Source organism: Mustela erminea, chromosome 3 (assembly GCF_009829155.1).
Source record: "Mustela erminea isolate mMusErm1 chromosome 3, mMusErm1.Pri, whole genome shotgun sequence".
NCBI lineage: Eukaryota > Metazoa > Chordata > Mammalia > Carnivora > Mustelidae > Mustela > Mustela erminea.
In genome coordinates this window covers 14678417-14750505 of record NC_045616.1, presented here as the reverse complement: position 1 = coordinate 14750505, position 72089 = coordinate 14678417, and positions in this window count along the sequence as shown.

Here is a 72089-nt window from a genome sequence, read left to right as displayed (position 1 = left end):
ATGGCCTCTTTTCCAGGCACACAGAAAGAAAATGAGAGAGAGGGAGTTCTGTCTCTGGTGTCTCTTCCTCTTTTATAAGGATAGCATTTCGATCAGGGTTCACCCTTATAAACTCATATAACCTTAATCATTTCTTTAAGGCCCTGTCTCCAAATACACTCACACTGCGGGTTAGGGCTTCAACATATGAATGGGAAGAAGGGGGTAAAATGCATCCAGAATAATGGCTGAGCTACCCAGATGATTGTATGTCTCTAGGGGTTCTATGCAAGCGTGACAGGAAATCCCATAAAATACCAGTTTAAGAAGCAAGTGAGGAACTGTCTGAAATCAAATGGGAGCTGAAGGTCAAGGTTACAAACACATTCCACCATCAGCCAGCCCAGCCCTCCTCCAGAACCACCAGTGCCCTGTGGGGAGAGGGGAGCTCTGGGAGCTCTGGCCCCAACATTTCAGAGCACAGACTTGGACGCCTAGCTGGGGGGTCTCTTGGCACCCCTCCAAGCTACTCCTCTCTTTTGTCTCTTTCCGTACCCTACCCAAACCCCTTGTGACCCCAGGCTCTGACCCAGCCCCACCCTCTCGGACATGGGGAGGGTTTTGGCGGGTTTGCCAAAGACAGAATTATAACACACATATCAGCAAAGAACAGTTCTCACTTGCTAAGATGTCCTGGACATCCCTCCAGGACAGCGGCTAGAGGTACCTCCGGCTTTCTTGTAATAGCTGCTTCAAAGCCCAGAGCTGCAATTTGTTCAACTCCTGTGTTTATTGACATCTTTAGATTGTTTGCTGGCCTGTGTGTGTGTGCACACGCGTGCGTGCACTGTTACCACCAGCAACCCTGTAATGAACATCCCCTATTCCTTGTATATTGGTACTTTGAGCTCTCTAGGGTAAAATCCCCAGGGTGGGATTGCCAGGTTAAAGTTAATGTGGATTTTTAGTTTAACAGATATCCCCAGATTTTCCCTAAAGGATTGACCCACCAGCAGGGTGCACGGTGATCCTTCACCCATATCCTGGCTGCTCGGAGTGTCACTGCTCTTTCGGATTTTGCTAATCTGGTATGTGACCAGGGCACCTCGTTGTCTTAATTTGCACCTCTTGACCACGAGAGGGAAGGCTGAGCCTGGTTGTGTGGGTTTATAGACGTCTGTGGTGCCTGAAGGAGACTGAAGGGTCAGAGGAGGCTTGCCTGAGGCCATGGGCTCTGGGTTTGCAGTAACAGAATTAGGCAGGAGAAGAGGAAGGGGAGAGGAAGGGAGGGAAGGGGAGGGAAGAGCAGGGAGAGGACTCAGCAAGAAAGCTCAAGCTGGTTCCAGAAAAGCAGTGTGGACAGAGTTGTGGACAGAGCCGGGGCCAGGGGTTGCGGATAGCACAAGGGGTGCTTCCATTTAAATGCCTTTAAAGGGATCTCTGGACTGGGATAAGGAACTTAGCAGGGATTTCCATTCCAACCCAGGTATGTGCTCAACTAACCCTCACCATAAGCATCCCCTTTCCTCTCTGGGCCTCAGTTTCCCTATCTGTAAATTCAGAGAACTGGTCCAACTGATCTCCTGAGCGCTTTTGGATCTAAAATCATCTGAGCAGTCCAGTAAAAGCCTGAACACCGAGCAGCCTGGTTACAGAAACATTAATTGGAAAACGTTTTTAAAGTCAATGGGTGCTCTAAGCTTCCAGTTTCAAAGGGAATTCCCAAGAACCAGTCTGGTGACCCTGGGAGCCCTCACTCTCTTCCACGGTGTGGTTGGACCCCAAGGAGGGAGTCCTGCCCCAGAGGGGTGGCCGGAGCATCAGAGCGAGGTCAGGAGCACCTGGCAGGAGGCTTCCTGCCTACATAGAGGGATGCAGGGGCCCTGGGGCTTTAGGGAGAGGCTCCAAGCCATGTCTCACCAGTGACCCCCACCTGTGAACACCCCATAGCCCTGTTTCCACACTTGTGCCACCCCAACTTCTCCCTGCTGGGGGGCAGGAGGAAGTGAGAGACAGAGACAGGGACACCCCACGCCTTCCCCAGGCCAACAGCCCCCCAGGGGGAGAGGAAGGTGCCCTGTTATTGAACAAGATCGAAATAGTGACGAGTTTATGCTGCATGGGACAGCTAACGGTATTGAACAGACACAACATTCAAGGTGTAGAGAAGACTATTTACCTCGGAAAGGCCAGCCTGGGTGAGGACACCGAGGAAGCAGACTGGACAGGTCAGCAGTGTGGGGCTCTCGAGGGCCCCCAGGGCTCGATTGAGAAGCCAGGTTCTCCCAAGAGGAGACCTTTCAGCTCCCCATGCCCTTGAACGTCCACCCTGCACCCTGAAGCCTTGGCACCAGTGGGGAGATACTCAGAATGGCCTCTGGGGGGCTAGTCCAGGCTCTGATGAAGATGTTCTCCGCCTCCCAGACAATTAGTAGAAAGGTTAATGGGCCCCCCAGCGGACCAACAGCCTGGAGACTTCAGGGTTCCTGCTCGCCTCTGTTCCCGTCGCCCAGCCCCCAACACAGACTCGAGAGATGTAGACCCAGGACCCCACAGAGACAACCCGAGGTGCCCCCTGCAATGTATGCAGAGCTTGGAGGGCCAGGCAGGAGGAGCACCATCAGCATCATCTCAGGGCCTGGGGGAACTCACTGGAAGGTTGTGGCTCCCAACAGTGTCCAGCCCACTCTGCCTTTGCCTTTCAGAAGCAGACAGCGAGATGAGAAGGGTTAGGGAACAGGTTCTCTTCAGAGTCTCGCTTCCCCCACCTGAACATGCAAATTCTACTGGAGTAGTGATTAGGAAACCCACCTGCCCACCCCCTACAGCACTGCTTAGTGGGCCAGCTCCCCGGGACTGCCGGTCAGGCTCAGGACTCTGGGGGGAAAGGGATCAGAGCCCATACAAGCCCCATGAGCAGGGCAGGCCTGGCTGTGCCTGTCCCCAACCACTCTCTCTAAGGGCATGGCCGCTCCCTCCAACCCTCTCCTCTCCAGCCCCATCCCAGGAGCCTTGCTGGCTGCAAACACCCCACCTCCCTCCTCTGACCTCACTCCTGCTGCCCTCAGGGTGGAGCCCAAGCCCTTCCCTGGACTTCCAGCCCTGCAGCCTCCTTCTGAAGGCCTCTCCTGGGCCTCCCCTTTCAGCCCTCTGCACCGTACCTATTCCCTAAGACACCTTTGTGCCTGGACTGGGTTTCTTCCACCTAGAATCCCCACGTCCAGCCTCTCCCCCGATCCTACCTATTCAAAAGGAGGTTGACAGCCACAAGCTTGGGCACAGACTTAGGGCAAAGCCAAGAGCCAGGGATGTGCCGACGCCCCACCAGCCAGCAGGTGTCTCTCCCCATACAGGAAGGGCAGTGCCATGTCCTCTCCCAAGCTGCTGGGGGAAGACGTTCAAGAGCCAACAGAACTATTAAATGTACTTGGAGTCTTTAGTCCTTCCCAGGGCCTGGGAGAACCTGCTATGGACCCACTTTGGCCTCCCTGTTGTGGAGACCGAGGAGGTGGAGGGCGGCCCCCGTCACGGTCAAGTTTGAGAGTCGCGATTTCACTGCCTTGGGATCTAGGTCTCCTACGTGATGGCAACTGAGAGAGAAGCCAGCAGGCCCTGCCCTGGGTTGCCCATGACCAAAGAGGTGATATTCAATGTGGTACCACCTCGAAAGTAGAAGTGGGGGCTTGAATGTGGGGCTTCCCTCGCCCAAGGCCCCAGCTGTAGGTCAGGGGGTATGCTGGAAGGGATGGTCTCCCGCCTCCCTGACCCCACTGGGACTCTAGGATGAAATGGGGGAGGGTGTCATGGCCCCCTCAGAAGGCCTTCTGCCAGTGACCCACCTGAGGGGATGTTGGGGCCCCTCCTCCACCACAACCGTGGGACCCAGAGGTCCCGCTCGCCCACTACTCTGAGTTTTAGGGTGTCATAAAAAAGATGAATCTAAAAGGAAAATGTATTAAAATTAACATTAAAAATCCACATGTCCCACAAGCCGGCAGTTCTTCATTTCCACCTTGGCGAGAAGGAGCTTGCCAGCAAGCCCCAGGGGGCCTGTGCAAGATTGTTCCCTCCGGTGCTGTGTGTACTGCCAAATAGCGGGAACGATGAAGATGCCCAACCCAGAGTCGACCCAGTGAATATGCTGCCCTCCCCCACCCCGCACAGAGCGGGGGCTTCGGACCACTGGCACGGACTCGCACGCACGCCGTCATGTGAAGGGTGGGGGGGCAGAGCTCGGCACATGCGGTGCCACTTACAGATGGCAACAACAGAGACCTGCTTGTCCCCGTCCTCCTCTCCTCCCCACTCCTCCCTCTCCTCTCTTTCCCCCTTCTCCTCCTCCCCCTCCTCATCATCCTCTTCCTCCTTCCCCTCCTCTTCCTCCACCTTTTCCTCCTCCAGGCCAGCTACTCCCACAACCCAGAGGGCCCCTGGCTCACCAGCAGGGGTGCCCTTCACTCTCTCTGCAGCTTGCCCACTCTGTAGGGTCACCTACTCCCAAGGGTTCCATCCACAAACTCCCCACTCCTGTGTCCCTGGGGCATGGGAATAACAACAGTTCACACGGGTATTAGTTCCTAGAGCTGCCAGAACAAAGTGCTAGAACAACAGAAATCTCTTTCCTCACAGTTCTGGGGGCCGGAATTTGAAGATGAAGGTGTCAGCAGGCAGCCTTGGTTCCCCCTGAGGCCTCTCTCCTGGGCTTGTGGATGCCCAACTCCTCCCGTGTCCTCAGATGACCTTGCCTTTCGGCCTGTCTGTCCTCATCCCCTCTTGTGAAGCAGACACCGGTCCCACTGGATTAGGGCTCACCTTAATACCCTCACCTTTAACTTCACTAACTCTTTACGGATCTCTCCAAATATCATGGTGCTCTGAGGTGTTCGGGGTTAGGACTTTAGTATATAAAATATGAGGGGGGAGACGCACTTGAGCGCATAACACCTGTTGAGTGTTTATTACGTGTAAGGTGATATTCTAAGTGCCCGATCCTTCATCTCGTGTAATTCTCTCAACAACCCTCTGCGGCGTGCACTGTTTCTGACATGCTCATGTTACAGATGGGGACTCAGCAGCTCAGAGAGGTTAGGGCAGTTGTCCAAGGTCATCCAGCCAGTGTGCTGTGGGCCTGCCTTCGTTTCCCACTGCTCTGTCCCCACACGGTATGTACCCTGCCTGTCCCCCTGCTGGGGCGGGGTGGGGGGTGGGCGGGTAGGAGTGGATTGTTCCCTCAGTGTGCTTCCCACAGAGAAGGTGCTGGATGACGGAGTGAGGACCAGAGAGGGGCATGTTTGGGCTAACACAGTCCCTGCGCTTCAAGGACTGCAACGCCCACCCCCAAGGGGTTTCTCTTTGAAAGCCCGGCTCAGAACTGAGACCCCTGGCAGCCAGCCCTTGGGTCCCCAGGCCCCTGCCCAGACACAGAAGCCTGTAGAGCCCTTTGGTAAAAAAAAATCAATGCGGTGGCCGGCAAGCAGCTGGGCCTTGCTTCCCAGGGCTGCACCGTATCCCGGCAACAACACGCGCATCCCCTTGTCTGCAAGCTTCTGAGACGATGCTGTTTTCAGACACCAGAGCCCAGCCAGTCCCAGCTTGCAGCCTCCACGCAGGGCTCCCGAGGGCTCAGCCCCCGGGGCCACAGCCTGACCCCCTACTCCCACCCCCAGGGCTCAGGGCTGAGCAAGGTGCCCAGGTCAAAGACCCCCACGAGTGAGGCCCCTACGTTCCACTGCCCTCCCAGCAGCCAGTTAATCCTCTTAGATCAGGGCAAACTACAGGGAGGCTGGTGTGAAAGGGGAGCAGCTCAGATCCCACAAGCATCTGTAAATAAATGCATGTCCGGGGCTGTTTAATGGGGAATGGGGAAGGTATTATCGGTCAGCATGGAGGGCAGCTATAGAAATAGGCGTTAACTTGGGCCCAGTGGAGATTGGGGGCGGGGATAGGGGGCCCATCCCTCTCTAGTCAGAGCTGCTGCCAGGCATCAGCTTGTGTGTGGTCAGGGTACCCAGTTCCAGAGCACGGGGAGACTGGCTGGCAGCAAGACCTTCCTCTGGCACTCTGGCGGTGGGGGGCGGGGGGAGGGAAGCTGCCAGTCCTCTGGGGAAGGAGGCAGGAGGCAGGAGCTGGTCACCCCAGCCCTTCCAGCCCTTCCCCTCCAGATCCACATACTTCTAAGGCCCCCGTTGTATTATTTCTTCCACCTTATTTGTTCCATTAGCTAAGGCTATTTACTCTTGTACTTTAAACTTTTAAAAATCTTCGTAGTTCTTGTCCATTTTTGTGGTCACAGCTTTCTGGAAGCTGCCAAGCTGCTTCATCTGGCTTATTTATCTGCCTTTTTTATTTACAATTTGTTGTTTGATTTCCAAGATCCTTCTTTTTTCCATTTGGCCTGGACCGTGACTAGGAGCATTTTTGGAGAGAAAAGCCCAGGTTTGGGAACCTGGAAGACCCTAACCCAGACAGGACTCTGGATAGGTCGGTGACCTGGCCTCTTAGAGTCAAGAGTCACATGAGGTCTCTGGGCCTCAGTGTCCTCATACCAAAAAACAAACAAACAAACGAACAAAAAAAGCAGTCATACCTACCAGAAGATTCTTATCTATGCAGGCTTGTCACCACAATGACAAGTAACTAATTTAAAGACCCCAGTCCAAGCGGGTACATGGTCATCGCTGGTGGGTATTAATACTGATGCCAGGACTCTGGGGTTCCCGCGTGTCCTTTGCAATTTTGCATGGGTGGTTTTCTTTGTCTTTCGTGGTTAGCTGGAAGGAGGGTCCTGCCCTCCTTGAGGAACCTTGATGCAAAATACTGTTTACGTGTAATCCTGCCCCGCCCAACTCACGCCTTGCCCTCTGGGGAAATGCCCGGCTCTGGCTGGGAGAGGACACTGTCCATCAAGCACAGTGCCTGCCCCCTGCTGCAGGACTGCATGTGCACACCGAGCTGGACCAATCAGCATCCTTCCCCAGTGCTTTTTGTTTGTTTTTCTTAACAGGACCTACTGCTGAAGGCCATTTTTTCCAGGTGGAAAGGTCACGAAACAGGTGTCTGCAAGTGTCAGGACCCTAAACCAGAAGCTGGCCTCGGGGAGGCCCCAAAAGCAGATAAGGGAGGGTTGTGGCATGCCAATACTACTGGCAGAATTCATGTTTGATTCTGAGAGTCTTTGAACTGGTTTTATCCGGCTTCCGACACTCGCAGCCAAGAATGCGAACTCAAACATCCTATGGCTCTACCAGGCCCTCAAAAGGCCAGCACCTCTCTGACACGGCCATGCTCTTCTCTGACCTGAAACAGGCCGATGGATGGGCCCTTGGCTGCAGGGAGAAGGGATGGAAACGGACTGCACCAGGGCCAATGCTCGTCCACGCCGGCTTCCAGAGGGCAGCAGAGAATCAGGGCCCGCCCTCTCTGCGCATGTTCTGATCCCAGCCCAGGGACCAATCGCTGTCTGGTCTCCACCGCCCCACAGGTGGCCCACTCCCAGCTGGGATTCATAGGGAGGTCTCCAGAATGCAGCATCTCCTCACAGATGCTTTTCCTCCACTCACAGCAAACTCACCAGTTGGACACTTCCCAGGTGTGACAGTAAGTGGCAGGGAGAAGCCCTGAAGTCATTCTCTCTCACACCCACATCCAGTCCACCAGCAAATCCTGTTGGCCCTGCCTTGAAAATAGATCCAGAATCCAGGCACAACTCATACCCCACTACTCCACCCTCGGGCAAGTCCCCACCATCACTCACTGGATGAAAGGAACGGCCTACCCCCTGCCATCCCACCGTGCGTTACCATGCAGAACCAGAACCAGAAGAAATCCTCAAAAATGTGGGTCTGATCTTGTCACTCTTCTGCTCAAGACCTTCCATCTCACTCTGAGTCAAAGCCAAAACCCTCCCCATAATCTACAGCTTTACACGATCCAGCAGCTACCCCTGGCTCCCTGCTCTGGTTTCTCTGTTCTTCCTTAAACAGGTCATGCCCATTCCCACCTCTTCTGCCTGAAACCCACTCCTGCCAGATAGCCATAGGACTAAGTCCTCATTTTCTTCAGGTGTCAGCTCAGCTATTCCCTTACCAGTGAGAACTTCCCTGGCCACCCCATACAAAACAGCCTCTTCCTTACCCTGTCATAACTACAGCACTACCTCCCTCCCTCACTGACTTCACTTTCTTGGCAGGTTGATCCGCTGACATTCTATGCATTTATCTGTTTTCTGTCTGCACCCACCAGAATTTACACTCTCTGTGGGTGGGGACTTCATTTTTTTTTTTTTCCACTGCTGCATGCTCAGTATCTAGGACCTAGAAAGAACTCAATATTTATTTGTTGAATGAATGAGGAAGTTGCCTCCGGGAAAAGGCAGTTTGGCCTGAGACCTGAATGGTGAGAAGTAGCCAGCATTTGAAGATCTGGAGGGAGTTCTTCCAGGAGAGGAAACAGTCAAGACCCTCAGGTGTCAGGAGACTGAAAGGGTCTCTATGTGGCTGGTACACAGTGAATGAGGGAGAGTGGAGCCAGGATTTAAGGACAGAACCACAGTCTAGGGCATTGTAGGTCATGGTGAGAAGTATGGGGTTTATTTTGAGGGTCCTGGGAAACCTTTGGAGGTTTTTCATTAGAAGAGCTAGCTACCCTGATTCATGTTTTTAAAATATGATCCCCACTCCCATATAGGCAGTGCAGTGCAAGGTGGCCAGAACCAAAGTGAGAAATTAATGAAAAGGCCACGCAGAGGGGCCTGGTAAGCTAGGCAAGTTGTGAGCCAGCCTAGGATGAGGGCAGAACAACTGGGTGGATCCCCAGCAGGAAGTGGGGTCAGAGGCTGCTGAGAAGGCAAGGAGGGAGGGCAAAGGTCCACACTCAGGGCTATGCTCTCAAGAACTGGCCACTGCTCCCTCTGGCTATCTTATCGGGCAGCACCTTCCTAATGTGGAAGTGCTGAGAGAAGCTTCTGGCTGTTCTGAAGATGGCTGGAGTTGGGGGGGACTTCACTGAGGAGCGACCATCTTTAGCTGTGAAATGATTTTTCTACACAATACTCGCACAATATTCTACACAATATTCCTCCACTGAGAAAAAGGTTCGGGTAAGGCCCCAGGTGGCAGCACCAGAGGATGCTCCTGGACTAGGGTGGAGCGTCCAGAAATCCAGGCCCCTCCTCCGAGACTTTAAGCCCCTCCTGGTGTTATGAGTGTCCACAGCGGAAGGAGCCCAGGTGGAGGGTCCTGAAGGGTAGGAGAGCACAGAGTATAATCTAGAGAGAAACCCAGCTGGGGGAGGGGCCAGAGGGAGAGACGCCCACTGGGGCGGGTCCTGAGCGTGGGGAGCCCAGCTGGGGCAGGGTAGGAGAGGAAGAACCTCAGCCTGGTTGCTGGGCTGGCTGCCAAGCCCAGGAGCGGGGCTGTGCTCACAGACAGATGCCCTCTCTGGCTGTGTTGGACAACGATGGCCACCCGCCCCACCAGCCAGGTCTACCCTGTCGGGTGTCACCCAAAAGCGCCGGCAGAGACAGGTGGCAGCAGACCTGTGCCACACTCCCCAGCCAGTGTTCAGGAATGCTGACCACTCAGTGGGTGCCGGGAGGCAGGTACTGCGCATACAGGCGAAACCAACCCTTCGGACCAGGGCCAGAGCTGCTCGGTAAGCAGGGGCCTCCTCAGAGGCTGCAGAGGAATCTTCTAGAAGCAGGCTCCTTGGAAAGTGGAAGATTCCCATGATCTTTCTCATTTAACCCAGCACACCCCCTTCATTTTCAGAGACCAACTCTAACCCACAAGGGATGAGGCAGTTTTTAAAGCCACTCAGAAAAGCTGGCTTCATACTCCTCTCCCAGAGCCATGAAAATGTCTCGCCTCCCGTTTACATAACCGGGGGAGACCCTATCGCAGAGCAAGAGATGTGCCCAGAGGAGCCTGAGGTTCATTAAACAGCCTGCAACTTCTGAAGGGAACAAACACACATTTGGTCCCTGCAGGGTCCCTCTCTGGTGAGGGACCTGTGCCAAGGCGGGCAGGTGTCAAAGCATGTGACCTAGTAAGGGAAGGGGAGCAGAGTTTTGAATGCCTTGGATGTGGAACTCCATGGGAAAAGGGGGTGGGGTGACTCAGCCAGTCTGAGGGGTTTGGATATCACCCTGGGAGGATTTTTGTCAGGAATTCAGGAGAGGGATCGAATGTCCTAAATTTGACCACAATGTCTTCGTTGTTCCAGGAACCAACACACTAGACCCCACATGATTGTTCGGGGAAAAAAATTCTCATCCTAGGAGGCTGGCGAGCTGCGTGCAGAGATTGACAGAACAGGACACCGTACCAGGACATAAGACCTGAGATGGCCACAGGATGCCTTTCCATCAGTAACAGGGAACATGCATCCCTTGAAGCATCTGTAGTATGTCAACTGTCAAGGACTGGGTGGCGTATATTCCTACCCCCCACCCCCACCCCAGAGCTCTGCCTTGAGTCCAAATGGGCAAAGGCTCCGCCTCCAGAATGAGCTCCAGGGAGCTGGAGGCACTGGCTGTGGATGGAAAGAACCAGGAGCTGCCAGGAAAGAAATTCTGGAACGTCCTCCCATGTGCCACCATAGCACTCCCATGTGGCACCTTGAGTACACACCCTGCCTCCTAGCCATCCACCCATGACCCGGGTGCTCCCTCCAAAACCTAGAAGTGATTCCTTCTCTCTCTTGCTGAAAAGCTGTCCATTGCTCCCCATGTCCTACAAGATGAAGGGCGGCTACCATAGCTCGACCTTTAAGGTTTATCATCCAGCCTAGATCCCCTTAACCAACAGCCAACCCCACCTCACCACCAGCCCCTGGCTTCACATGCCCTCCCATTCTCCAAGCCTAGACTCTTCATGCCATTGTCTGCAGATACTGTGTGCCTGATCCAACCAGTAGGGCCTTGGGTACCCATTAGGAGGCAGTAGAGTGGCAAGAGCTTGGGCTTCCAGGTCTTCAAACATGGGATCAGATCCACTGACCCCAGATAGGGCCTCGGCAAAGCAGGTACTTGGCTTTAAGATGGGGAGGTCACGTAATGATGTAGAAAGTCATGTTTCTGCAACATGGGTTGGGAGGGAGCATTCCCACTTTACTGGCCACCTTCCCTCCACTTCCCTTGACAGGGACGAATTAGAGAACCGGGACCCCAGACAGTACACTGCATGGGCTTGGCCCCAGGAGTTGGCCAGACAACATTAGTGGGGCTGATCAGAGTGAGCCTCAGTTTCCTGGGATAGAAAGTCCCCTATCCCATGGGTCCTCGGCAAGAGAGAGCAAAGGTGGGTGGTTGGGAACGGCTGTAGCTGCTTCCTTCCATGTGGGAGCCAGGCTAAGGATGAACTCGGCATTTGGAGATGGCAGAACCAAGAGAATCCCAGAGGGCCAGAACTGGTTCTTCGTGACGTCATTGGAATGACTAGATCAAGCCCCACCTGCAGCTAATTTTCTCTGGACTTGTCAATAACATGAGTCAATGATAAGCCACTCTAAGTGGGGTTTTCCGTCGCTTCCAGTTCAGACTCAGTGGACCTCACTGCCCAGCTTTGGGTGTGAGTCTGGTATGCCAGCCATCAATAGGGACCTACTCCACAACTCTTGCCCTGGGGTCATCAGGCAGATGCCTACTTTGCCTCCTCCTCCTGCCATCCCATCTGCTTTCTTGAATGCTCAAAACAGAGACTATAATATCAGGGGCACATTTGAATACTCAGAATCCACTCCTGGCGTGCCCCCCATACACTACTGCTCAAATGTATAAGCCAAATTAATGGTTGCTCCCAGATGGAATTGAAGCAGAATTCGAAAGTACACGGGCACCCCCAGAATTCAGCCTATGGACCAGTTTCTACCGAACCTCTTCTCCAACTAGGAGAATATGAAAGTGTTGAGAGAGGATTTTGAAGAGAGACTTGGGGGCATTTATTTGAAAAGAGTCACTGCCATTCTATGAATGGTCCCCCCACCCCCGCCCCAGGGTGTGGCTGTGGGATGCTGCCTCCTTCACCTCTAGTCTAGCGAGGGTGCTTCCACGGGGACACTTTCCAAGTGGAGGTCACGGACTGGGTCTGACCCCCACACGGGAGCCAGTGCCAGCTGAGTCATTGTCATGGGAGCACATTCAGGAGGGGGCTACCCAGTTGGAAACAGCCTACCTCCCCAACCAAGGATTCAGGATGCCCCAGATGTACTGGTCCCACAGTCTGAGAGGACGAGGGACTTGGTGGGGTGGGGTGGGGTGGGGGGAGGGTCTGCATGCAGAGAGCCAGAAGCTGGAGATGCCTGGAGGGGCTGGCAGAGGAAGCCGCGGTTGTTCACCTGCTCAGCAAGCATCACATGTTACATATGTTTAGCCCAACATGCAGGCTAAGAGCAGAAAGCCAACCCACCTTAGCAGGCAAGATGAGGCTGGAGGTTGGGGAAAGCTGTAGATAAGAAACAGAGAAGACAACCCCACCAAGTCCTTGTGGCAGGACCCCATCCGGAAGTAGGTGCAAGGTGGGACATCCCGCCACATGTAGAGTTTAGTCACAACCTGGAACAGGACATGCTAACTTCTGATGGAGTCTGTGAGAAGCTTGAGACCTGCCCACTTTTCCTCCGGAGAGGGCAGACTTCTCTCCACTGGATATGTTTTAAAGGGACAGTAGCAGAAAAAATCCTGCAGCATCATTCCGGTTTCCATGTGAGGGCTCTTTGCTCCCCATACCGGCTGTATACACATTTGCCTTCCGCCAGCTCGGCCTGAGTGCGCTTATCCCTGCCGGTCCCACCAGCATCAAGTGTATAGCATGCATTTTTTTTAAAGATTTTATTTATTCGGGGCGCCTGGGTGGCTCAGTGGGTTAAAGCCTCTGCCTTCGGCTCAGGTCATGATCCCAGGGTCCTGGAATCGAGCCCTGCATCGGGCTCTTTGCTCAGCAGGGAGCCTGCTTCCTCCCCTCTCTCTCTGCCTGCCTCTCTGCCTACTTGTGATCTCTGTCTATCAAATAAAATAAATAAAATCTTTTAAAAAAAAAAGATTTTATTTATTCATTTGAGAGACAGAGATCACAAGTAGGCAGAGAGGCAGGCAGAGAGAGAGAGGAGAAAGCAGGCTCCCAGAGGAGTGGAGAGCCCGATGTGGGGCTCTATCCCAGGACCCTGGGATCATGACCTGAGCCAAAGGCAGAGGCTTTAACCCACTGAGCCACCCAGGCACCCCTGGCATGCATTTTTTAAAAACAGCAGAATAATGTGTAAGGTGATAAGGTCCTCTGGCTTGGAATTTCCTTAATGACTTGCAAAGGGAAATGCTCCTTGAGACACAGGTTTACTGCTTGGTTTCTTTTTTAAGTACATTCCTTTTTCACTTGCTTTGGACACTTTGTCCTGGAAGATTAGAGTTGTAACGAGCCTTTATATTTATATTCATTTTCCCCCATCATCTTTCGGACTTGTTATTTCCCATCTGTTGCTGCTGTTAATCTTGGTCGCGTCCCATCCCGTCTTACAGAGCTGCCTGGGTTTGGCTGTCATCCCGAGCCTCGTCGCTGGGTCAAGTCACAGGCTCTGAGGCCCACGGCCTGAGTTCTAAGCCTCATGATCCCAAGCAAGGTTCCTACCTCCCTCTACAAGAATCAAGATCATCACCTTTAAGATGCAAATAGCAGGGCGCCTGGGTGGCTCAGTTGGCAAAGTGACTGCCTTTGACTCAGGTCCTGATCCTGGAGTCCTGGGATTGAGTCCCACATCAGGCTCCCTGCTTGGCAGGGAGTCTGCTCTCCTGCTGACCTCTCTCAAATAAACAAATAAAATATTTAAAATATAATATTTAAATAATAATATTTAAAAAGTAATAATAAGGTGTAAGTAGCAGCTGGTGGCCAGGAGCAATCTAAAAAAAAAAAAAAATACAAAACAAACAAAAAAACCTATGTAAAATGTATCACCTAGTCCCTAATGCCTATAATAAGCATTTTTAAAATATTTTTTTATTTCTTTTCAGTGTTCCAGAATTCATTGTTTATGCACCACACCCAGTGCTCCATGCAATACGTGCCCTCCATAATACTCCCCACCAGGTTCGCCCAACCTCCCACTCCCCTCCTCTCCAAAACCCTTAGTTTGTTTCTCAGTATAATAAGCATTTCTAAAAAATCTATACTCTCCTGAGATCACCACTGTCCCATACCACTTTTTCCTTCCAAGGCTAAAACAACATGCAACTGCTTTTCCTTTTTATTTTTATTTTTTTGGAATCACCTTCTAAATCACGAGGAATACATCACGATGTCTGGGATCAGATTGGATGAAGGCGTCTTTTACCCTAGATGAAGATCCAGTTCCCCCACTTACATTTATTTCATGGTTCCTCCATATAGGAACAAGTAACTTTTGTCCATTTGTTTTTAAAACCTGGAATTCATTCGACTATTTATTTATCTGTGGTTATGTGTATTTATTTAGACCTCAACTGCAGATTTGTGCTAAGACCATACACCTCCAATCACAGCTTTGTTAACACACATGCTTGCAAGCCTCTGGCTCACTTTCTTCTGCCTGATTTTACCCCTTCTTTCCATTTCCCCACTCCCAAGGCCATTGCCCCCAGGCACATTCTTGCTATTGTTTCTGATCAACCTTAAAGCTCTGTGCAGGGTTGGACTGTACATGCGTTGTTGCCTTACAAAACAATGGTAGGCTACAACAACTCCCTTCTCCCATTTTCCTGCCTCAACACCATTTTTGAGGTCTGTGCAGGGAACTGGACAAACAACGCCTTCAGTGTTTCTTCCTGCTGCATGTGCTCCACCATGGGACCTGCCACAGTGAATCTGTAACATTCCTACGGCAGTGAACCCAGAGCCTGACTCCTGCGTTCTGCTATCAGAAGCAGAACCACAATTGGGTAACCCATGCAGGTCCCCTCAGGCATGCTTCTCTTGCATTCCTGGGTCCAAGGGAATGTGCACTAAATGGCTGCATAGTTGTTCCCAGAATGGCTGTCCTACCCACACTCCCACCAGCCATGCCTGGAAGTCCCAGCACACACACCCTTCCTGACATTTAGGATCCTCCTCCTCTTCGATGTCACCACTCTGCTGGAGCTTTCATTTGTGTTTCTTGGACCACAGCATGTTTAAATCTCTTGGGACACTTGCTGGCATTTCAGCAACATCCCCTTCTGAGAATCACCTCTTCTTCCCCTTTCCCAGTTTTCTATCGGGTTGCATGTCTGTCTCTCACCAATTGGCAGGAGGCCTTCCTTTATGCTAACTAGTAACTGCTTAGCAGTTAAAGGTACCACAAATGTCTCCTCCTGGTCTGCCCTCTGTTGACTTGGGCTGTAGAGTTCTCCATTGAACAGATATCCTTAACTTTGATTTAGCAAAATCTACCTATTTTTCACATCTGTTTTGCAATGTGGGGAGTCAAAAGAAGTCCCTCCCTGACCCTATATCACAAAGATGTTGTCCTACCCATTTTTCTGCCAACTTCTCCCTTCCATCTGTCAGCCTTTAGGCCATCCCAAGATCACCTGGATATTGGGGTGAAGTAAAAGTCCAGTTTTAAAGTGAGTCAGTTTGACATTGGTCATAGCAATGTCCCTCTAGATATGTCTCCTGAGGAAATAAAAGCAAAAATTAACTATTGGGACTCCATCAAAATAAAAAGCTTCTGCACAGCATAGGAGACAATTAACAAAACTAAAAGGCAACCTACAGAATGGGAGAAGATATATGCAAATGACATATCAGATGAAGTATCCAAAATATATAAGGAACTTTTCAAACTCAATACCCCAAAACCAAATGATCCAGTTTAAAAATGGGCAGAAGACATGAAGACATCCATGGCCAACAGACATGTGAAAAGATGTTCATCATCACTCACGATCAGGAAATACAAATCAAAACTATGATGAGATACCACCTCACACCAGTTAAAATGGCTAAAATTAAGACAGAAAACAAGTGTTGGTGAGGGTGTGGAGAAAGGGGAACCCTCTGACACCACTGGTGGGAAAGCAAACTGGTGTAGCCACTGTGGAAAACAGTGTGGAGGTTCCTCAAAAAGTTAAAAATAGAGCTACTTTATGATCCAGCAATCACACTACTGTGTATTTACCCAAAGAATACAAGAACACTAATTCAAAGGGCTATTTGCACCCTTGTGTTTACAGAAGGATTATTTACAATAGCCAAATTATGGAAGCAGCCCAAGTGTCCAACGATAGATGAATAGATAAAGAAGATTTGGTCTATATACACAATGGAATATTATTCAGCCATAAAAAATGCCTTGCCATCTGCAAAGACATGGAGGGAGGTAAGAGAGTATTATGCTAAGCAAAATAAGTCAATGAGAGAAAGACAAATGCCATATGATTTCACTCATGTGAAATTCAAGAAACAAAACAAACAAGCAAAGGGAGAATATAAGAGAGAGAGACAAATCAAGAAATAGACTCTTAATTATACAGCATAATCTGATGGTTACCAGAGAGGAGAGAGAAGGGGGGGAAATAGGTGATGGGGACTGGGGGAGACAATTGTGTTGAGCACCAGGTGTTGTATATAACTTTTGAATCACGAAGTTGTGCACCTGAAACTAATAGAACACTATGTTAATCAACTGGAATTAAAATAAAAGCTTAAAAATTTAAAAACAAATAAAGTGAGCCCATTTTCCCAGCCTCATCTACAACCCACCCTTTTCCTTTTTCCTTATGGTGCCACCTGCATTGTATATCAAGTTCCCAGATACACCTATTGTATTTTGCACTCTCTATTCCACGCTACCGACATGCCAGGCTATCCCCTGACCAGGTCCACAGCCTCTATGATATGACATGACATCTAGTCCAGAGCAGTTCTGAAAGACTGATTTACCTCCTCTTATACCTTGATTCTGCCATATAAATTTCAGAGTAAGTTTGCCGATTTCCTCCACAATTCCAGCTGAAAAATTGATTCGATCACATTTAATGCCTGGAAGAGTCTGGAAGACTCAAGGGCCTTATAGTATTAAAACATCTCATTCACGTACATGGTGACTTCTCCACTTGGTAATGTCTCCCTTTACATACTTTACTGGAAGTTTACATTTATCTACAGAAAGGTCCTGTGTGTTCTTTTTTTTTTTTTAATTTTATTTATTTATTTGACAGAGAGAGAGATCAAGATCACAAGTAGGCAGAGAGGCAAGCAGAGAGGGGGGGGGAAGCAGGCTCCCTGCTCAGCAGGGAGCCCGATGTGGGGCTCGATTCCAGGACTCTGAGATCATGACCTCAGCCGAAGGCAGAGGCTTAACCCACTGAGCCACCCAGGTGCCCTCTGCGTGTTCTTTGTTAGGTTGACTTCAAGATGCTTTCCTTTTCTAATTGTATTTATTTAAGAGAGAAAGCCTGGGTGGAGGGAAGGGGACAGAGGAAGAGTGAGCCTGACTTGAAGCTCAATCCTAGGACCCTGAGACCATGACCTGAGCCAAAGGCAGACGCTTAACTGACTGAACCACCCAAGAGCCCCTCAAGATGCTTTTTTTGCTGTTGCAAATGCTGACTTTTTTTCAATTTCTGGGTCACTTTTCATTAAGAATTTGTTTCTGTGAAGGATTTTATGGTATTCTTTTAATATTACCACTTCTACAGTACCTTTGCTGCATATGTGGTTTTTTCATTTAAGTTTTCAGTAAAGATACTTTATTTGATTGTCAACATCTCATCATTTGATAACACCAACAGAGGATTCAGATAGTAGCCAGCTGTTTTTTGGATTGTTTAGAGAGAACCCTGTAAATTTGTAGTCCCAGAAATAATTCTGCTATTGCTTCAATACTTGGAATTTCAAAGGTCCTGTAAGTACTGATTCTCTTACAAAATCATGTTTTAGCCAGAGTCTTCTGTGTTTTCCACTCTGAAATTGAATCAATAAAGAAAGAGCTTTGTTTTTTCAGAAAAGGCATTTAGAGGCTTTGCCTTCAGTCCATTTCCCAGATTATTTTAAAGGATAGAACTTGGAAACGCCAAATAGAAGAGTTGCAGAGGACAAGGTGTGGGGAAGGGACACAGAGCTTCCGTGCCCCATCTGGGCACGCCACCCTCCCAGCTCCTCGATGTGAACACCAACCCAGGAGAAACGTGACTAATTCTGCAGTTGGCTGTTACGGCTGTAGAGGGAGGCTATTGGTGACAGTAAGCTGGTGATAGATCCATCTAGAAGCCTTGATTGAGCCCTTATCAGTCCTATTATTTTTGTCTGTTGAGTTAGTCATGTTTAATAAATATATAATGTTATCATCCACATAGAATGGGGACTTAATTTTTTTTAATTTTTTCCCTTCTAATCCTGAAGTTCAGACTTTTGCCCTTTCCATTCCTTAGAGCATTCATGAAGGCCCCAAATATGGTATTAATAGTGGGGGTGCTATGAGACTGGTCCTGCTCACAGTGTAAAGATGTCTAAAACATCATCAACCAAGTAGCCTGTTTGCTGCAGGCTTTTGGAATATGGTAGTTATGAAGATCAGGACATTTCTATTTTGTCTAGTTTTTTGATTGTTTAAAACAATTATACATAGATACTGCATGGTGCTCTTCTAAATGTAGTAAGATAATTAATATCAGCATTCTTGAAAACATAATATTTAAAAAACAAATGCATGCATTTTTCCCATGAACACCTAGAAAAAGGAACCAAATACCTCCTCAGTGCCCTTGGAGACCTGTTTGCAGACGTGGAGTCGCCTCTGAATGGGAGGAACAAACAGGAGACTGCAGGAAAGAGGGCATTTCCTAATGCACTCGGGGAATTGGGGGGCACAGCCCCCGGGCTGGAGGAGGACTGTTTGCTGTGGTCAAGGAATGGAGTGGGGGTTTCAAGATGACCACCTTTCATGGCTTCACGGGCTCAGGGGATCCATTGCCTGTTCCCATCCCTCCCTGTTCAGACCCAGAATTTCAGCATCCCATGTGTCTCACAACAGGGCAGGCGGGAGTCAGGTCCCCGAGGGTGAGACGTGGGGAAAGAGTCCATGCGGGATGAATGGCCATATAGTGCCAAACTTCTCTCCCCTCCACAGCCCCTGCACTAGCTGAGCACCAGACAACTCCGAATCTCAAAAGAGTACAGCCCTAGGACCCCAGGGTACATATAGTCCCGGAGGGGTCATGCTATGTGGCCAGAGGGCAGCTCAGGCCATCAAGCCCAGACCACGGTGCTCTCTCTGAACCATGTTTTAAACTTCCAGAGAGATTGCCCAACCAGGAAATGTATTCTCCAGTGGCCACAGACCCCATTACCACTCTCGTTAAACACCTAGCTTTTTAATATAAATATTTGAATTTTTGAAATTTTTTAAAAAATAAAATATTTATTTATGTTGCATATCAGACCCCACTGAACAGTGGAGTATGCAAACCTCCCTTAAGCACAGGTTAAGGCTCTCCCCGCCTTTACAAATCCAGCGATGGCTGATCCGATTAAGTGCACAGGATTTCCCTGGGGAATAAGCCACAGAATCTCCATTTAGGGTAGAGTTCAGAACCCCTAGACAAGGTGCAGAGAGCTGAATCAGATGGTGGCCCAGACATGTGTAAATTCGGGTCCCTCTGCACTTCGAGTTTTCTCTCAGTAACTTGCTCCTGAAGGGTCTCCAGCCAGAGCCCTCAAGAAAATCAATTTCTTCTTACTGGGCTCAGACAACCACATCAGAGCCAACCCCTCAGGGAGTCTGTTTAATTAACTGCCTGGGGGGGGCTTGGGTGGCTCAGTCAGTTAAACGTCTGCCTTCCGCTCAGATCATGACCTCAGGGTCCTGGGATCTAGTCCCAAGTAGTCCCTGCTCAACAGAAAGTCTTCTTGTCACTTTCCCTATGCCCCTCCCCCCACTCATTCGTATGCACATGCACGCTCTCCGTCCCCCCTTTCTCTCTCAAACAAACAAATAATCTTTTTTTTTTTTTTTTTTAATTTCCTGGTGGTACCTATGTGGCTAAACCCAGCCCAGTGAATCCATAGGAGATGCACTGGCTCAAATCAGTCTCCAGGATTTGTTTATGGACAAGACAGATGACACCAGGATGCTTTCCTCCCTCTGGATCTCATCTGTCCCCCAGGCTCCTAAATTTCAAGGAGAAAGGTGACCAACTCAAACACAGATGACAAAAACAAGTGAGGTTGGACATGTATAAGAAAAAGCACACTGCCCCCTGAGTATCCTTTTCATTTGTGTAGGAGACGTGAGTAGAGAGACTGGTATGTATAGAAATGAGGAAAACAACAGCGTAAGTATGAAGGTAAATGGCAACCATCAGTCTGGCCAAATGCTGCTATTTGTCAATGCCTTGTTGACAGATACGATTTTTCAAGGGCAGTGGAGAGATTTGTTTTTAAATGAAACTTTCTGATTTTTTTTTTTAATGCTGGTTCCTTTAAAAAAAAAAAAAAAGCCCACTATGTGGGATATGTCTATATCCACCATGATGGACTAATTGGCATCACACTTGTTCTTCTCCTGTCAACAGATGTAATGACACAAAACACCTAAAGCTAAGGTTGAAAGGCACTGGACAATCACCAGCTCGTGACTGCACCCCTGAGAGAAGGAAGCACATCAGGTGAGCCCTGTGTGCTCTGTGGCTCTTGACCGAAAATGATTTCCTGACCATGTGGAGCCCCAGCATGTCCAAGTAGAGAGAGCACAAATGCTGCATTGAGGAAAAAGGCACCAGAGTTTGGGTTCCTGAAACACCTGAAATGTAAAAGCATTGGGTAATGTGTAGAGGGGCATCACAGATTTCTGGCTGAGACCCGCTCTGCACGGGTACAGAGAAAGAAAAATCCAGTGGAAATCAGTTGACACACAGTTGAAAGCAGAATTGAGATATTGAAAGTCACACAGTTGCTAGGAGCCATTGGGGTTCTGCCCCAATCCCATTAAGGGAAAGAAAGTGAATTAAGACATTCACCTGAGTTGCAATATATACCCGGCATCTCATGAGTAAGAAACATGTCCTGGAGAAGTGGTTCTCAGAAGAAAAGGGTGGTTTGGCTCCTCCCCCAAACTGATTCTGCTAAAGTCTGAAGACCTTTTCACAGTCATGGTGGGAAGTACTACCGCCATCTAGTGGGTAGGGCGGAGGATGCTGCTACGTATTCTACAGTACACAAGATGCTCCCCATAACAAAGAAGGTCCTAGCCCCAAAAGTCGAAAGTGTCAAGATCAAGGAGTCCCACCCTAAAGTTAAGTGCTACCCTACACCCCTGCAGCAGCTGGTGGCCAACTTTTCAGACGGTCCCCAATGATTCTCACTTCTTATTATTCAGACCCTCATCTAGTCCCCCCATGGAGAAGCCCCAGGAAAGAGGGACAGAGGCCTCTGAGCAGATGTCCATCAACAAGCAGATGAGTGAGCTTGAGAGCATATTTCGTAGCCACAGTAGAGCCTTACATGACCACAGCACCAAATGTCAACCTGACAGCAACCTTATAAGAGACTTTGACCCAGAACAACCAAGCCAAGTCACTCCCAGACTCCTGATCCTTAAAAATAGAAGCATCTTAAATTTTGTTGTTTTGAAGTGTTAAGTTTGGGGATCATTTGTTACACAGCAATGGATTCATTGCTGCCCTGACAAAGCCTCAAACCAAGCCTGGACAGGATCAAGAACTGCCAGTAAATTGTCTGCCAGAAAAAATAAACCTCCAAACCCTTTAATGGGAGTAAAACTAAGCCAGATTCCTTAAAATGTATAATTGACAATGTCCATGATACAATAAAAATTGCTGGGCATGCAAAGAAACAGGAAAATGTGACTCGTGATCAAGAAAAAAAGCAGTTGACAGAAACAGATCCTCAGATGACCCAAATGTTAGAATCAGAATCAGCATTACAAGGACTTTCAAGAGCTATCAGAAACATGTTTAAGAACTTAGAGAAAATTAGGGTCGTAATGAGTGAACAGATGAAAAAGGTAAGCAGAGAAAAAGAAATTATGAAAAAGAAAAATGGAAATTCTGCAACTGAAAAGAAAATATCAGTAATCAAAAATTTACTAGATTGGCTTAAAAGCATATTTAAAGTGTCAAGAGAAAGAGCCAATGAACCAGAGACAAATTCATAAAAATTTCCACTCTGCAGGAAAGAGATTAAAAATGTTTAAAAACATGAACAGAGTCTCAGTGACCTGTAGCACATTAGTCAAAAGAAGTCTAATTCAAGTCTCAAAGGAAAGCAGAGAGAAAAATGGGAAAGAAACAATTTAAAAAATAATAATAATTGTTGAAATGTTCCCAAATGTAGTGAAAAGTATCAACTTGCCAACCCAAAAATTAAATAAGCCCCCAAGAAGGACTAAATAAAATTTAAAAACTGCAAATAAGCACATGATAATCAAACTGCTGAAAACCAAAGATGAAGAGAAACTTTTTTTTTTAAGATTTTATGTATTATTTATTTGAGAGAGAAACAGAGATAGTGAGAGAGCATGAGTGGGGAGGAGAGGGAGAAGCAGGCTCCCCATCAAGCAGGGAGCCCAACACGGGGCTCAATCCCAGGACCCTGGGATCATTACCTGAGCCAAAGGCAAACGCTTAGCCAACTGAGCTACCCACGTGCCCAGAAAAGAAACTTTAAAAGCAACAAGAGCAAAATGACAAAATAAATACAGGGGAGCAATGACTTCATGACAACTATATACTCATCAGAAACAATGGAGGCTAGACGATCATAGAATAACATAGAAAAAAGAAAGAAAGAAAACTGTAACTGATGAGTGTTATATCCAACAAAAATATTCTTTCAAAATAAGGATGAAATGAAGACGTTTCAGATTAAAAAAAGTTGGAAGAACCATTTGCCAGCAGACCTGCACTATAAGAAATACAGAAAAGAAATACTAAAGAGAGTTCTTAGACTGAAGAGAAATGACACCAGATGGAAACACAGATCTACAGGAAGGAATGACAAGCGCTGAAAAGGATAAACATCTACACTTAAAACTCTAGTTTTTCCCTTCATTTCCTTCAAAGACAAATGTCCATTTAAAGCAAAAGTAATAGACTTATAAATTGAGGTTTATAGTGGTACGTGGGTGGTTTAGTGAGTTAAGCATCCCACTCTCAATTTTGGCTCAGATCATGGTCTCAGGGGTGTGAGATCAAGCCCCTCATCAGGTTCCACACAGCATGGAACCTGCTTGGGATTCTCTCCCTCTCTCTGCCTAAGAGTCTCTCTCTCCCTCTCCCAATGCCCCTGCCCCCCACTGGTGCACCCTCTCAGATAGGTAGATAGATAAAAAATAAATTGAGGTTTAATATATACAAAATTTTAATTATGGCAATAATACAAAGAATAGAGAGGAAAATGAGGTTATGCTCTTATTAGTTTCTTTGTGAAATGTAAATAGTAATGTGTGAAATGAAGCAATATTAATTTTAAGTAGACAGTGATAAGTTAAAAACACATATTGTAATCTCTAAAATTACTAAAATTAAAATGAAAAAGAGGAATAGTTAGATGCCAATAGAGGAGATTAAAAAAATTTTAAAAATACTCAATTAATCCAAAAGAAGCCAACAAAAGTAGAATAGGAACCCAAAGCAGATGGGACAAATATAAAACAAATAACTAGATATTACACTTAAAACCCACAATATCAATAATTTTGTATAAATGAGCCAAACACTCTAATTAAAAAGAAATGATTGTCAGAATAGATTTTTTTGAGAAAAGATTTTTTAAAAGCAATGCCCAACTTTATGAATGTGAAATATAAATAGACAGGTTGAAATTTAAAAAAGGGAAAAAAGATGAAAATGGTAAAAAGAAGAAAACTATTATGGTTATATTAAAATAAGACAAAGGGGGTGCCTGGTGGCTCAGCTCTAAAGCGGCTGCCTTCAGCTCAGGTCATAATTCCAGAGTCCTGGGATTGAGCTTCACAATGGGCTCCCTGCTCAGTGGGAAGCCTGATTTTCCCTCTCTCACCCCCACCACCCCCACCCGCTTGTGTTTCCTCTCTTGCTGTGTCTCTCTCCGTCAAATAAATAAATAAAATCTTGAAAAAAAACTAAAATAAGATAAAGGTGGGATGCCTGGATGGTTCAGTTGGTTAAGCATCTGCCTTCATCTCAGGTCATGATCACAAAAACTTAGCATTATTTGCACCTAATAAGTGAGCTTCAAAATTCATACAGCAAAATTGACTCAAGGGAAGAAAAAACTAGACAATTCATGCCTGGGGATTTTAACACCTCTACCTCAGTAAGTTACAGAATAAGGAAACAAAACCAGTTAGGATATCAACAATATTTATCTAATTAACATTTTCGGAGTATCTCACTGAACAACTTCAAAATACACTTTTTTTTCAAGTGCACATGAATGTTCACCAAAATAGACCATATGTTAAGCAATAAAATAAGTCTCAGTAAATTGCAAAATATTAAAATCTTCTGAGAGTACATTTCCTGAGCACAATGGAATTAGGTTAAAAATCAAGAACAATAAAATGTCTAGAAAATCACTGCAAATATTTGGAAAGCAAAAACTTATATGACACAGAGAAATTAGTAGCAAAATCAGAAAATACTTTAACTGAATGATGATTTAAAAAATAACAAATTTTACAGAATGTACCTAAAATAGTGTCTAGAAGAAAATTCAAACTTCTAAATATGTATAACAGGAAAAAAAGCAAAGACTAAAAATCAATAGTTCAAATTTACATCTTAGCAGTCTAGAAAGGAAGAACCTATTAATCCCACAGCAAGTAAAAGGAAAGAAATAATAAAGAGCCAAAATCAATTCAATATAAAATAAGAAAATAAACAGAGAAAACTAACAAAGCCAAAAATAGCTCTTTGAAGTGATTAATAAAACTGTAAAAACTCCAAACAATTTCTTGATCAGGAAGACTAATTGAGAAAAAGAGAATGAATTACAAAATACCTGAAATAGAAGAGCAGTTATCACTAGAGATCTGACAGATAATTTAAAAATAAGGAAATATTGGGGTGCTTGGGTGGCTCAGTTGGTTATTTGTCTGTCTTTGGTTCAGGTCATAATCCCCGAGGTCTGGGATGGAACCAGTATCCAGTTCCCTGCACAGCAGGGGAGCCTGTTTCTCCCTCTTCCCCTCCTCATCTGCTCTCTCTCTCACTCTCTCTTCTAATAAATAAGTAAAATCTTTTTTAAAAATAAGACATTATTTAAAACTTTATGAAGAATCCAACAATTTAGATGAAATGGACAAATTCCTTGAGACACAAAATATACCAAAAGTGACACAAGAAAAAAGAAAAAACATGAATAGCCCTTTTTTTCAAGCACCCTACTGCTTCATAGCCAATACCAAAACTTAGTAAATTAAAATAACAAAAGTAGCAAACCCTATGCTGTTGCTAAGTTAATTGACCTCAGCTGGGTGGTTCTTCTCCAAATGGTACTGGCTGGAATGACTCACTCCGTAGCTTTCAGCTGGCAGCTGGGCCAAAATGGAAGTTCCAAGAATGAATTACTCACATGTCTGGTACCTCAGTGTTCCTCCAAATGATCTCTCCACTTGAGCTTCCTCTCAACAATGTGGTCTCAGAGTAGTCAGATTTTTTACACAGTGGCTGGCTTTAAGAAAAAGCAGGAGCTGCCCAGGCTCATGAGGAATGGATCTAGAACTGAGAGAGCATCATTTTCTCGTATTCCATTTTTCAAAGCAAGTCTCAAGGGCACCCCAGCAATGGGGAGAGAGACCCACATAGAAGCAAGCACACAGAAAAGGAGGCAATAGATGGCATCCAGCTTTGCAGACCATCACCCACAACGTAACTCTATAAAAGAACCAATAACCAAAATTTCCCACAAAGAAAACTCCACATCTAAATTATTTCACTAGCGAATTCAACCAAATACTTGAGGACGAAAAATTACCAATCTTACACACATAGAGGCAAAAGTCCTCAGCATAGGACTAAATATAATCTAAAAAAAAAATCCTCCAATATGTAAAAAAATGACAATAAATCACAGCCAAGTAGATTCCAAGAGATGCAAACTCTCTACTCAAAAAACTAATTTATAATCCATACCACTAATGAAATTAATGGGAAAATCATACTGTCATTTTGTTACAGAAGCTGGACTGAATCCTGATGGAAGAACTGAGTGGCACTCGGGAGACTTTGTGGAAGACTGGAGGTTTATTTAACACCAGGGTCAAAGGAGCGTGTTCTCTGAAGTCTGAGCCCTGAGCACAAACCAGGAAGGTAATTTATACCCTCTACTTCCACATACTTGGTACTTTTGGCACACACAGGAAACAGGATAGGAAAGAAGAACCCAGAAGGACTTTGAAATAGGGACTGGAATTCCCTTGCTGGTTTGGTCGGCCATCTTAGAATACAGTTTTTCCCTTATCATTCCCCACTTTGATGCCCCTTTAAACACCTCGTTTAGAGGACATCATTATCATCTCCTATGGGCTGACAGCCCTGCAAGGCTAGTAGTATCTGGGTGGTGGCTCACCTGGTAACAGTGTTTTCTATGAACTTAGCAATCCATCCTAAGGTTCCTAAGGTTGCCCAATAACCAATAACAATAACGAGTTTCTAGGAGAAAGTCCAGTCAGAAGGGGCAGCAGCATAGTAAAGTCAAACTCCTCAGGTGAGGGATACCTCGCCAATGATAGCTAGGGACCACGGCAGACAGATGTCCATCAGTTGGTAGAATCTCGTGAAGGTGGAAACGGAGTGAGCCCATAGGTTTGGTTGGGCTTTCACTGGTGTGATTTGTCTGACTGGTGGGCCTTCTTTACTCTAGAGTGGGGGGCCCATGGGGTGACACCTGACACCTTGAGGGCAGTAGGGGTGGTTAGAACAACAGTGTGGGGGCCTTCCCACTGTGGTTTGAGGAGGTCCTTTCTAAAGCTTCTCGGGAGATGCGCCTTAAGAGTTTTTCCCGGAGCTTGGAGGTGTTGGGACACTTCTAAGTCTCCAATTTGTTTGAGGTCTCCTCTGAGCCCTCATTATGGGGGGTGGCCTGCCATAGAGCCTCTGTGGTGAATTATAGCTATGGGAATCTTTCAAATCCAGCTGACTAGAATAAATAAGATCCATGACCTCCAACAGTCATGCTCTATAGAAATATGATGTTCATTGGGACGCCTGGGTGGCTCAGTTGGTTAAGCAGCTGCCTTCGGCTCAGGTCATGATCCCAGCGTCCTGGGATCGAGTCCCACATCGGGCTTCTTGCTCAGCAGGGAGCCTGCTTCTCCCTCTGCCTCTGCCTACCATTCTGTCTGCCTGTGCTCACTCTCTCCCCCTCTCTCTCTCTGATAAATAAATAAAATCTTTTATAAAAAAAAAAAAAAAAGAAATATGATGTTCAGGCCCAGGCATAAGGGCAGCTGGGTTTGAAGTTTGACAAGTTTTAGGTATTATTTTAAGCATTTCCTGGTATTTAGTAAGTCTGCCTCCCATCATGTACTGGGGGCCTTTGGTAAACATTTTTCAAAGACAATCAAAACTAGAATTTAACATCCACAAAGGCGTGTTATTAAAACATAACTTTTCTCTATAATAGCCCTCATTCAAAAAAGAAAAAAAAAAAGCCCTCTTTCCCCGCCCCAAAAAACCCCTCATTTTCAGAAATAGCCAAATAAGACTAATTTGTTTGAAAAACAAGTCCAGTTTTAATAAATGGCATAATTATTTACAGAAGCTCCACAAGATTGATCATGTAGATCTTTAAGAATCTGCTTTGCTGGAACTTTCATAAGGAATCTTTAAGTTGAACTTTTAGTAGCCTCTCCAGTCCAGAAGCCAGGCTAAGTACTTGCCATCCGACATGCCTGCAATATCTTTAGATTTGGATGGATGGCTTCCTTTTCGAGAGGCCCCCCCAATATATCTTGAGATTCCTTCACCTGCCAGCAAGTGACATTTTCTACTCACCTGCCAGGAAGTGACATTCTTTACTTATCCGTGGAGGCTGCTAGAAACTCTGTAAGCAAGGTATCATGTTGACATTTCCAAGGGGCTTTATGGTTCCACATTTCATGAAGTCAACCTTAGTTCCTTAAAGCTATTTGGTCATATCTGATTCTACGCACATCTTTCAAATAAGACATTCCAGTCAAAGTCTTGGTAAAATAACCAATGTTTTCAATGGTGTCCTGTTATAAGGAGAACAGATTCTTATTGAACTTATGCAAATAACTATGACTGCCATGGAAAAAAGAATACTTACTGAAACCTTTTGAATCTCAGAGGGTTCAGGTAGACAGAAAAGTTAAAGGCTTCAATTTGCTTGCAAATTAATACTTAAAGTTTCTCTTAATCTGGAAGAGTCAACAATGCTTCAAATTTCAAACACTATAATCGTCCTTTTAATTCATCTAGTCCCATGTTACTAATTCTTGTTTAGTTTGAATGCAACTTTTAATTATTTCTGGAAATTCTTAATCATTTCAGTTTTGATCTTAAAGATACTGAATACCTGTTTTTGTCCTAAAAGTCCTTTACAAGAACTTCCTTGAAGATGAACCTCATTTTGCAAGACAATAAGAACAACTGTAAAGACACTGCCAATGGCCCAATATGAGAGTTCACCACGATATGGTTGACAAGGAAGCTTAGTTATTCTGTGACACACAACACTTCAATTGTCAGAACATTGATGATCTTATATTAGTCCGTTTAAACTTTTGGAACTGCATAGAACCTCCAGAAAAGAAGTAGCACCCATCCAAAAGTAACCCAAGGCTTATCATTTGTTTAACAGTACTTTTGGAGTGACTTAGCATACCAAATAAAAGGCCTAATAAGTTAAGAAGACTTCATTTACAATTTAAATCCTAGGAAGTTTGTTAAAACCTTAGAAAGTTTTAAAGTACAAGCCTAAATAGGATTAGGGATGTTAAAGACCTGATCAAGGCAAGAGATGTCAGATGCCTGTCTGTCCGCCATCCCAGAGGACACTTGGGTGCCTCTTGGCCATAGTAAGTCTGTATAAAGCCCAGACTGGCACCACGAAGGGCTCACCTTAGACCTTATGAAGTCACCACGGAAACAAGTTAGGGCCCACTCAGACTCTGCAGGCTTCTGGGGACCCTAAGGGTGCCCCTGTGGAGCCACAGAACCAGTCCACCTAATAAGCCAGGTCAAACTGCACATTCACTTATGCATTGACTCTAAAAGTTATTACATTTCGTCCCTCCCAGGAGGCCCTGACCTGTGGGATTCCTTTCGGAAATTCCTTCCTATGCCCCCTCTTGGGGGGACCTGAGGGAACTCTCCCGCCCCAGGAGGTCCTGACTGTGGACCTCTAAGAGGTCTCTGGGAAGTGATCAGCTTCCCCTATCCACCCTCACCAATGGGCCTGACAGGTCCTGGGGCCCCAGGCTTTACTGGAATCCGATGTGGTTGGGACCAGGTCCTCACCTGCCAAATCTCCTTTGAGCCCAGCAGGAACAGCGCCCACAGGGCCGGTCTGAGGCGACCCGGCACTAGGCGGGAGACTGCCCACCAAAAATTAGGCAGGGCACACCTTCTCCATTACTGGGCCAGCATGGCTGGGCTTCCCGGTCAGGGAACCAAATGTTATGGAACCTGGACAGGTTCCCAACAGAAGAACCAAGCAGCTCTGGGAGACCTTGGAGGGTCCAAGGTTTATTTAACACCAGCGAGCTCAGAGGAGAGCATTCTCCAGAGGTCTGAGCCCCCAGCACAGGCAGGGAGGGTAATTTATACCCTTCTACTTCTGTGTACTTGGTACTTTTGGTGCATGCATGGGAAGCTGGGTAGGGAAGAAAAACCTGGAAGGGCTTTGAGACAGGCACTGGAATTCCCTTCTAGTTTTTCCCTCATCAATTTGAATAGAAGCAGGAAAGGAATTTGACAAAACTTGACATTGGTTCATGACAAAAATTTCCAGCAAACTAGGAAGAGAAATGAAATTCCTCAATTTGAAGAAAAAAAATTATGAAAAAAGTATTTGTACTATACTAAGTGGTGTACACTGAATGCCAGCCACTGTCACAACCCCATTAACATCATACTGGAGGTCCTGTACACTTTGGTACAGCATGAAAAATGAACAAAGGGCAAACACATTTGAAGGAAGTCAATAAAACTGCCTGCATTCATAGAAAATCTGATTGTCCATGTAGATGACCCTAAGGAATTTACCCCAGGGGCACCTGGGTGGCTCAGTTGGTTAAGTGTCTGCCTTTGGCTCGGGTCATGATCCTGGGGTTCTGAAATCCAGTCCCACCATCGGGCTCCCTGCTCAGTGGGGAGTCTGCTTGTCCTCTCCCTCTGCCCCTCCTCCCTGCTCATGTTCTTGTTCTTTCATTCTCTCTCCCTCTCAAATAAATAAATAAAATCTTTTTTAAAAATTTACCCCAAATTACTGGAATAAATAAATGAAGTTAGCAAATTCACAGATACAAGGTTGAAACAAGAATTGCATTTCTATACACCAGCAGCAAAAAATTAGAATATAAACATTAAAAATACTTTAATTACAATGGCATGAAAAAACATTACATACATACAAACACATTTAACAAATGATGCCTCCAAAATGATGATCTTCCAAATGAAGATTTCCACACTAAAAATTACAAAACACTGCTGAAATTCAAGGAGACTTAAACTGATGGAAATAAATATCATGTTCATGAATCAGAAGACTCAATGTTATTAATCTGTGTAATCTCCCCAAATCGATCTTCAGATTCAAAATTCCAGCAATTATTTTGTAGATATGAAAAGCGGATTCTAAAACTTATGTGAAAATGCACAGAACCTAAAATAGCCAAGATAATTTTGAAAAAGAATAATAAATCTGGAAGCCAGTGTCCAATTTTCAAAATTTACTATAAAGCTACAGCAATCCAAACGATAGTAGTTTGGAAAAAAAAAAAAAAAAAAGATAGACATATGGATCAATGGAAAAGAACAGAGTCCAGAGATAAGCCCAGACATATATGTTCAACTGATTTTCAACAAAGGTGCCAAGGCCATCCAAAGGGGAAATGCATTGTTTTTCTATTGCTGTATCACAAATTAACACAAATTTAGCAGCTTAAAATAATATGAATTTAAGGGCACATGAGTGGCTCAGTCAGTTAAGAGTCTGACTTTGGCTCACGTCATGATCTCAGGGTCCTGGGATCAAGCCTGGTGTGCAGCCCCACAACCAGCCCCGAGTAGGGCTCTGCAGTCAGCAGGAAGTCTCTTGTCCCTCTGCCCCTCTTCCTACTCATACTCTCTCTCTAATAAATAAATAAATCTTTTTCTAAAAATATGGATTTAGGAACGTCTGGGTGGCTGAGTCAGTTGAGCCTCTGCCTTCGGCTCATGTCATGATCCCAGGGTCCTGGGATAGAGTCCTGCGTTAGGCTCCTTGCTTGTCAGGGAGCCTGCTTCTCTCTCTACCTCTGCCTGCCACTCTGCCTGCTTGAATATGCTCTCTCTCTCTCTCTGACAAATAAATAAATTAAATTAAATCTTTTTTAAAAATACGGATTTATTGTTCCACATATAATTATATACTTTACACAGTTACGCAGGTCAGAAGCCCTGGCATGGTACACCTAAGTTCTCTGCTTGGGGTCTCAAAGTGCTCATAAAATCAAGTGTCCGCCTAGCTGCATTCTCATTTAGAACTTGGACTCCATTTTCAAGTTCATTCAGGGTGACAGAGGATTTCAGTTCCTTGCAGTGGTGAGGCTGAAGCCTTTAGTTCCTCAAGGCCACACCCTCTTCTTTGCCATGTGGTCCTTCAAGACAATGAGAGAATCTCTTCCACTTTGGACCTCTTTCAAGGTCAGGCCAGTGAAGGATAATCTGCCTTTAGATTAACTCAAAGTCAGTTGCTGAAAGCACTTAATTACTTCTGCAAAACATTTTCTGCCAGTCGCCTAGGTGGCTCAGTGGGTTGAGCTGCTGCCTTTGGCTCAGGTCTTGATCTCAGGGTCCTGGGATCGAGTCCCACATCAGCCTCTCTGCTCAGCGGGGACCCTGCTTTCCCCGCCCAACCCCGCCTCTCTGCCTACTTGTAATCTCTGTCAAATAAGTAAATAAAAACTTCTTAAAAAACAAAAACCTTTTCTGCCATATAACATTGTATAATCACAGCAGTGATGGCCCACTCACAGATATATCTATCTGTTATATGTCTACATATAATGTAGAATTTACGTAGAACTTATATACTATCTGTAGATCTATAACTTACATAGATAATTTTTATATATTTACATTTACATTCCTATATACGTGAACACAAGTAAAGTGCAAAATGAAGACCAAACTTGAAAATCCCCTGATCAGACAAAACCATTTAAGCCATGTAAGTGAAACAATTTAGCTTATTCTACTAAATAAGCAAAACTTAACAGGCTACTTCTTGGAAATGTCTCTAAAAATCCAAAATGAAACTTAAGCTGTTAACCAAAGCTGGCATGAGGTAACTGTTTTAACCAATCCCCTCACACTGGGAAAACCCGCATGCTGTTCCCAAGCATTGGGAAAAATAAACAGCCTCTGTATTTTCACTGCATAGACTTCTCTATAACAATATACCTCTGGGCCTCATTCCACTGTGGGTTTGAGGGCTTCCAGTCAGCAGACTCTTATATGCACCATAAACCCCTTGCTAAATACTATTACACTGATCTGGTGGTTCTGCATATATATGTTCATTGACTCCTATGAATATATATATATATATATATATATATATATATATATATATATAATTTTTAAATACATTTGTTTTTTAAAATGATACCACACAGGCCAAATAAAGTATGCTTGTTAACTGCGTGAGACTCACCTGCTACCAGTTTGCAAACTGAGCTAGAGGATCAAATGGGGCAGGGAGCAGACTTCCCCAACCCTCCTGACCCCTTACATGTGGGTCAATTGCATTATAAGTTCTTAGGAACAGATGCTTTACTAGATGCAAAGGTAAAAGTGGTGGATGGTTGCAGGGAGGCACCTGGGCAGCACAGTCAGTTAAGCGTCTGCCTTTGGCTCAGGTCATGATCCCAGAGTCCTGGGATCGAGCCCACATTGGGCTTCCCGCTCAGTGGGGAGCCTGCTTCTCCCTCTGCCCCTCCCCCTGCTTGTGCTCACTCTCTCTCTCAAATAAAAAAATAAAATCTTTAAAAAAGAGAAAGAGGGATGGGAGGGAGGAAGGAAGGAAACAGTGATACCCATCACTATCTTTCCCAACTCTTCTTTTGGTCCAATAAAGGCCCTACTCAGGGCCCAGCATCCTAGCTGGAGATTACTGTGGCTTGCAGTAGATGTAGTGGTGATAACTCCCTTTGCCCAACGCTTGACTCATCAGGCACCTAGGTCTGTGAGCCAGGCATTGGCTGAATAAACAAGTGAGTGCTCAATCTTATACCTCAGAAATGACAGGAATGTCCCCAGTACTCCTCGAATCTACCACCTCTTCCAGGACACACAAGAAGACCACACTCCTCGTCTCCCTTGAGGTGGGATTGGGACCATGTGATTAAATCCTGGCTGATAAAAGGTAGGTGAGAAGAATGTACACCACCTCTGGCATTGATCATAAAAAATAAAATCTATGTATTTCCCTTTTCTCTCTTTCTCTCCACAGCTTCTTTGGAGACCATGGGATCTAGCTGATAAGAGCTTTGGGATGGGAAGGACCCAGATTCCACAGTTACTACTTGGCAAAAGCTACCGAAAAGAACCATGCAACACACTTCTGACTTTGTGTCAGCAAGAAATACATGTTTACTGTTCTTAAACTCTGAGAATTGACAGTTGTTTATTACAACAGCTAACCTAATTAATCCTTAATACAGGTACATTACACAGACTTTGGGGTGTCTTATAAACTTATATTATTGTGAAAAACATCAAATGAAAAAAAGAAATGCTTGTTAGTTCTTTTTATTATTTAAAAAAAACAACAACAACAACAATTCAAAAAAAGACATATCCAATTACAAAATGGGCAAAAGACATGAACAGATATCTCACCAAAGATAGAGATGGCAAATAAACTCATGGAAAAAACTGTTTAGCACCAATAGCCACAGGGAATGCTAATGGAAACCAGAATGAGGTATTACTATGCACCTATTAAAACAGCTACAAGAAAAAAAAAGTGAAGGCAGAGATCTCTCATTCATCACTGGTGAGACCACAAAGTGGTACTCTGGAATCTGTATCTACCAGTTTCTCACAAAAGTAAACATGCACTTAGCATGCAACTCAGCTCTCACCCTGTTGTACTTTCATTCTTGAGAAATGAAAACTGATATTCATACCAAAACCTGTACATGAATAATCACAGAACCTCTACTCTTTAATGATGAAAAAACTCTGATCTATCCGTATAATGGGACACTAGGCAGCAATAAAAAGGAATGAACTATTGATTCATGCAACAACCTGATGAATTTCAAGGGAATTATGCTAAATGGGAGGAAAAAATCTCAAAGAGTATGGACTATATATTTTCATTTATATCACCTTCTCAAAAATGAAGGGACAGCTAAGTAGTTGCTTGGGGACAGAGACAGGAAGAGGGGAGAAGGGGTGTGAATACAAATTGCTGACACAGGGGAGTTCATTCGGGAAAATGGATTTTTTTTAAGCTTTTTTGTTCCTGAGCACACCGTAAACATTACTAGGTATCTACTATTACCATTTCTTTGATAGAGCATTTTCCCTCATGACAATTATATGGTGATTTTCCATGTACGTTTTCCTCTTTCGTACACTCATTCCAGATATGCATCAAGCCATGTAACTAAAGGAAGAGAATATTATCTGAAAAACAACATGAAAAGGAGTATTTCATTCCCGGGCACACGTGGCCATTATTTTAATAAGGCATCTCTTCCATGGGAACCGGTCTTCATTTGCATGAACTCCGTAGCTGGTATTGTTTTCTTGGGAAGTGAACATGAAGCCGATTCTTCCTGGTGACTTGTTTGTATGCCCCAGGATACAGCTACCCGCGTCTCCAAGTCCTGCGTCTTGATCGTGGTGGGAGTTACCAAATCTCCACCTGGCAGGGAGTTGCACAGAACTACACACGTAAGCGTACACAGGCACATGCACACAGGCACATGCACACAGGCGCACACATGACTGCAAGTTTCAGCTTCGTGGACAAAGCTGCTAGTCTAGTTAACGGTATTTACACCAGTGTCACTTTCCTGGATTTTTATATTATACTGCAGTCCTGTAAGATGTCACCATTGGGGCAAACCAACGAGGGATTCTACATACAGTGTTCGCAACATCCAGTAAATCATTTCAAAAATAAAAGTTACAAGGGGGGGTCACCTGGGTGGCTCAGCGCGTTAAGCCTGTGCCTTCGGCTCAGGTAATGATCTCGGGGTCCTGGCATCGAGCCCTGCATGGGGCTCTCTGCTCAGCAGGGAGCCTGTTTCTCCCTCTCTCTCTCCCTTCCTCTCTACTTGTGTTCTCTCTCTCTCTCTGTCAAATAAATAAATAATAAAATCAAGAAAGGAAGGAAGGAAAGAAGGAAACAAAGAAAGAAACACGTGCAGAGATAATCACAACCATCCAAAGCTCGTACTTGCTGGGCCTGTGGGTGCCACACTAAGTGTTCTTAGTGTGATTCCTGCCTGCACTGGCAAACCAGTGGCTCTCCTCTGGTTTCTATAACAGAGATGAGCTGTTATTTTTTCTTTTTTCCTAGTAAGCTAGAATAGCAGCAATAATCCCCACCCCCCAGGCATACCAAGCAAAGCTTTAGAAGCCAAGCTCTCCCATGGGGTCCTGCTAGAACACAGCAGTTTGGATCTCTCCACAGCATAAATGCTAACTGAACCCCTACTAAGTGCCAGGGATTGTGCTCCATCCCAGGGTGCATCTGCTTTGAGTGACCCTATGCAGACCCTCGAAACACTATAGGACTGAGCTGGGGGCTGGCAGGTGCAGGCCTGTCCCAGGTCTCTGGATGAACAGCTGGAGGATCTGCTCCTGGGGAAGACAGAAAGGGGATCGGATGGGACCAGGGACAGCAAGAGAGCAAGTGCGGGATCTGACGGGATGTCAAGTGGGCAAGTCCAAAGCTCGAGGCTTAGAGATGCAAAGCTGAGGGCCATTCGTCTACATGTGGTCCAGAGTCAGGGCTGGAGAGCGGTACCTGGGATGGTTTGCAGTGAGAGGGAAGGGGGTCCAAGGAGTGAGGCTCAGTGTAAAGATTGTATCAGGGAGAAAGAGGCAGAAAGCTAGGCTGAGAAGGAGCAGCCAGGAGAGCAGAAGGAAACATAGCAGAATGTTGAATCAGGGATGCCGGGAGGATGGAGAGTGTCGAGAAAGAGGAAATCTCCATAGAGGGCCTGTAGCCTATGAGATCCCACGGAGGATCTCTGAGACTAGAGAGAAGAGCAAAGATATGCCTGTGAGTTGGAGATGCGCCAGTCACCCTTATCACATGTACATATGGGGAGCACACGGCCTTGGGGCCTCTTGACCCACGATTACTTGATCATGCTGACCTGGGCCAGGGGCATGCACCATTGCCCTGCCAAGCAGTGTGGAGGGGAGCATTTAGAAACTGGCTGCCTGCCTGCCAGAAAGGGGACCCTCCCCTTGCATGCTTCGGTTACCTTGTAGGCCCCTTGGGCCCCCACCTACAGTATGTCTTTCCTGGGGGTACAGATATTCTGGAGGAAAGGGCCCCTGTTCAAGGATCACTTTGGGTTGGGTCTACCAGTACCCATGGCCCCTTGGCTTCCATCTGAGAGTTACCAGTCTGACTGAGCCCAGCTCCCAGCTCAGGGCAGGCATACCTAGCAGTTCCAGTTACAAGATGAGTCCCGCAGTTGGGACATTTGCTGCAAGTTCTAGGCGAGAGGCCCTCTCCATCCACTGGGCTGAGTAAGCCAGGAGCAGGAGCCAGAGCTGCAGAAGTCCCATGTAAGGAGCATGTTCCTAGGGAAGAAGTCTCAGAGAGGACAGGGGACTGAGAATGTCCAGGGAACCAAGCCCTGCTGCACCAGGCTTTCCCATCCCTGGTGAGTTTCCACACTTAACCCATCAGGCACAGGTCTCTGAGAATAAACTGACCCAAGCCTTATGTCCTTCCATTCAGGACCCCTCCCTGCTGGACTGTCCTCCCTGACCCAGGAGCTAGCCGTCTGGACTCCCAGTGGCCACCAGCCACGTCCCCACCCGAGAACCATAGATGTAATGCCTGAACACCCCACCTTGTTCTGAGGACCTGATGGCCCCCCAGCCTGGCCTCCACCCCCACCCCCACCCACTCCATCCCTTTTTCCCCAACCAAAAGTCTGGGAGACCCAGGAAAATGATGCCTCCCCCATGGGAGAATCTTGTCCCCGAGACTCTAATTTAGAGTCACGATAGGCAAGACCCAGGTTGCTAACCTCCTTCCACGCAATGCCTTGGCCTGTGGGCCCCCAAAGTAGGCAGTAAACTCTCCTCTGGGAATTCAAAGACACCCTTCCTGCTAATTCTTCAGGCCCTGAGTGGTTTTCACAGCTCATTAGAACCGCCAGGATGGACTTGGCCTTCCTAACGAGCCCTGTGCTTCCTCCGTCCGGGGAAGCACTCCAGCCCTAATGAGTTTTCCTCGGCCATAAACACACCCGCTGAGGGTTAGGAGTGGGGAATTAGCATTTACGGAGCATCCCTGTTTTAATAAGGCCAAACAGGCGCTCGTCCAGCGGAGCAGAGAGCAATGCCACCTGTAGGGGGTGAGGGCTGAGTCGGTCAGGACACCCCACCTCTGTCCTCTCCCACAAGAACAGTGCCTCTCTGTTCTGCTTCTGCCACCCCCGCTGCCCTGCATGGCCCATGCTCCCAGCCCTGCTCCCAGCCCTGCTCCCAGGGCCACGTGGGCAGAAGTACTAGCTGACCCTCCTTCCTAGAGCTGCATGGCCCACGGGCGAGGGCCCAAAGGCATCTCCAGGGAGCACCCACGGAGGGCCCAGAAAAGACCCACTTCCAGGTCAGCACACCAGGCTTGTTGGCTGAAGCACCAGAATCTTCCATGAGCCAAGTCTTGAGGATGGACCCTGCTGCGGGACCCAGGAAAGTGTGGCCTCGTGCAACCCCACCCACATTGCATGTTAACAGAGCAGGCAGCCACCAGGCACTGCCCCTGCAGCTCAGAGCTCAAGCCTCCCAGGAGGCCCCAGGGAAAGCTGTGAGGACCCAGGACACTCGGCCTGCTCTGGGAAAGCTGGGGACCTCGGGCTCATTTATGGGGTGAGTCCTGGACCCAAAGCAGCCACTCGCAAGACCTCACCCTCGTAGGGGCCTACCCTGTGGACTGGTAGCACCCTGTTTTTCTCCTGCTAGCCACCCCACCACCACCATTGGCCCCTGCTCCCTCTGGGCTGGCTGGGGAACCATACTCTGGAAAGCAAGCCATGTTCCCAGTGTACGTTAAACCCACAGCCAGCAGCCGGAGTCTGTGTGCGTGTCTGTCACAAAGCAAACAGCTCTTGCCTCTCGGGCCTTTTGCCAGTCTTTGATTCATGCAACTCAGAAAATAAGACCTATTTTCATGCAGCTTTGCCACATTTATTAAGGAGAAATGTGTTTAATTGACTGGCTCAAGCCTGCCTTCCCGTGAACGGGCAGCGGCTCAGGCTCGGCCGATCTGTTCCTCCAAATTGATCTCAGTCTTTCCTGGGTCCAGGTCAAAAGCTCTAAATCCACTCAGACAAAAAAGAAAAAAAAAAAGTAACCAGAACACTCGGCCTCCAAGTGACCGCTTCTGGGAGAGCATTCCTTCCCAGTCCTGCTTTGGAGCCCTTCCCCCCACCATCTTGTTTCCATAATCCTGAGGCTCAGGCAATTAAAATAAAATATCCTTATAGTCTCTAGATGTTTACTAGACCAGCTGGTAATGAGCTAGGCAGGATCTTCTCTATTACATAAAGGAAAAGAACAAAGAATTAGGAATATGGAAGACATTCAAATGTCTTAATTAGTGCTTCCATCTGTAAAAAAAGTTTCTCCATCACTAACAGCCGCCCTCAGAGGCCTATCTTGGGAAGACCATGGTCCCCAAAGGCCCAGTGTGGACGGCATCGGTATCCGAGAAGCCCCAGCTCTAGTTCCCAGCCCCGTCGAAGATCCACCCACGGGAATCATGGGACCCTGGGGCAACAGGGGCTGCCAGGGCCCCTGGCTGGGCCAGAGCTCTGCGTGGTGGACTCTAGGGAGGGGAGAAGACCAGCAGGGCCCGAGAACGGATGTGGTCAGGGTTGAGCGAGAGCCCAGGGCCCCTGACAGCTCCTCGATGGGTCGTCAGGTGCTGCTCTGCCACACCAGCAGAGTGTGCTCGCATCACACTCTGCGAGCACTAAACCTGCTTCCAGAAACTTCTCCAGCTCTGGACTTTGTCTCACCCTCCCCAAAGGCCTATTTGGATTTCCTCTCAACCTCCCCTGAAGACTGAGCATCGGAGAGGCCAAGGGATGGACTGCTGTTGACCTTGGGGCCACCCTGGACCCCACCAGCCTGGGTGGCCGGGCTGGGATTGTACATGGGCAGAGACGCGATGGTAAGAAGGAAAGATACTGAGCAAGGTAGCAGAGTCGGGCTGAGCATCTGGCCTTCACGGTGATGTCATCCCAGACAGCTTCCTCATAAGCACAGCCCTGTGGCCTGAGTCTTGCCCTGTGCCAACACCCCACCACAGTTGCCCTCTTTACAGGTGACGACAGCCAGGCACAGAGAGGAAAACACCTACGTCAACCAGCCTACAGACAGAGGAGCCAGGATTTGAACCCCGGTCTCCCTGAGTCCTGGGAGCTCTGTGCCACACACACACCCCCACGCTGCCTCCTTCAGCCAGCAGCCATCATCGGCCTCCTAGATCTGTGGCCCAGGCATGCTGCCTTTGCAGGGCTTCCCTGAACCCACCTCTGTGCTCACCCCTCCCCTCTGACCGCAGGCCCCATCTCTCCCACCCTGGGATCTGCATCCCAGGAGCAGAAGTGGGCCTGCCTCACACACCTCCGCGCTCAGAACACAGCACTGGCCGGACACAGAGCTCAGGCTCAGTCAGTCCGGGCTGAACTCAACTGCAGGCAGGTTGGAAACTACTTTAAACGAAACGACATCGGATGGCTCTTTTAAAAGCCACGAATGACAGAGGAAGAGAGCAAATGGGACGAGTGTGGAGCTCCCAGCGTGTCCAATTTAATGGTTCAAGAAGTTTCTACTACTGAAAAATAATTCTTTCCTATCAAGCATCTCGGTCAAATGTTGGACAGAGCCCTCTATACTGGGCCAGGCCACTTCCTGCCTTTATGGGTCTTCTGTCTGAAAGCTTTCAAAGGAAACTTCCAATACACTGGGCCCCTGGGGGATAAGTCCCTCACTAGCCAAATTTCCCGAAGACCTGAGGCTTTCAGGATCCAAACTTCAGTTTGATTCAACCGACGTGCCGCGCGTCGACAAAGAGAATCAGACAGTGCCCTTGCCTCGGAGGAGCTCACTGGAGAAGGCTCAGCATCAGACGGTTACAGGAGCTGTGGTCAGCGCCGGGCTAGACGTTCTCATGGGAGCTACTGTGGGCAGGGGAGGGAGTTAGCTCATGGCGTGAGCACTGTAGGGAGGACAGGACAGGGAGTGGGGGTGGTTTCCAGAGAGGGCATTTGCCCTGTTCTTGAAGAAGGAGAATTTATAAGGTCAGCAAGACGGAATACTCCACGTACAGGGAACGGCACGAGCAAGGCGATGACGGGCGTGATGAGGGCAAAGGGAAGAAGGGAATGTGTCTGGGAAGGAGCACGGCACAGGCAGGAGAGGAGCAGGAGCTGGAAGGAGATTCCAAACTAACATCAGTCCTATGGGAGGCAGATAGACGTGAAGCAGGCCGGCTCGGGGTCCTCCGAGCTCCTGCTCCCGCTCGCCCCACACCGCAATGCTTTTGTGTTTCTCTCATCTGCTCCTCTGGGTTGTTTGTTTGTTTGTTTTCCTTTTCTGTTCTCTCTTCCACATCAGAAGGCACAGAGGAATCGACGTCTCCAGCACCCACCCCTTCATCCAACACAACGGAAATGGCAGAGGGCGGCAGAGGGCAGCCAGGACAGCTGAGGATGGAAACCATTTATCCTTAGAAATATATTGAATTAAAAATTGCTGGTCAACGCTGCTCCCTCCCTTGGCTCTGCTGTCTGGGGTGGTGCCAGCCCCTACTGTTGTGGCCCCCAGGGACCCCCTCCCCTGTGGATGCCTTCATTCACCTCCCTCTGGAGGGAATGAAGGGATCCCACATCCTGCCAGGAGCCTGATGACTGAGCTCTCTCGGTGGAGGTGCAAGGGGTCAACAGGTGTGGAACATTCCAGAGCCCAAAGCGGCAGGCTTGGCTGCATCATCTGGTCCCTTGCAGATTCTCCCCAGGCTCTGGCCAGCCAGGCCTGGGTGGATGTCCCCTGATCCTAGTCCCCTGGACTCCCAGACCCTGCCGTGACTGAGGCTGGTCACTGGTCTGGTTTCTCTCCAGGGAGCCCCAGGACGGGGACCTCTACGGTGGTCCTCCAGAGCAAGTGGGAGGCCAGATCCTCGGTGCCAAGACAGCCCCACGGAGCTGTGCCAGGCAAGACTGAGAGCTCAAGCCCCCGCAAGGCCACCCACATTCATGAGCGGGAGCCCAGCCTGAGACGGCTCCACACAGGGTTGACCGGCCTGAGCTGGGGCCTCATCTTCTGGTTGGGGGAGATTTTGCTCAGGCTGATAGGAGCCAGGACAGGCAGGGAAAGGGGCACCGAGCAGGCAGATCCAGCAGCCTCGGCCAGGCCCTGGCTGAAGCTCCCTGGGCCCAGGTCTCAGGACTGGCCCCAGGGTGGGAGACAAGTTCGGGCTGACGCCAGGGGCAAGGCATTCTCCTTAGGCGGCCCACAACAGAGGTGGAGACAGCAGCTGGCCCTGGATGGAAGTTCAGGGCCAGGGAGCCAGACCCCGACCCCAGCCCAGGACCCAGTGCTTGGCCCGGGCCCACCCCTGAGGTCACCACCCGGGACATGGCCAGCAGCCGAAGATGTGACAGCAGCACTCTTCCCGGCAGCACAAGCAAGTCAGAGTTTCCCAGGCCCGGCTCAGCTGCTCGAGGCCAGGAGAGGCCGGCCCCAGCCCTGCAAAGAAGGAGGGGAGTTGTTTCAATTGCAATGGAAAAAAACAACACCCGAAGGAACGGGACAGTCCGCCAGGTCTGCAATAACCGTCCTGTCCTCTGGGCTGGCCAGCGCCCAGCAGTCAGAGGCTCCAGGCTCAGGGGCCCAGGACGCAGACCCATCGATGCTTTGTCACCCCTCTCAGGACGCTGGCGGCCTGACAGCCTCCCCGCAGGCCTCGTGCCTGGATCCTGGAATGGACACAAGCCCTCGGTGGGGACACCAGCTGGAGCGCAGCCCCCTGTCTGACCACCCATCCCCTTGGCTTCCATGATCTTCCCAGGGGACTGCCCTGCTTCGAGCTGGGACATGAATGCGTGGGGCTGGGGGCTGATGCAAGTGACAATTTTGGTGGAATGAAGGGAAATACCTTCAGAAGCTCTTTTCTGTCTTAGTTCTAAGGCCATGACCCACCGAGTGACCTGGAAACCCAAGGACACCCACTCCCCACCCCCACCCCTGCAGACAAGCAGGCAGGAAGGCAGGCCCTGGGAGGAAGGGTGAGTGGGTCAAGACCAAAGCCAGGGAGGCATCCTCAGCTCCAGGAAGGAGAGCCTCAGGACATGGCCACCACCCAGCCTGAGCCCTGGCCTTAACTCACAGAAAATGGCCCCAAGACCCAAATGGACAGAGGGTGTTTGCGCTAGAGCCTCGGCCCCATTGAGGGAATCAGAGAAGTTTGAGTAACAATGCTGACTTCTTGGAACCCCAGTTGGGAGAAGCAGCAGGTGCACATGGTGTAGAGAGAAGCCAGCCATCCTGGCTCCCAACAGAGGGGACCCCCCAGTGCCTGCCACTGCCCAACTTGAGCCCACACAGCTTTGGCAGTCCCCGTGCCCCCCTTGGCCTGGCCAAACACGGGTCCCCCCGACACACACACACACACACACACACACACACACACACACAGAGACATACTTCAGTCCCTGGCCTTCTCCTGCCCCTCCAGTGCACCAAACCCTCCACCTGCGCCCCTGCTGGAGGCTCCTCCCCTTCCTGCCCAGCCGCTGACTGCCGCTGGCCTCCCATCCCCCTGCCCCGTCCCGCATCCGTCTCCCCATGGTGCTGTCTTCCAAGCACCCTGGTCCCGAGCTCTACAGCTACTTGCTGGTTGGCTGTGCTGGGGGCTTTAGAAGGAAGGGATTGAGTTTAGATTCCTCAGTTCACAGCCTCTGCCCCATGAGGGTCCCCAAAGCCTACAGCTCATTCTGTCCCTTGCTCCATCCCCTTACATCCCTGAACGCCCCTCACACATCCTGGTTCCCATCTGGTGCCTTTGCTCTGCGTCCTGGTGCTTTGTGCATCCTTCTAAGAGAGGAGTGCCCTGCTGCGTGGGTTTTCCTGACACTGCATGACAGAATAACCCTTATTTCTGAGCTCTCCACTTGGCCCTGCATGGGGCCCCAGCCATAGTGCTGTGCTCCCCTAGAAGGAGCTGCTTCTTACAGTGGCAGAGTTGGGACGTGTCCCCGACGTACCCTCCGAAGGTGCCCAGCTGCCAGGACAGACCAGACATGGACCAGCATCGCAGGCACACTCAGCATCTGCCCTCCAACTGGAGCCCCTTCACTCTCCGGAGGGCTGTGCCCATCCTTGTCCCCCACACCACCGTCCCCTGGCAGAGCCCCCAGGAATCCTTTCCTTCTCCGTGTACTCCGTGGTTTTCAAATCCTACCGGCCATCGAATCGGGTGGGTGAGGCCATGCCTGCTTCCTCACTGGATGGTGAGGCTGTTCATGGCTTCGCCTGCCACAGCTTATCCCCAGCCCAAGACCAGACCACACACTGCCTGCATTCTTACACACCCTTCCTCTGCAAGCAGCACCTACCCCCAGCAATGTCTACAGTGCACCCTCCTGCCACCCCACATCCCAGCTACCCACCACGGGGCTCCCCGCCTCTCTGCCTCAGGGGCAGGCTGGCATTCGGGTCAATATATCCACTTGATAGTGGGTCCTGGCACTGCCGATCTTCTGAGGGGGCCTGGCAACACAATTTCAACAGATAAATCCAGGTGACTAAATGGGACCAGCCCACGCCTACCCCAGCCACCCCCACCCCTTGCAGTGCCTCTGACCTTGGAGCAGAGTGGGCAAGGCCCCACCCCTGGCCCAACCCAGAATGAAGCCTGCCTGGGCTGACGTGCTTGGTTGAAGTCAGAGGAGGAGCCCTGGGATCTGTTCCGTCCTTGCGTTCTGGGGCGATTCTCCATCATACCCCACTGTCTGCTCCAGCCCTGTCCTCTGAGGGCCTGCAAAGGGACGGGAAACACAAACTGTGAGAGTGAGTGCACTGTAGTCCCCCCTCTCCGAAGCTCTCCAGCATCTCCCACGGATGCCCACCTTCATGCCTTCCAATAGTCACTGAACTAGCACCCCAAGGTGGACAGACAGGCCACTCCAGAGCTGGTGTAAGGGGCATACACCCAGACTGCACCTCACCCACATGTCGGCACCTCTCACGACCACAGCGTACTGGGTTCGGCCTAGGAGGCACCAAGGTCAAAATTTCACAGTTGAGCTGGATCAGGTAAGACAAGAAAGTCAGGTGTGAAAAGTGGATGAGGTGGGCCAGGTGAGTCAGGTGAGACAGAACATTCAGGAGTGTTAGGAGGGTCAGGTGAGACAGAAACCTCAGGACAGGAGGGTCCGGTGGGAAAGCTGGGTCGGGTGGGAGAGGGAGGAGAGAAGGGGAGGCAGAAGGAAAAGCACAGACATAAGTCAGGAAGAGAGTGTGAGCGACCTGGAAACTGTGCTGGTGAGGAGACAGACTTGAGATTATGGGGACATCACAGGAGGGATCCATGCAGTCACCATGTGTGGTCAAACAGGGTGCCCCCCTCACAGCCCGCAGTGTGGGGACATCTTGAGAGCCAGGGTAGAGGGTAGAAGGTTTGGTCTCCACCAAAGACAGGAGAGCAGACAGCCAGGAGACAGCATGAGATCAGGAAGCCCAGAAGGGACCCCAGGCTTCATGGTGCTCTCGGTGACCCTGCTATGGAGGGGACCCACCCAACAGAAGTCACCCTGAGACATTGTCAGTGACACCTCTCTCTGAACATGAGCCCCAGTGGCACCTGCTGGGGACCAGCAGGGGGCCGAACATGGATGCCACTGGACTTGGCTGGCCCCAAATCCCTAGGACCCCTGTGCTAAGTCCCTGGGAAGTTTCTGGCCAAGGCTTGGCCCCCAGTTTTCACTGGACACCAAAGGGCAAGTTTCAGGTGCTAACAGCTGCGCGGTGAGGGAGAGAGGAAAGAGGAGAGAAGCTGGGAGCTAAGAAAGCCAGGATCTCAAGAGAAAAATGAAGGACCATGAGGTTCCCAGGAGACCTTCACCTGGAGACTTGGTCTAATGTCCTGTCGGAGCACACCACGAGATACAAATGCAAACCGCCAGAAAATGCAGTGGCGTTTTGAAAATGTGGTGCCCTCAGGAAACAGGTTTATTTATGGCCCCAAACTGGAAATAATCCGCACGTCCCCAACAGAAGCATGGTGGTCTTTTTCACAAAATGGAATACTCCTCGGCAATTTTAAAAAATCTACTAATATGCATAAAAACACGGACAAATTTCCAAAGCATTTCGGTGAGGGAAAGAAGTCAGACACGACAGAGACCTGAGTTCTAAAATAAGCTAGCTCAAATATGGGAACAGAGCAGACCAGGGGTTGTGTGGGGCTGAGGTCTGGCCTGGCTGGGGTGAAGGGGTGGGGAGATTCACTGAAGGGTACATGAGACTTCCAGGGACGGTGGAATGTTCTATATCTTGATCAGGACGGGATGGTGGTCACATGTCTGTCACACATCTATCAGAATTCTTAATGTGTACACATAAAAACTGGTGCATTTGACTATTCATAAATTAGGTCTCCACAAAGACCACTTTCTAGAAAAGCCCTCAGTGGCTTCCTATTACATCTAAAATCTCAACTCCCCTGGGGCCTGATCTGCTCCCCCTAGGGAGCCCCCACGTCCTGCCTGAGGGCTCCCCTTGCTTTCCCCACTCAGTGTTCTCCCAGCCCCCAGCTCAGGCCAAGTCTGGAATGTGCTTCCAGAATGCGTTTCCTGGAGCTCTGCGGGCCTGGCGCTTATCATACTCTCCTCGAGGCAGCCCCACTCCTCTCTTCCCTGCCAGCGTGGCAAACCGCTTCAGTCCCCTTCAGAGTAGCTCTCCGACAGTCAAACTGTCTGTGTCTCTCAGGGGGTCACTGCAGAGAGCAGTCACCAGCATGGCCCCATCCCACTGCTGGCACCAAAAATGCAGGCTCTAGGGCTCTCGGGACCACACACGTATCCAGGGGAAGAAGGCAAGAGATTCCTAGGGGCAGGCATCTCAAGGGAAACAGAAGCCCATCCAAGCATGGGTGCCTGGGGCTGCAGGGAGCAGAGTGGGGAGTGGGTGGGAAGCAGGGACATGAGATAGAGCAGGAGGCCTTTAACTGAGCAGGGATGTCTGTCTGCAAAGTCCTTCTTGAGGGAGGGAGGGGGCGGGGGGAGAATGCAGGAATGCCTCCCTCCACCCTGGGGCTCTCCCCCAGCATCTCCATCCTCCCTCCCTGTTGTCCAGCCTCGGGCAGATGACCCCCACCCAACACAACTCAGTTTCTAATGTGTACTGAGTTCAAGAACATCTTCCCCAGGATGCGACTCAGTGCCGGCCATCAGGGGAGGCTAGCTCTGGAAGGACACAGCCATCCAAGCTGGGTGTCAGCCTCGCCCTCTCCGGCTACAGCCAGTGACCCAGAGTGACTTCAGAGGTGATGGGGTCAAAGCCACATTTGCCAGATGAGTTACCTTTTTAATTACATTAATTAAGCCATGGAGGCTAATTTCATCACACCAGAACAAAAAAAAAAAAAAAATGTAAACCCTAGTGATGTGAATCATTCTTGTTTCCACTGAGAAGTTCGGTACTATGTGTGACACATAGGAAGGGGATTAGTGTGTGGAGTAAATAAGGCAGCGACCCGCGGCTCCTGATGTAGGAGATGTAGGAGATGTAAATGTAGGAGATGTAAAACGCCTGCCTCCACACTGTGGATGGAACCCGTGTCTCCGAACAAAATTCCTGGAGGAAGGGCAAATTCGGTAAAGCCATAACCAGCTCTCCCGCCCTGTCATTTCAGTCACCCCAACGACCTCTCTAAGCCTTGCTCTGAAAGGGGTGACCCTCCAGCCGCCTGCCAGCCCCAGTATCACCCCTTCTCCCCGCCCCCCAACTTGCAGTCAGACCCAGAGACACTGACTCAGAGGCAAGAGCCAGAAAAGAATCCAGAACTTGCCACAGGGATTGCTCCAGGGGTAGGCACGTGACTCAAGTCAGGCCAGTGAGACAGGATGTTGGCTGGGGTCTTCTAGGAAAGATACTTTCGTAGTCTACTGCAACTTCTAAGAAAAAAATCATGTCAGTAAGAGAGAGCCTGATCCTAGTCGCAGCGCCAACACCTGAGTCACGAAGAGAAGAGCCAGCTTGAGGATGATGTCAATACCATGGGTGGTGAAAAGCAACAGGGTCTCCTGGCCTCCCTTCTATCAATGCTTGATCAAGCCTCTCCTGAAGTCCATACTACTCCTAGAGATTCTGAATATATGAATCAATACATTATCTTCCAATGCAGTTGGATTTAGGGGTTCAAAACAATATTACCCAGTCCCCCCTCTCTCTATTCCTTTTCTCCAGTCTCGTCCACATAGTTTTCCTTTCAGTTCCTCCTTACTGACACACCCTGCCACTTCCACCCCCAAGGAGTGGTCAGCATCCAGAGGGGGGACCTGTCCATGCAACAGTGGCCTCCCCACCACACAACTTCAGCCAGCGTCTCCTGTGGCCAGCCTGAAACCAACAGCCCCACCTCTGGAAGTGACCCCAAACTTCACAACCAAGCCAACCAGGGTTCTCCCGGCCCCCATGCACTGCACCTCCCCCAGGGCCTGGATCTTGTCAACACCCCCACCCCCTTGCCCTTCTCTGCTCAGCCTGGAACCGGTGGTTGAGTCCCTCAGCTAATCTCCTGCAGGCACCCCCAGCAAATTTGGCTTCCATCCTCTGCCAAACAAGCCTAGAAAAACCCCTATTCCTAGGTCAGTGAATAGTGCCTTTTCTCAGACACCCAGGGGGCTAAGGCTTCCAAAGAGACACGCCACCGAAATGCAGGGTTCTCAGGGGCCCTCAGCAGTGCTCATGCCGGCCTCCAGCTCCCATACCCCACTCTCAGCTGGCCTGGCATTCTCCCTCCAGCAGCCCCCTCCTCAGAGCCTTTCCGCAGGCTTGCAGGGGTTCTAGACCCCACAGGGCTCCCCCGCTCCGCTCTGGAGCCAGCCTTCCTGCCTGCCCAGGTAAGGGTTAATGAGACGGGCTGTCACTGAGATGTTTACCCACCTCCAGACTCCGGATGAAGATAGAAATGGTATTTATGATTTCTACCCAACGTTTCTGGAAAGGATTGAAGGTGCTTACGAGGAGACACATATATAACAAGATTGCATAAATTAATGTGGGAGCCAAAAAAGAAAGAAAAACAAGTGCGGGGCCATAAAGCCCAGCAAAAGGAGGAGGCTAACCCGAAAACTAAGGCCACAGGAGCTCTAGGCTTGCCGTGGGCGAGACGCAACCGTGTCCCAAAGCTTTCTAGCAGCTCCCCGGAACAGACAAAACCGCTAAAAGCTTCAGGGTTGGTAAGAGTAAGAGGCACACACAGTCATCCAGGAGTGTGCATCCCAGGAAGGGCTCCCAAGGCTCCAAAAGGGGAGGACAGTAGGAAGTAGGAGTGATAGACCTTCCTCTGAGGCTGTGGGCTTGGAAGGGGGGATGGCGGGTGAGTGGCAGAGACAAGGATAGGTCTAGCCCCCTGCTCCTCACTGCACCCTGGGAAGGGCAGCCCAGTCTCTCCTACCACATCCTGAGGATGGCCGCCACCTTCTGGGGAAAGCCTTCCTGTGACCATGCCCCGGGGGGGCCACTCCTGCTCTGGGCAACAGAATACCAGCCAGCGCCCCTCCTCAGGGCAGCCCCTGACCCTGCGAGTCCCCTCTACTTCTGCTTTGGGCCCCAGGTGCAGCCTGGCAGTATAAAGCGCTTGACAAAAAGAGGAAAGTTTCAACTAAAGCCACCTCCAGCTTATATGGGCCTCTCAGGGCGTGCCACAGAGTCAAGAAGCCCCCCAGCTATGGTTACTCACATCTCAGGAGCGTCCCCTGATGATCAGGGGTGGTGGCATGGCACAGGGGCAGCTGTCCGAGGGGGAAGGAGACGGGATCTGAAGCCACTTGGGACTTAATCCAAAAAGACTTCATCCTTACCCCAGGTCTGGGAGACCCACAACAGTCCTGCTATAGTCGAATAGTTCTGTCCTATTGGCATCTGCTATATTTCTTTCTGATTATGGAAATAATGTGTCCTCAATTTAAAACAAAAACAAAGCAAAAAATAATAATAATAACTTTAAAAATGCAAAAGAAAAACACAAAAATAAGCCATAATTCCACCATCTATTGTGGTCAGGGCCACTCTCATTCTGGTGTAAAACCTGCTAGTCTATTTTAATTAATACACACACACACACACACACACACACACACACTTTGGAAAACCCTCACAGCAGAACCACCGTGGCCAGAATAAAAATAAAAAAGACAAACTGGGGAAAATATTTACAACTCCTATCACCAACAAAGAGCTAATTTGGAAATACACAAAAAGGCCCTAGAAATCAGTAGGAAGAAAGTAGAATAAAAATTCATGACAGCAATAACATGTAAGTTACAGGAGGGGGTAAATGGCATGGCCTCTGTCATCTGGGAGGGAAAGGGGGGCATTGATTAGCCACAGGCTTTGAGAAGTTAAAGATGCATAGTGATTTCTAGGGTGACCGCTGTCACAGAATTTGGGGGAGGAGGGAGTCAAGACTGGAGAGCACACACAGAGGGAGTAGGTCCTGGGGTGTTGGTCTGTTTTAAGTCCCAATCTGTTTGTTGGTTTTCTGCAAGTTTAATTCATAATTATTCATTTTATAGTACAAATACGTTTTACATAATTCTCAGTGTATGTGCTGTAAAAATTTCTTTTTTTTTTTTTAAGATTTCACTTATTCATTTGAGAGAGAGAGAGAAGGCACAAGCAGGCAGAGGGAGACAGAGAAGCAGGCTCCCCGCTGAGCAAGGAGCCTGATGTGGGACTCGATTCCAGGTCTCTGGGATCATGACCTGAGCCAAAGGCAGCCGCTTAACTGACTGAGCCACCTGTAATTCAATACAGGCATCCCTGTAATTTATTATGTTAAAAAAGAATACTAAAAGATGTTCAGCTCCATTCACAATAAGTGAGAATCTTTCCATCATTTTTTCAAAGATCAAAAAGTCCGAGGACTCCCTGTGTGGACAAAAGGAGAAACATGAAGTCATATGTGATTGGTGGTGTACAAATCGGTGCATCTTCTGTGGAGGATACATTGGTGGTTTCCACCCAATTTTCCAGGATACAAAGCTCTGCTCACTTCTAGGGTCTTATACCCTACAGACCCTGTCACACATTTGCAAATTTACCAGGGCAAAAGCTTCTTCACCTCAGGAGCAGGAGACAGGTCACAACCGAACCTATCCATTGCCCAGTAAATAATGGTGTGTCCACAGGGTAGAATATTACGCAGCCTTTAAAAGGGCACTCTCTGGGGGATGAGATGCAGTTATCATTCAGTCACATCGTTACATGAAAAACAAGGCACTACGGTCTGTGAACGCAGAGATGTTACATACACGTAACTGAATATTCACCAGAAATTTAGAACAAAACATCTCCAAGAGACTATTAGAGAAACACATTGTGCTGGCTGGTCCTGATTGGCTTGAAAACTCGTGGTTAGGAATGCTATTTTTCACTGTGCGCCATTTTGTGTGTTTGAACTTTAAACCAGAACACAGGGATGCCTGGGTGGCTCAGTCCGTTAAGCCGCTGTCTTTTCAGCTCAGATCCTGATCTGGGGGTCCTGGGATCGAGCCCCACCTCAGGCTCCTTGCTCTCTTGCTCTCCCTCTGCAGTTTTTGCTGCTCATGCTCTCACTTGCTCTTGTCTCTCTCAAATAAATAAATAAAATCTTTTTAAATAAATAAATACATAAATACATAAAATTATAAGCAAAAATTATGGCAGGATTAGGGAGTCCTGGAACTGAGCCCAGCCACCCCACCCCCAACAAGGTTTGCAAGAAAGCTGTAGGAGGGGGAGGGGACAGTGACAAATGGCAAGTGGGAGAGTCCCTTTTATAATGAGCTGGGTGTGTGCCCTGCTCCCCTGGGGCAGAACGCCAGCTCTGCAGAGCATGGAGGAGAAGAAGGGAGAAGGGAGATGGCAGAAGAACCAGCCGCTGGCTTGGGGGCGCTGTCAGCCCCGGGGAGGGGGGGACACCCCTTCCCAGTGAAGGACTCCACCGCACTTCACACTTCCGTTCTTTTCTGCACCACTCACCTCGTTCCGTTCCCGCTGTATTAAAGCCTGCTTTTCCCACCCACAGCTTATGGGGAACGTTTTCTCAGGACGGCAACTCCTCTTTTAACGCCAAGATTTTTAATGGCCAAAGTTACTCAACCGACTCCCTGTGACACGCTGGATTTCTTCGTTGTCATACACTGTGCTTCGATGAAAATCGGTGTGGCTGCATTTTGGCGCCCGGCCTCAATTATACCCTTAGGAGAGTAACCTGAAGGAGCCCTTTGCGGGAAACACATACAGTTCCTGGCTCGCTACGTGCGCCACCGCAATGGCCCAGTTCATGCTGGTAACAGGGTCCATCTCCCAACTCACTCCCAGGCCTGGGTTCCAATGTGATTTTATCTTTGCCTACTTAGTATTAGGGGGCAGCAGCGGGGGGGAGGGGGCATCTCCTTACTGCCTTCATTGGCATCCTTTGATTACCAATTGGGTCAAGACTTTTTTACTGCCCGTTTTGCATATCCGAACACATCCAGCATCTTCCAGCTCCCTCTCTTTGCTCAGGCCTGAAGGTCCTTCCTTGGACACCCACAGCTGTCAAAGTCCTAGGCCTCCTTCAAGGTCAGCGCCCTGCCCTGGCCCTCCTACCAAGCAATCATTCCTGACTTCCCACGCTCTTGGCTTGGGGCACTCGCTGCTCCGGTCCTGTCTTTAGTCACCATCTGCATGTCTCTACCCTGCCGTCTACACCAGCTGTTCGCTTTAGCCCTCAAGCCTAAGGCTTGAACTGGGGAGATGCTCTGGGTCCCTTCTCAGTTGTGCTGATGACCTTCTGGAAGTGCCTGGTGGGGCAACAATGCCCTTGGGCTTAGACCCAAGATGCTGAACGGCACCTGCTCCCCCCCAGCATGGGGAGACCCCCAGCCCAGTCCCAGCATCTCCTTACACCCCAGGGACACTCCTGGTGTCATCAAGAAGGTGAGTCTGCAGTCTGGGTGACCTTGGCTCCCAGCACTGGAGGAGATGACAAATTTCTTTTCTTCCTGCTGAAAACATAATCCATCCTTTCATGGATCTCTGGGGACCGGCAGCACGGTACATGCATTATGGAAGCTTTTGCCTGCACTCATTTTGGTTGTCTACAGGACTGGCTCGGCGCCCACTCTTCCTTAAACCCTTCAGAGGCTAAGAGCCTTTCAGTGCCAAGGGTGGATTCAGGGATGTTCCTGAAAAACCTTTTATTTCTCTATCAACTGCTGTTCTCCTGATTTCTAGGCTTGAATTTCTTAATACAGGCAAGAATAAGGTCCCCCGCCCCCACATGCCAGGCACTGGAATGCATGGGTCCAGCACAGACCTGCCCTCCCTGGCCGTGGTTGTGCCACATACTTGGGGAGCACTCAGGTCCCTAGTCCAGACCTGTGAGCAGGAGGATCTTCCCAGAGAATGTAATGCAGACCCTGAGATCTGAAGCCTGAGGGTTGCTCATCAGGCGAAGCCTCCGTGAGGGTGGGCTGGGGTAAACTGATGCCAGACCCCAAAAGGCCAAGGACACCAGGCCATTGAGTTTGAACTTCATCCAGAGAGCCACGGGAAAACCTCAAGCAGCGTTATTCAGGGGAATGATACCAAGAGATTTGCATTCTAGAAAGATCATGCTGACTGCCTCCGGGACGGCAGACAAGGGTCCCATGTGGGAAAGAGCACTACTGCAGCCTTCTGGGGGGAAAAAAGGAGCAAGTTAGGTATTTCAGACCATACATCAGGATAATCCCTAAATGGACTGAAAATCTAAGCATATAAATGAAACCACAGAGGTACAGGAAGAATCGAGTTTTACAATCTTGAAGCAAGGAAGGCTTTTCAAACTATGATGCGAAACTTAACAACCGTAAAGGACTGACGGATCAAAAGCCTGCAAAGCAAAAGCCACTGTAAGCAAAGAGTAGAGACCCAGTGGGGGAAAAATATTTGCAACTCAGCTCACTGTCAGAGAGCACATGTCCCTAATATATAAAGAGCTCTTGGAAACTAAGAAAATAAAGATCCATAATGCAATAGGAAAAAGAAATGATAAAGAACATGGACAGGGAAATACAAAGGGCCCTCAGACACAGGCAAGGCAAATTAAGAGAAATGCAAATTTTAAAAAAGAAAAGAAATGCAGTGGCTTCTCACTCTCAGGGGCTTGGCAGAAACGCAAATCCAACAGCACCCCTTTGTTGGTGAAATTGTGCAGGAAGAGGCATCACTCCACACAAGGCAATGCCTGTCAAAACAGCAGATGCATTAACCCTCTGACCTAGCAATTGCACTCCTGGAAATGTATCCTTTAGATATGCCTGCATGTGGAGAGCAGCAGATGGGAAATCTAAGTGAAACCACTTGTTTAAAAAAAAAAAAAAAAGAATGGGCCTGGCACAGGAACTTGGAAGAACCCGCTTAAGCACATACCTGGAGAGCTTTCCATGTACCCGTCAGAATCACAGAGCACCCTTCACCTTGCTTGGGGCCCCTGGGAGCTACCATGTGAGGGGACCACCCTTGCCTCTGATTTCAGATCAGTTTCCGCCGGTGGGGGAGGAGTCCGTGGGGAGGGGGAAACAGAGGTATGGATCCTTCCCCCGCCCCCCACCCCAGGAGAGACACCTCTGGCCAACTGAGGTCAGGGTTCCTGCCCAGGGAGCCCCGTTGGTCATCTGTCCCCCTTGCCCCTGGCCTCTCAAGCCTCGGGCAGTACGGATGAGCGTTCCCTCTCCCCCGCCTCCCGTGACTTCGCTACCTCCTGCCCACGCCTCCCTGAAGTGTCCCTCTTAGCAAACACTCCTCGATCCCCTGATTGCCCAGTGAGAGCGAGCCATCTGTTTCCTGCCAGGCCCCCAATAGATGCAGCAGCTATCTATAAAAAGGACGAGGAAAAGTACTCTAGGTATCAGCCTACAAGGATCTGCAGGGCGGGTTATTAAGAGTAGAGAGAGTAGTTACCTGTGATGGGAGGCCGGAGGCAGAGGGAGATCACGGAGCAGCCTCCGCAGTCTATGCGCTTAAAGAAACCCTCCAAGGACCCGCAGGAGGCTGAGAAAGGGGGTTTTCGATCGTGGGACTAAGCAGGCAGATGAGGGAAATGGCAGGCAGGACTCCTGTCTGTCTGCCTTCTTTATTTGCAGGTCCTCACTGTGGGCTCTGGTCTCTCCCTGGCACCTGGCCACATCCGCAGGGGTCTCTTCCTAAGTCCACACCCGGTGCCCTGAGCTCAGGAGCAGTAATGTCCCTCACAAGGGCAGCCCAAAAGGTTCCTTGTGCAAGCCTCCAAAGGAGATCCAAGCAGGGCAGCACAGGAGAGACGCCTCAGTTCTACCCCCTCCCCCCGCCGTGTCAACATGTCCATGAGCCCTACCAAACTGCTGGGTCTGCTAATAATAAATCTCTTTCAGGGCGCCTGGGTGGCTCAGCCTGTGAAGCTCAGGTCATGATCCCAGAGTCCTGGGATTGAGCCTGCCCACACGCTGGACTCCTTGCTCAGCTCAGCCAAGAGCCTGCTTGTCCCTCTCCCACTACCCCTGCTTATGTTCCCTCTCCCACTATCTCTGTCAAATAAATAAATAATAATAAAATGAAAACAATACCTTTTCCAAGGGAAAAACATCACTTGCAGTCTCTGAGCCTTTCCAGGGGCCCTGAGAGGACCCAGTGACCCCTCCCTCCCCTGCACAGGGGTGTTCAGGCACACATTTCCTGCTCCTTTCCTCTCTCCCTCCTCCCAGGACACTCTCCTTGCTGATAGCTCCTCCCCGCCCAGCCTGCCCTCCATTCCTCCAGACCGAGCTCCCGTGCTGGGTGAAGACTTGACCACAGGCAGGGCGCCAGGCCTCTCTGGTCTTCGAGAGTATTCTAGACCCCATTTCCTGGGCTTGCAGAAGGAGTGACTGAGAGGCTATGGATGTCAGATGCCAGAGGGGGCCGAGGGAAAGAGACAGCCTGAGAGACACCTGGGTTTCCCTTGTGAAGAATTCCTTTCTGAGCCCTCGGCTTTCACCCTGGGCCCCAGGTCAGGGCTGGCCACTTTACAGCCTTTAGCTGTAGCATAGGAAGCATAGGACCAGCTCCACAGTAAATGTTACTGTCCCCATTCTACAGATGGGAAAGTAAAGTCTCCAAGAGCCCCAGTTGCCTCCCTGGCTGCCGCAGGGAGTCTGTACCTGGCCTCAGACTCCCAGCCCTGACTCCCCTGTCAGGCTCTGCAGAAGGGTCCATGTCCAAGTGCAGCCCCTTGCAGCCAGGGACAGGACAGAGGGCAGCCTCTCAGGATGCCACCAGAAAGAGCTGCTTGGGGCTATGGAAGAGAAGGGCTGGGGTTTTGATGGCCCTTAGACATTGGTGAACGACTTGACATTCCAACCTCCCTCCCTGGGCTGTAACTCTGCTGTGAGCTTTAAGGGACATGCACCAGCTTTGCTGGGTGTGAACACAGCCGCTCCAGGCCAGAGGGGCAGGAGGTAGCCTGGAGATGGACAGGGCAGGGGCAGGATGGAAGAGTCTGAGGGAAGGCAGAGGAGCAGACCCCACGACTGGGAGGAACAAGGAGGCCAGCAAGGCAGCAAGGCCTGACGATGGGGCAGGCAGATGGGGTGCCTGCCCAGGGGACCCCAACTCCCCGCTCAGTTGAAGGCTCCCAACACTCCAAAACATGTGGACACAGAGGACAGCTGGTGCCTGAGCTCTCACCAAGCCAGCCTCAAAATGTCCCAAATGCTCAGGACAGCAGGGTAGTGGCCGCAGGCAAGCTGGGGACAGGCTGTGCCCACGGCCTGCTGGCAAGGTGGCATCTTCTGAGTGGAACGGGAGAGGTCGCCGTCTGCTTATTTATTTGATATTGGCAACACATGTGAAATCCTGCTAATTAAAGCCATAGGGACCCTTGAGCATCCCAAGCCCAGCATTCCATTTGCAGAGGCAAGCCCGGCTCTCTGCAAGGTGTCTGTGTACGTGTGTATCTGCTCATTTGTTCACATGTGTGGAAGGTAATCCTGCAGGCCAGAGCCTCACCCGGTGGACGTGCACACAACCTCAGCTCTGGGTGCCGGGCGTGTGATCCAAGATAAGGAGAAGCTTTCAGATCTGTAAACAGCCACCACCGCCCAGCACGCCTCTATCTGCTCTGGAGGCCACCGCAAAGTCCTACAAGCCGAGGAGCTTCAATGATAGAAATCTCTTTCCTCACAGTCCAGGAGGCTGGAGGCCCAAGATCAAGGTGTCCGCAGGGGTAGTTTCTCCTGAGGCCTCTCTCCTTGCCTTATAGGTAGCCACCTTCTCACGTGTCCTCACCTGGTCGTCCCTCTGGGGGCACCTGTGTCCTAATCTCCTCTCGTTACAAGGACACCAGTCGTATGGGATTTGGGCCCACTCATAACAACTTCATTTTTACTTAATACAGTCACATTCTGAATTACTGGGAGTTAAGACTTCAGTATACAAATTCAAGATATAAGGTGGCGGGGAGACACAATTCAGCCCATAACATCTGTGCCCTGCACCAATTAGGAATCAATTTTGCTGTGAATAACAGGAATTGAAAACAAACAAGGTAGAAGGGTAGACCTCTCTCACATTAAAGCTGAGAGGTGGGCCGGCTAGGGCTTCCTAGCAGCTCTGCTCCCCCCAGAGATCCTTATGGATCTAGGATTCCGTAGATCTCCTAATGGATGCTGTGGTTCCAGCCATCACAGCTGCATTACCAACCTTAGGAAGGAGGAAAGGACAAAGAAGAAGGGACACATGTTACCCACTGGCTAACTTTCAAGGAAGATTCCAGAAACTGCCCATCCACCCTTCTCCTTACATGTCCACGCCTGAACCTAGTCATGTGGCCACACCTGGTTGCAAAGGAGACTGTGAGATACAGCCTTACTTCTGGGAGGCCTTGTTTGCACTGAAAATGTGGAGTCTGGTCACTTACTAAATAGCAGGATGCGGGGACTAGAGGTCCAGTCTCCATCACACAACTTTGCCAGCAATTATTACTTTATCCTTTGCATTTGATGTTTTAATTTGCATTTTCCTAGTAACTAGTGACGTGGGTTAACAGTCTGTTTGTAGTTCCCCATCTTGGGATTTCCCAGATTTTCTCTTCCTGGAATTGACCGTTTTCCTTTTGGTTTGTTTTATTTTTTGTTTTTCTTGTTGATTTATAGAACTGCTTCCATAACCTGGTATTAATCCTAGGTCCTTTTTTTATGCATCACAAATATTTCCCCCTTATCTGTCATGTTTTACATTTGTTTATGGCATCGTTGGTCCTAAAGAAGATTTCTGGTTTCATATCACAAATTGTAGCCTTCCTTTTATGGTTGATTTTTCATTTGTGTGTTCTTTAAAGCTTACGTTCACCAACGTGATGACCAGATTCTCCTACATTTCCTTGAATACTTCATTCTTGTGTTTTTTCTGTTAGGGCTTTGATTGATATGGATTTTTTTTCCCTAAGCCATGAGGTAGGATCTGATTTTTTTTTTTCTTTTCCTGAAGACGGTTCACCAGCCTTGGACTGTTTGCTTCCCACTCCATCCTGGTCCTGACCCGGCTTAGCCCTGCCTGCCGAACAGGGAGCTGACTCCACAGGCCACCTGGCTTCTGGCTGGGCTCAGCCTACAGAGGTTGAGCAGGAGATCAGAGGGCAGAAGGAAAGCACAGCCCGAGTGTTCCTACCCATCCCACTCTGCCTAGGTGGCCCCTATAGAAAGAACCATACCCACCCTATGGCTCCAGCTAACCCTGGGTAAGCCCACTGTGCTCCCAGCCCTCACCGGCTGACTCCACCGTGCTTTGTCCCTCCAGCCAAGGTGTTGCCTCTCTGGCCCCTGCTGGCTTCCTGGCTCTCTCACCACCTATGCAACTAGTACCCTGCATCCATTCTATTTTAAATACACTTCTCCTTTCCTGTGTATTCCCTGACCAATACAAAGAGCCAATTTCTCCCTATTTATTAAAAAAGAAAAGAAAAAAATGTCTTCCCACTGAGTGAAAATACCATCTCTGTCTTGCACTAAATTCCCATAGGCGCACAGATCATTCTGGATCATTCTGGATCGTTCTGGGTCATCAACCAAGCCCCAAGGGTGTTGTGTTTCTTGTGCCAAAACCACATGATTCCAAGCTCTAGAGATCCCCGCATTCCAGAGCCCCCTGGAAGAACCCATTGCTATTCTTTGTCAAAAACACTTCATTCTTCTTGCCTGTGTTGTCTTCCTTATGAACCTTGGGTTCAGTTTAATGAACTTCATGAGAAATCCCCCCTACTGAGATTTTCACTGAACTTCCATTAGTCTGAGAAGAACAAAGTCTTTTTTTTTAAAGATTTTATTTATTTATTCATGAGAGATAGAGGGTAGCAGAGGCAGAGGGAGAAGCAGACTCCCCTCAGAGCAGGAAGCCTGATGTGGGCCTCTGATCCCAAGACACTGGTGATCATGACATGAGCCAAAGGCAGATGTGGTTAACCAACTGAGCCACCCAGGCGCCCCTGAGGAGAATGAAGTCATCGGGTTGAGTGCGGTATTTCTCACCATTGATTGTGATTTTGTTGGGTCCTCACTAAGGTTTTGTGATTTCCAACATTTGAATCCTTTGGGCCAGATCCATTCCCAGGCATTTCCCAGGCTCTGGGACTCTTATAACTGGCATCTTGTTTCTATCCCATGTTCCATCGGTTACTGCTACGGGAAGGAATGTTACCACTCTTCATGTGGATCTGCTGCCATCCTGCTGGACTCTCTGATTAACTCTAGTAATTTGACAGGTGACTGACTCTTGTTGGATTTTCTAGGTAGAAGTTCATCTCTAACTGTACTAACAACAGTTTCTTTTCTCTTCCTTTGCAATTTTAGCTTCTTTATTGCCAAAACTCCATGTTTCTGCTAGAAGCAGTGAAAAGCACTTGAGTTTATCTCCGTCCTGACATTCCATAGGAATTGGACTCATATTTCACCATTAGATATGATGTTTGCTTTAGATTTCCGGCAGACAGACTTTATCAAGATAAGGAATTTTTCTTTGATTCCCGAGAGTTTAGGGTTTTTGTTTTTGTTTTCTAATCAAGAGGGGGTTCCGCTATCAGTAGTGATGAGTATGTCATTTGGAACAACCATCCCATGGAGGAAAAGCAGAAGAACTGGACCAACAATTTTTAAATCAGCCAGGGTGTTTCAGAAAGCTAACAAGATCATGAAGAATTCCTGAGCCGGAATGGTAGGTCCTGAGCAGGGATGAAGGCCCAGGAGGTGAATCACGTGTTTAAGCTTATATGGTAGCCAGAATCCAAAGTCAGCTCTAGGACCAAATCAGTCAGTCCTGTGGTAGGGAGAGTCTCCCTGGTGGGCCTGACCTAATCAGGTGAGCCTTTTAAAGGGACAGTGTTCTTTCCAGCAAAGAAAACTCTAAGTGTGGGGGAGATTCTCTTTTGCTGGCTTGGAAGATGTGAAAGGCCTATGGCAAGAGAGGCAGGCAGGCTGTAGGAGCTGAGGGAGGCCCCTGGCTGACAGCCAACACAGAAACAGGGACCTCAGACCTACAAATGCAAGGAACTAAGTGCTACCAATGATCCGAATGAGCTTGAAAGCTGACCCTGAGCTCCAGGTGAGAGGCAGCCTGTCTGACACCCCAATTTCAGCTCACTGAGACCCTGAGCAGAGAGCCCAGTCCTCTGACCTACACACCTGTGAGCTAATGAGCAGGTGTTGTTGTAAGCTGCTGCTAAACTTCTTGTGATTTATGATGCAGCAGAGAAAACAAAAACATTCGCTGCTTCCAGAAAAGGCAGCCGAGACCCTGAGTGACACTCCAATAGCTTCATGAGGGGATCGAGGCCAGGACTTGCTGTTTGAAAACTGAAACACACATCTTGAAATAATTCATGGATCAAAGAAAAAAAATCACAATGTGAGTTAGAAAATATGTTGAACATAGCAGTACCGAGAAGTACCACCTATCGAAGCTTGCAACAGAAGCTGTGCCTGCTGGGAAACATGGTTTTGAACACAAGTGTTACAAAAGGCAAGGCTGGAAATAACAGTGAAATGAACCAGGGAGCGTGAAAGGAAAGAAGTGATTAAAATATAAGCAGACACCAATTCATTTTTTCAGGCAGCCAGTAAAGAGGATCTGCCAAACCAAACGTTGATTCTTTTTTTTTCTTTTCTTTTTAAACAGAGGGAATGAAGCAGAGAAAGAGCAGGGGTGTGGCAGGCAGAGGGTGAGGCAGACTCCCCACTGAGCAGGTAGCCTGATTCCAGACTCAGTCCCAGGACCCTGACATCATGACCTGAGCTGAAGGCAGACATGACCCTGAGATCATGACCTGAGCTGAAGGCACCCCCAAAAGTTGGTTCTTTAAAAAGGAAAATAAGAGGTGCCTGGGTGGATCAGTCTATTAAACATCTGCCTTCGGCTCAGGTCATGATCTCGGGGTCCTGGTTTCAAGCCCCGCATTGGGCTCCCCAGTCATCCTGGGAGTTTGCTTCTCCCTCTGCTGTTCCCCCTGCTTGTGCTCTCTCTCTCTCTCTCTCTCTTTCTCTCTTTCTCTCTCTCTCTCTCTGTCAAATGAATAAATAAAATCTTAAAAAAAATGAAAAGCAAAATAAAAAATCAATAAGCTCTGTGGAGTTGGGACAAGATTAACACAGAGAAGGCATAAGAAAACAACATCAGGAATGAGAAAGAAGACAGCGCTGCAGATCTCACCAACATTCAGAAGACAAGAGAACAGGAGTTAAGCAGAGTCCCCATAAGACCCAACGGTTCCAGCCCTAGGATCTACCCAAGAGAACAGAACACACCCACAGGTGTCCATGACCGCGTTGTTCAAAGTGGGCGAAAAGGAGAGACAAGTCAGATGCCCGTCAGGTGATGGGTGACAAAGTGTGGCATATCCCCCCAACGGAACATTACTGAGCCACAAAAAGGAGTGATACTCTCCCACAGGCTATACCACAGATCCACCTCAAGAATCTTGTGCTGAGTAAAGGAAGCCAGCCACATACCGGTTGTGTGGTTCCATGTATATGAAGCGTCCTGAACAGGCAAATCCGGCGATGGAAAACACATGAGTGGTTTCCACGGGCTGAGGGAAGAGGACTCTGGGAGTGACTGCTGATGGACACAGAGGTTCTGGGGGATGTAAGAATGTTCTGGAATTGTATAGTGGTGATGGCTGCACAGGATTGTGAATATACAAAAAACTCACGGAGCTGTACACTTGAAGGCAGTGAGGTTGCCTAGCAGATGAATTCTGTCTCAATAAAGAATTGCAAAGCAGGAAAAGCTAAGAGGTTATCACAAACACATGTACGTCTATGCCTCAGAGGGCCAAGGGCAACTCATGCCACACGGCCCTCAGTCCCTCTGTTCCGCCACCTCTCTGAGTGTGTGATGCGGGACAGCTGCCCAGGGACCCAAGTTCACTTGACCTTTTTTCCTCAACTAGCCCAGACTCAACATGAGTCTGTTTCAAGTACAGATGCTCAGCAAAGAGCATCTGCTTGGCTGAGCTAGGGTCAGTTGTCCTCATGGTCAGAACAACTGTGGCCAAGGCAACAGGACCACGTGGCATAAACTCTGCTGTGCTCCCCCACCCTGGGAGGGATGGGGAGCCATTCTCAGAGAAAACAGATAGGACAAATACCCACAAATGGTGGCCATTCTTCTCCAAGTTGTCTCTGTCCCTCACAGAGTGAGGAGTGCAGCCCTGAGTTCCAAACACTGAGATCCCAGCACAGAGGAGAATCATGCCCTCCACTCTACTGGTTCTCTGCCTCTTATAATGTGACCTTGCCACACTGTTGGCTCAACCACACTGTTGACATAGTGACCATATTTGTTTCCTATTGCCGCTGTAACAAATTTCCACAAATCCAGTGGCTTAACAACAACACCAGTTTATCCTCTCATGGTTCTGGAAGTCAGAAGTCCACAATCAGTATCACTAGGTTAACGCCAAGGCTCGGGAGGCTTGTTCTTTCTGGAGGTTCTAGGGAAGAATTATCCACTTCCTTACCTTGTTCAGCTTCTAGAGGCTGCCCTGCCCTATGGCAGTCTCCCTCCATCTTCAGTCTTTCATGTCATCCTGTCTCTGCTTGCTTCACCACATCTCCTTTCTACACTCAAGTCTCCCCCTGCTCCCCTCTTACGAGGACACTTGCTAATTACACTTAAGGCCCATCCTCATAATCCAGGATAATCCCCTCATCTCCAAATCCTTAGTTTAATCACATCTGCAAAGCCCCTGTCACCACATAAGGTAATATTGAAAGGTTCCAGAGATGAGGACTTGGACACAATGGGGGAGGGGGCCATTATTCGGCCTCCAGTCACCCTGAGCCTCTGCCCAGCCCTCCATGACCCTGGATTGGGGTCTGCTCTGTCATCATGTGGCCAAGCCCTGTGCTCCTCCTGAGGAAGGGGTTGCCCTCTGGCAGGCAACATGGCTAAAGTCCTGGCGATGACACAGAAGGTATGTTGGCCTGGAGGGCCAAGGCCTCTGGGCCTCCCCGCTGCCACTCCAAGGAGCTTCCTACTGGGACCTCCAACAACTCTCTTTCCCACCCTGAGCTGTGACAGGGAGGTAATCTGAAGGGTGTCAGCCCACTGGGACATATATGCTCTGCCCACCCTGCCCCCCCATAGGATCGTAACCATGCAAGGCTGACCTGGGGCCAGGCCAATAGGTACTCAGGCCCTTCAGGCAGCTCCCCACAATGGAACAGGAAGGGAATGTGGTAGACCCCAGAGGCCAGGGTTGCAGGGCCGCCAATGTCAAGATTACAAGTCTGGACCTTTGCCCAAGAGACACAAGACAGGAGCTCCAGAAGGGTCTGGAACAGGAGAGCAGGGTGGCTGGAAGAGTTTATCCCACACGCTCTGAGATGATGGAAGCTGAGTCTAGGGGTCCAGGAGTGGGCATGGCCAGCCAGGTGCTGTGCCCAGATCTGCAGAGACACAAGGGGCTGGGGGCCAGGGACACGGGAGGATGGTCATTCCTGGAGCTCTGGGCTGCCCAGGCCGGCTTCCCAAGCCCTGAGCACTCAGGCAGGGCTTTGCTTTGTAGGAAAATTGTCCTGGGCAGACATCCTGGGTTAGCACGTGGCAGAGCCACGTACCTAGGCGCCCTTCTGCTGCTGTACATTATTAAATGATTCCCGGGGAATTTAGGAGAGAGGCATGAATAATTCAAAATAAAGGATAAAGTCAAATCTAATCAAGTCTGTCTGCCGGCTTGAACTTTGGCATGACAGGCGCGAGCAAGGAGAGCCTGCGGGGGCCTGAAAGGAGACCAGGGGGCAGGGATTTGCCCTCAGACGTGTCCGAGGAAGCTCTGCTGCCAAGCCCCAGAACGTGGCTGCCGCAGTGACTCCCACCTCCCAGCCTCCCGGGGCCGGTGGGTCCCCGTCGTCCTGTACCAGGCAATGTGGTCACTGAGGCTCAGCGCGGGTACTCGTGAGCCATGGTACTTTGGGAAGGTGCCTGCCCCGGCAGGCCTCAGTTTCCTCCTCTGCGAAATGGGAATAAAAATGCAATCTGTCTCATGAGGTTGCCGTGAGCATCAAGTAAAGAATCTGCCAGCACCAAAAGCAGAGTGGGCCTCCCTCAACATCACTCCACCCTTCATAGAAACCCTTGTCTCTCAGGTCGGGGCAGGCTTCTGAGTCAACGAGCGCATGAGCCCAGATCTGTGTTCATTTACACGGTGGCAGAAACACATCTTTCTTGTGAAAGAGCTACACGTCCATTTGGAAGCTCAAGCAGAGGGAGTTGACTCTCTTCTCCACAAATGTCCACACGGGACCACAGGTTTTGAAAGGTTAATGACTGAGACCTAAGGCAGCGCCCAAGCGCGCACCGTGAATGCTGACAAGGGTGTGCCCCACCGCATCAAAGTGAGGTCATCACTGGAGTGACGTCAACAGCAGGACCTCAGGGGCAGTGGCTGGTGGCTCAGGCACCTCCAGCCTCCCACAAGCTGCTCCCCCAGGGGGTTGAAGGGGGGGTGGTGGCACTGTGGAGGGAGCTCTGGAGACCCTTAGGAGGGGTTGCCCAGCGCTGCTGCAGGGACAGGCTCAGGAGTCTGCATTAGGACTCGCCCCCATGAGGATCCTGAGGAAGGACAGCTTGGGTCACCTGCTCAGTTCCATCAGCACCCCTGCCCAGTCCTCCACCGCCAAGCCGAGTGCCTCCACCTCCCTCCGCCTCTGTGTCCACATCTGTAAAAGGGAGAGTGAGCACACTGTTCCTGTACTGGCTTGATTGCAGCTGTTGTGGAATGAGCCCTATCCCTCCTCTCATTCCTATAATGAAGCCCTACCCCCTTGGTACCTCAGAACATGACCGTGTTTGCAGACAGGGTCTTTATTCTTTTAACATTACTTGAGAGAGAGAGCACAAGTGGTGGGGAAGGACGGAGGTGAGAGGTAGAAGCAGGCTCCCCGCTGAGCAGAGAGCCCCACTCAGGGCTCGATCCCAGGACCCTGAGATCATGACCTGAATGGAAATGAAGAGTCAGAGGCTTCACGGACTGAACCACCCAGGTGGCCCCAGAGACAGGGTCTTTAAAGAGGTGACTAAGGTAAAAAGAAGTCACGTGTGTGGGCAAATCCAGCATGACTAGTGTTCTGACCCGAAGAGGAGAATAGGTCCCCGAAAGGCGCTGAGGGAAGCTGTAAAAACAGGGAGAATGTGCCATCTGCGGGGGCAGGAAGGACACCGGAAGGAACCAACCCTGCCGACACCTTAATGTTGGACTTCCAGCCTCCACAACCCCGAGAAGGAAATTTCTGTTGCTTTAGGCTCCAAGAGGAGCCAACTGACGAAGGCTCGTGAACTCTTTCTGCGGCAATTCCTCCCACAGATGTGTACCTGGCACCTGGCCTTCTTCCCGGCACTGGGCTTACATAGCATGCAGGCTGGCCTTCTCAACACTTGGTCTAGGGGCTTCCAGCACCCCCAACCCATCACAGTAGGAGGACTATGTGTGGGGTATCTGCTGCCTTGGGTGCCCCTGTGGCCAGGCCATTGGGCAGGAAGGGGGCTGCTCAGTATTTGGGGTTCTCCCGATGCTGCTGAGATGTGGGAGACCCTGGAAGGGGTGGCGCTTCCAGCATGATCCAACTCAGGGCCAAGATGCATAGACACTGGGACGCCAGATATGGGAGTGATTGGCATTGAGGCAAGGAAGAGGGAGCCATCCAGAGAGAAAGGCACAGAGGTAGGAACAGGTGGGCTGACCTGGAGCCCACCTTGCCCCCGTGGGGGACTCACAACTAAGTCCTGAGCCCCCAGTTGGATGCCCACTGCTGGCAGGTAGGCCAGCAGGGAGGGAGAGAGGAAGGAAGGAAGGAAGGCTGCCCTGGGGCTGTGAACAACAGAGGAGCACCAGACCCTCCAAGGGTCGGTTCCTCCCCAGTTCCCGCCTAGGAAATAGAATATTAGCTCCAGGCAGCCCTCTGCAAAGAGATTCTGAGCATCCAGCCTTTGATGTGAAGTTAGCAATTTATCACCACGGCTGAGGCAAGCCAAACAATTCCTCTGGCCCAATCCAGACCAGATGTACACACTGCATCACAGCTGCCACCTTCCCCGACACCCCTGCCCTGGACTCGATGATCTCCAGCCTCGGCATCGGCATGTAGGTGGGGCCGACCGATGTCCTCCCTCCAAGCCATGAGCCGGCTCTCCTGAGCCGCACCCTGCAGGCGGCTTGCCCTCCCTCAGTTTTCTGCCAAACCCTGCAGGGCTCAGCTCAGCAAAGGGCAGCCGTTCTTCTTTCTGACATTTTCCAGATAAGTGGATGATTTTATTCTGGAATTTAGGAGCGACCTTTATCTGCTGTCTGGAAGGAGGCATCTGTCACCAATGCAAAGTCTCCGCTCGGTGGCCCCTGCGAACACAAAACCTTGTCCTCACCAGACACCCAGTGTCTGAGGCAGGCTAGCCATGGTTACAGGGAACACGCAGACGGTACAGCTGCCCAGAGATGTAGGCCGAGGAAGCGGCAGGTGCAGACAGCTGCGGGATACAGGCAGGCATGGCCAGGGGTCCATCCTTCAGTCCCTCAGTGCCAGACACAGAGACGGGTCCAGGGGAAGCCGCCCAGGGAACTGGACAGTAGGAGGAATGAACTGCTGAGAAGCCACCAAGATTCCTCTGATCAAAATCAGGGTGATGGCAGTGAAAAATGAGTTCGAGAGGGAGGAATTGCTGTCCCCAGGCAACCAACAATCTGCCCATGGTTTATGCTGGAAAATGGAGCAGGTAGTGGGAGAAAGCAGCAGGCTGGTTGGGTTACCAGAGCAAGGAGATAGCTAGTGGATTGTTGCCGGTGAGGCTGACCCTGGGGCTTACAGACCCTGAACAAATAAATTTTGGGGTTCTATGTTTTGGTCTGTTTGGTTTTGTTTTGGTTTGGTTTGGTTTGGTTTTTCTTTTTAATTGATGTATGGTTGACATACGATGTTATGTTAGTTTCTGATGTACAACATCGTGATTCAGTAAGTCTCAGACAAAGGTATTTATTTTATGGGGCCTCTGTCCACATAAGCTATTTGGGTCACCCTCCAAATCAGCATGTCAGCGCCATTCCATCAGCCCAGTGTCTCGTGATCCCGCAGAAGGGAGAATGCACGGGCCAGCAGGAACCATCCGTTCGCTAGGCCACCTTCCTGGAACCAGGGCTTGACCATAGGGCCCACAGAATAACCATCAGCCTGAGTCCCCAGAGCTCTTTGAGGCATGTGGTCAACCCCGCACACTAGGGACAGGGTCAGACTGTGCCTAATGAGGAGAAACAGGGATCGGGGCCTTTGCCAGTCCCCATTCAGACTTGGAGAACCCCACCTGATCTCCCCACCAGCCCTAACTTGTCCCAGGCACTGGAGGGGGAGTGGGGCAGTTTCAAGGAAGACTCCCCAAAGTGTGGAGGGCTCGGAAGACGCAGAGCAGGGCCCCAACCACCAGCAATCCTAAATGGAAAAGCCCCAAGTTTGGGACCAGAACATCCCTACACCCTTTCTCCCAGAAGCTAGGGCTGAGCCTGACACAGGGATAGAGAAGCGACCAGGAAGGGCTGGCCCCAGATGAAAAAGAACTTGGAGTCCCTGAAGCTAGGACTATCCATCCACCCAAGACAACCTGCAGGCAGCGCCACCCCTAGACATCCTAAGAACCAGGTCATTCAGAGTGCAAACCATGCCCTTACCCTCCTCCTCCCCTGCCCAGCCACCCTGGCCACCCACAAGCTGACCCCTCCCCGCCAGGGCAGGGTCTGGTCCCTTGGCCAACCTCAGAGCCCCTGTGCAGATGCCTTCTCTCAGAGATTCTGCCCAGAAACACCAGAGGCTTTCTCTGCAGACTCGTAGACCAGACAGCGTTCATCTCTCAGTGTCAATAAACCCCACGTCTCCAGGGCAATGACTTTTACTTGGTAAATACTAAGCAGCAAGGGACAGCCGGCGGGAGCCTCTGGTCTAGAAGAACTGTGAGAACAGCAGCCAGGCTCTGCCACCTCTGGGTCACATCTCACTCCCAAGGCTATGGCTCTGCATGGATGCACAGAGGGTCTGAGAGGACCCCTGCCCACAGTAACAGGAGGAGGAGCCAGAGCTCCTCTCCAGCTGCATGAGGACCCACCCAGGGCACAGAGCAGCCCAGGGGAGGGTGGCAACAGCTTGTGCAAAAACCCACCCCAACACATACAACAAGATATACCAGCTTGTTAGCAGTTGGAGGGAGCAGGGAGTCTTAGATGCAAGGTGGGGATCCAAGGAGGGGAGGGGAACAGGTCCCATGGGTGACTAGGAAGTGAACGCATGCTATCTTCTCCTGGTCTCCCTTCCTTTGGAGAGGTCACTCCACCATTCCATGGGGATCCTTCTTTCGAGTTCAGAGGGGACAGAGCCCACATTCCTGGCCCCAAGAGTGGGCTGTGTCTGGAGCTTGGCTCGTTTGTATACCCCTCTCTCTGACATTTGATCCTCCCCCTCTTGTGAGTGGCTGAGACCCACGCTCGGCCACCCCTAGGCATTCCCTGCCTTGGGAGAAACAGAGAAGTATTTTCTTCATAGTCTGCTCACTCTGGGGTTGGGGGTAGTTCTGGGGCCTTTTTTTCTCTCTGGGATGCAGACTGCTCACTTCAAAAACATCCAAAGTCAGGTCTCATTGCAGAGTGAAGATTCATTCCCCATTACTGAATCTATATGAGTATTTAATATTGCTCCTAGTCACATGACCCTGACATTTTTTCCAGTGAACTAATAACTACGCTGCTCCTGTGGCTAAGGGAGCAGGTTCCTCTCCCCCTACTGTGTCAGGCTACAGTGACTGCCCTTATGAAACTGTTGAAAAGGGGCTGGAGCTGAGCTGGTTTCTCCACCCCTGAGTTTCTAATCACCCACCACGTTGCCTCCTCATGACCTCTACTAGGCTTGGCTTCTCTCAGGGGCCAACACCCAAATATCTGCTGGATGATGGATGGAATCCTCTCAGGAGAGAGTACGTTTTTTGAAGGTAAGTCTGTGCCTCTTACTTCCTTGTTTTCACCCACAGCGAACTCCACAAAACAGGCTTCACAAAGTATTTCTTCTTTTTTTTTTTAAGATTTTTTTTTTAATGTATTTATTTGACAGAGAGAGACACAACTAGAGAGGGAACACAAGCAGGGGGAGAGGGAGAAGCAGGCTTCCCACTGAGCAGGGAGCCCAATGCGGGGCTCCATCCCAGGACCCTAGGATCATGACCTGAGCCAAAGGCAGATGTCTAACCACCGAGCCATCCAGGCGCCCCTAAGTACTTCTTAACTATAACAGACCATGTCTGGACATTGCCCTCAGATCCTGCATGTGCTATGTAATAGTCATATGAAAATCTGGTAAAAATCAGTGGGAGTGAATGGCCATTTCCCAATAATCACACTTACAAGCTATTTTCTCAAAGCTGCTTGTATGACTATTGTATCTTTGAAAATGTAACTGATTAAAATGTAATTGATTAGGGGCACGGGGCTGGCTCAATCAAGCCTCACATTGGATATAGAGATTACTTAAAAATAAAAATCTTGTGCAATAGGTCAATCAGAGAAAGACAATTATCATATGATCTCACTGATATGTGGAATTTAAGAAGCAAAGAAAAGGATCACAGGGGAAGAGAGGAAAAAATAAAACAAGATGAAATCAGGGAGGAAGACAAACCACCATAAGAGACTTTAAGTATAAGAAACAAACTGAAGGCTGCTGCAGGGGTGGGGGTACGGAGATGGGGTAACTGGGAGAGGGACATTAAGGAAGGCACGTGATGTAATAAGCACTGGGTGTTATATATGACCGATGAATCACTGACCTCTACCTCTAAAACCAATTATACATTATGTTAATTGAATTTAAATAATAATTAATTAATTAATTAGATTTTTAAAGTAAAAAATAAAAATATTTCAAATAAATAAAATGCAACTGATGGAAAGCATACATATATTCTTTGAGCCATATGAAAGATGCTTCAGTGGGAGAGAAATAGTCTAATTTTCCTATTCAACATGAGCCTATCTCCCTTGGCTCCTGGGGTAAGTAAATAGTAACATCATTTAAGAAAAAAATATTGATAAACATTTCTATTCATTTTTCCAAAAAAAATCAAACATTTTTCTCTTGTAACCAACAAGTTAAATCCATGCTGAAGTTGCCAAGGTCTCAACAGCAACTCAGAAATCAGAGACACTTGGAATGAACATGACCTCCCAGAAGACTACTCCGGGACACCCCTACCAAGTCCCTTTGGCTTACACTCAAAAAACTGGAGACCAGAATCATAAAAGGCCTTGGTGGCAGGTATAGAGAACACAAGTTCCAGTGCAGACCTAGAACCTTCCATTCAATCAGCAAGCCTCTATGCCATGGGAGCAGTATCCTAACAGGTGCTAGGAAGACGGGGGACCCCCTTCGAACTTACCCTGTGCCTCCCCCCACCTTCTCCTGGCCGTGTCCCTCTTCATGCAATGAGGTGTTCATAGGATCAAGGGGAGGTGCCCACCCAGAGTCCACCCTCTCAACCTCTGGACTGTGCTTTGGGTCCCCTCAGACCCCACAGGCCCGTGCACAAACAGCCCAATGCAAATCTGGCTTTCCGGGCCATTTTAAAGATATATTTTTCAAGGTTGAAGCCAGAACATATTTTATCTACCAGTTTGTTAGCTCAATTTATAACTGTTAAAATATTCAATCCAACAGTTCTCAAACTTTTTGGCCTCAAGACCACTTTACATGCTTAAAAATTATTGAGAACCCCAAAAAAGTTTTTGTTCCTGTGTTATATCTATCGATGTTTCCTGTATTGTAATTTCTGAGACATTTTTAAGACACCCATTCATTAATTCATTTAAAAAATAATAATTTCATTTGCATGCTTCTATAAGCAACACATTTTTTATAAACGCTAATTATATTTTCCAAGACAAACTAAGAAAATGTAGTGCAAAGCATGCCATTGTTTGGCAGTTTTGCAGATCTCTCTAATGCCTGGATTAAGCGAAGACAGCTGGGTTCTCATCTCTGTTCCTGCCTTCGGTCTACTGTGATGTGTTGTTTGGTTAAAGTAGAAGGACAAACTCTGAACTCCCACAGAGATGCAAATAGAAAAGAGAGACCTGTTTTAATAGCCTTTTCGGAGAAAAAAGGATATTCTTGATACTACACCAGAACTCTACAAGTAACTTGCTTAAAGATCAGTTACCAAGGTCAGAGGTAGGGTGAGTGAGCACTCAGGGTGTAAAGTCAAGGAGGCACTCCTCATTCTCAAGGATGCGTGGTGCGTACACATCCCCTCCCTCAGTACTAGTCCTGCTGGTTGTAGAGTGAACTCTGAAACCATGGTGATAAACTTTTTAAATTCTCTCGCACTAAAATTCATTCATCTGTCTTGTACTTTGAGTGGGTCTCTTGCCCATGCATGATTTTATAACCATCAGGACTGACAAGCTAACAGATTCACTTGTTACTGTTTCAAAAATGCTGGCAAAAGATTCGAGATTCCTGGGTCAGAGAAAAAAGACTTCATTACTCACAGCATGCCTCCACAGCAAGCAATGTGAGCCTCAGCCTGTAGGAGTGGGAGATAGCCACAGGGGAAGGCTGTCTTTCCCAACAGAAACGTGATGCATGGTCATTCAGAAAGTGTTGGTTCCCTGAGTCATGCAACTATTCCAAATATTGACAGTTTTCTTTAAACAATATCAGAACTCATTAATATCATCATTAATCTCACCAGAAGAGTCTTTTAAGTATTGAGAAGCTATTAAACTCACAACAACTGGTACATGTTTCCCAAAATCCAAATTTTTGCTTGAAAAATCATTGACCACAAATACAACAGTTGTTTTCCTTGAAGAGAAAGGCTCGTTTTGTTCATTTTCAAAAGAATGTCTTCCAAATACCCAAATCTGAACACCATAGTGTGTCTGTTGATC